The sequence below is a fragment of the Carassius carassius genome, chromosome 2 (assembly GCF_963082965.1).
Source record: "Carassius carassius chromosome 2, fCarCar2.1, whole genome shotgun sequence".
NCBI lineage: Eukaryota > Metazoa > Chordata > Actinopteri > Cypriniformes > Cyprinidae > Carassius > Carassius carassius.
The window spans coordinates 12069080-12141168 of NC_081756.1; the positions used below are offsets into that span (position 1 = coordinate 12069080).

General features: G+C 38.9%; 2 protein-coding genes, 1 non-coding gene and 1 pseudogene across 3 annotated transcripts; 1 reads left to right on the plus strand and 3 right to left on the minus strand.

Annotated features, from left to right (window-relative positions):
- The first annotated feature begins 5408 nt into the window (after positions 1-5408).
- Positions 5409-25908, plus strand: LOC132103052 (active breakpoint cluster region-related protein-like). The gene is made up of 22 exons (XM_059507864.1): positions 5409-5742; positions 5909-6021; positions 6293-6397; positions 7185-7424; positions 8199-8306; positions 8389-8443; positions 8534-8586; positions 8679-8816; positions 8934-9049; positions 10728-10884; positions 11027-11152; positions 12095-12170; positions 12255-12350; positions 12456-12527; positions 12765-12862; positions 12981-13085; positions 13356-13522; positions 17508-17647; positions 17726-17860; positions 18003-18108; positions 18278-18398; positions 25674-25908. Exons 1-22 carry the CDS (start codon positions 5688-5690, stop codon positions 25761-25763), a joined length of 2472 nt encoding a protein of 823 aa, XP_059363847.1. The 5' UTR covers positions 5409-5687; the 3' UTR covers positions 25764-25908.
- A 4277-nt stretch (positions 25909-30185) lies between these two features.
- LOC132103022 (netrin-1-like) lies at positions 30186-46067 on the minus strand. Its single transcript, XM_059507817.1, has 7 exons — positions 45925-46067; positions 38166-39532; positions 37064-37252; positions 36020-36169; positions 33989-34042; positions 32604-32684; positions 30186-31876 (listed from the first exon to the last, which is right to left on the minus strand). Exons 2-7 carry the CDS (start codon positions 39517-39519, stop codon positions 31158-31160), a joined length of 2547 nt encoding a protein of 848 aa, XP_059363800.1. The 5' UTR covers positions 39520-39532; positions 45925-46067; the 3' UTR covers positions 30186-31157.
- A 2039-nt stretch (positions 46068-48106) lies between these two features.
- Positions 48107-48200, minus strand: trnai-uau (transfer RNA isoleucine (anticodon UAU)). Its single transcript has 2 exons — positions 48163-48200; positions 48107-48142 (listed from the first exon to the last, which is right to left on the minus strand). It is a non-coding gene; the product is annotated as a tRNA-Ile (tRNA).
- Positions 48201-66962: 18762 nt separating this feature from the next.
- On the minus strand, positions 66963-71307 carry LOC132096793 (protein canopy 4-like; annotated as a pseudogene).
- Between the last annotated feature and the right edge of the window lie 782 nt (positions 71308-72089).

Consider the following 72089-nt stretch of genomic DNA (forward strand, 5'->3'; position numbering starts at 1 on the left):
CAAGGTTTTTTTTACTTTTTTATCAGAAGAAGTACTGACCATTTTTTTCCATTTAGAGGACTGATGGTAGTTTCAGAACTTAGTTGGTTCCTCAGTGCCCCCTCCAGGATTTTACAGAAACGCAGCAGTGTGTGCTGAGGGGAAGCCATTGCAACAAACCTTAAAATTTCCAACCAAGGATTCTCTTGTTACAAACAGGCACAGAAGGTTTGTGGTGTGCAGATTCTGCAGAATGTTGGTAGATGAGTTGAAGGCGCGGCTAGGGTGGCCATTCGTGCCATTTTCGCAGGACAAGTCCTGGCCAGGAATTTTATATTGCCATAAATATCCAAGTTTTGGCTTTGTTTGCACTGCACAGACCAATGGCTTCTTGTGCTTTTGAATCACTTTCACGTTACTTTGACGTCATACACCGATCAGTCTGCTCAGTTCTGCTTTCCAGTCCAACAATAAAATATACACTTATTTGCATCACTTTGGCCGTTCTCTGTAGATACCACCTCCTCACGCACCACGATTGGTCGATTTACGTACAATGTCTGCAGGTTATTGGTCAAGTGATCATTACCATCATTAAGTAACAGGAAACCAAAGCCAAAACCTTGATGTTTTAGGCAATATAGAAATCCTGGCCAGGATGTGTCCTGCGGAAATGGCACGAATGGCCACCCTAGGCCCGGCATAGGAGTAAAAGGTCAGCCTTCAGTAAACATTGTTTACAAAATCTCCAAATTTAAAGGTCCCATTCTTCGTGATCCCATGTTTTAAACTTTAGTTAGTGTGTAATGTTGTTGTTAGAGTATAAATAATATCTGTAAAAGTTCAATGCCAAGCGAGATATTTTATTTAACAGAATTCGCCTACAAAAAACAACCCGTTTGGACTACATCCCTCTAGTTCCTGCAGTAATGACGTCACTTAAACAGTTTTTTGACTAACCTCCGCCCACATGAATACACAAACAGGGGGGCGTGGTCTTGTTCTCCGACGGAGAAGAGGAAGAGCTGCGTTTGTGTTTGTCGCCATGTCGTCGACACGCTGTTATTTTCATCTCGGAGTCCAATCATCTTTGTTTGGGCTTCCCAGGGACGCTGTACTTGGAGATTAATGGTTACAATTTATGTTTAACTTGGTTCCCGAAAATTATAATCCACATGTAAAACTATGTGCAGCACATTTTGCTGAGGACAGCTTTCTCAATATGAATCAGTTTAATGCCGGATTCGTCAAAAGATTATTCCTGAAAGATGGAGTAGTTCCCTCTTTGTCTGGAGAAGGCGTTGTTTATGGACCACAACCAGTAAGTGTATTTTATTATTTAAGTTGGTGCGTTAACAGTTTCTGTAACTTATTACACAAAGGGCAACACTGTTTAGCTTTGTTAACTAGATTTACGGCTGTGCAAAAAAACTTGCTTCTCAAAACTCAAAACTTGCCACTTGCTTCTCAAAACTACTCCAAAACTAGTCCAATCGCGTTTCCAGGAGGGCAGCGCGCGCTCAGCTGCTGTCGAATCACAACACAGAAACCGCTGGCCCAATCAGAACTCATAATGTATTTCTGAAGGAGGGACTTTATAGAACAAGGAAGTCATCAGCCCGTTTGTATGACAGTGAAAACAGCGGTATACAGATTGTATTGAATTGAATTGTGTGAAAAATACTGTGTTTTTTTACACGCGAAACATGAACACATATTATATTGCACACTGTAAACACAATCAAAGCTTCAAAAAAGCACGAAAAACGGGACCTTTAAGTTCAGCGAACAGTGTTTCTGAGATAACATAAAGACCCATAGCCATCTATGCCTTTTCATCGTCTTTATAATTGTCTTTGTCGTTTTCTATTTGTACTTGTAAATCAACTTACAGTGTGTTTGAACAAAAACCATGAAAACAACAGAAACGTTTCTCAATATACAGTGGATAACAATTAACAAATGTAGTTTAGTTGGGTCCATACATTATGTTCACCTGTTGGAGCTAAATATGGGGGGGGGGGGGTAATTTGTATTTTTAAATCAACTGCAAATAACATAAAATTCTTAAAGATGGTATTCTTTATTCATGCAATATTTAAGTGTTCATGTGCCCTAATAATATATGCATGCACAGTAATGAAAAAAAAACTCTATATGCTATAGTGCAATGGTTTTCAAACTGGGGTTCAAGACCAAACCCAAGGGGTCTGCAAAATAATTTCTATACCATATTTTCCGGACTACAAGTTGTGTTTTTAATCTTCTGAGATGTGCTGAATTATTCCGAAGTAATTTATATAATGCATATTATGTCAAAAAGTCTGAATAGCATTACATTTAAACGATTCGAAGTGAAGGAAAATAAAATAGGGTTTATATATTTTTAAGTTTCTTAACGTTTGTATTATTGATCAGTATTGACATTATAGTCTCGTCAACGTGCGTGTGACGTAGTCGTGCGTGTACAGAGCTCTGACGTCAGCCCGTCAGAGCGGTTCCATTTTACTTTCGGTTTCATTTTCTCTGCCGCTATTTTCAATAAGTAGTAAATGTGTGTGAACGAACACTAAACCACATTTGCCACCTCTGTTAATTTGAGAACTGTACAATGCTGGATGATGTAAAGTGACATTCTGAAGATATAAACCATTGAACAACCTTCTGTGCTTCTGAACAAACTATTGTGCTGTATTATTAAACAAATCATATAAAATGGGGACCATTTAAAACAATCAATAAATAAAACAATCATTATGTTCATTATACTCCCACCCACAATAAACTGTTGTAATTATGAGGGTGTCCATGAAAAATCTTCTCTGCAAGGGCTCCCTGGCTCCAAAACACTGGAAAACAGGCATCCATATACAGCAGAGATTCTGGTGTGGCAGGAGGAAATTTTCTTGGTTTTTAAAAACTATTTTAAAGTTTAAAGCACCTAATTTCACAGGCTCGCGTGAGCATCAGGTATACACGACAAGTCTATTTTACCACAAGAACAAACACTTCACACAAAATAAAGTTCTGAAAATCTTGCATTATTGTTAATGTAGTTATAAAATGTATTTGTATCTGCTAGTACTAAAACTAACCACTAGGTGTCAGTAGTCTTACACTTACCAGGAGACCAATTGGGCGAGTTTCAGCCCAATTGAGCGGTTTTGAATTTGATTGTGCAGGTAAAAATTGGCTTGGGCGGGTGGACAAAATTTGGGCTCGTTTTGGGTAATTTTGGCGGGCTTCAAACATAAATTGCACTGGCTAACTTTTTAACAAACAAGCCCACGTGTCCACTTATCACTAAGGGCTCAGCAGACAGACGTTATTCATTATTAATTGTGGAGTGAGATGACACGAAGGCTTTATCACTGCAACTCCGAAATCAGAGCACATTTGAATCAAAACCAAAACTTATATGTCCTTTATACGATCCTGTCTTTTATATTTTAAACGGTCCAGATTGCATCCCTGAAAACTGACTTGATTAGTTTTGACTGTGCAAACTCCAAAAATATAATAATATTATCTGTCAGCAACAGTGGCGTAGCCACGGGTGTGCCGGTGCCACCCACAGTGGCAGCTGGCACACCAAAAAATAGATGCAGAATTATTTTTTATAGTCTCAATAAAAAAATGTTTACTAAACTTGGGCTATTGTTGTTTACTTAGAAAATATTTATTTTTAAAATCAACCCTTTCACGCGTAAGTTACAAATATTTTAACTGACCCCTTGTTTCCATGGCAACGCGTCATGATTGTCACTTGACACACCGCAGCCACGATAACTAACATATGTATCGCTATTCGTTTTATTTCGTTTTTCATTTTTTATTAAAAATATTCACAAACAAACTTACCATGTCAACTATCTGATATTCCGATTCTTCGTTTAGAAACCTTTATAAATTATCTTGATCTATAACGAGATGAGCGCTGCAGTTCAGAGTCCTGTCAGCCGGATTTAACGTACAGCACTTGAATCTTCGGGCCGAGCCGCATTAAAAGTACTGTCCCCGATTTCTGATGTTTTGTTCTTCAGGCTCCGCACTGCTCTTGGTGCTTAAATGCTTGCTGCACTGCTTGATGTGCTTGCTGTGCGCAATACTTGGTCTGCTTGCTGTCCCTTGCAGGGCTTGGCCCCGTATTGCCGCTTGCAGCTATATTATTTTATATAGTTTTATGGTTTTGTGGGGCACGGTTATGGTTAGGGTTTATAATTTTGCACAGTAATCAGACAATGGCACACCCAGATTTTCATATGCACACCCAGAGTCTCTTTTCTGGCTACACTACTGGTCAGAAACATTATCAATGTTGTCAAAAACAGTAGCATTTAACACTAGTAGGCTATCTGATCTCTAGAAACAAGTAGGTTACAGAATGAAATGAAATACTCTATGCAAACAATAGCCATAAAGAAATCTATATGCAATGTAATTCAGTATAGTAGTTACATTTTCACAAAGTCATACTAAAAAAATCATAAAAGAACTAGACAGTTCTAGAACTAATCTATATAGCAATGATTATTAATTAAAACCATAACAGTCTTATTTATTGTTGCATGATTAATAAACAACTGATAAAATTATTCACCCCTTGAACTTGATGTTACAAATATAGCCTATAATTAAACAGTGTTCATCCCTTCAAAACAGAAAGAAACATTTTCACAAACATCTGCATCTCTTGTATATTTGTAGGCATTATTATAGCATAGTTCTTAACCCTACCCATCTCGGACCTCACTAATTTTAAAATCCTGTCTAAGGCCATGATGACACTCGTGAACAATTGTATATGTACTGTTTCTGATTTACTGAAGTGGGTTCAAACTGCAAGGCATTTTGTGTGGGAAGATATATGTAGGGTGCTTTCAATATTTCTTGATCAGTAGGTGGCATTGTTGAACAGTGAGTGACTTCCACATTACACAAATGGACTTGTCTAGTGAGATTGAAATATAATCCTTTCTTGCTTTGCCTTTTTATGATGATTAATATAATACATTTGAACTAAATAGTTGTTGTTGCTTTTGTTGTAAACGGACACACTATATTTTCAAATGTTTGGGCTCAGAAAGATTGATTAGTTCAATTTGAAAGAAATTAATACTTTTATGAAGAATATTGTTATTTTCTTCCTATTCATCAAAGAATCCTGAAAAAAAAAAATGTTTTACAAAAAAAATAATAATAATTAAGCAGCAGAACTGTTATTGACATTAATAATAATTAGAAATGTGTCTTGATCACCGAATCAGCATATTAAAAAATCAAAATAGAAAACTGTTATCTAATTTATTTTTATAATATTTGACAATATTACTATTTTTACTGTATTTGTGTTCAAATAAATGCAGCCTAAGATATTTCTTTTAAAAAAACTAACTGCAATAAATAAAATTAATAGAAATCTGACCCCAAATGGACAGCAGTATAAGATTACTTTTTTCCTCTTTTTTTCAAAGCAGGTGAGCTGACATTGCTTCATGTCTTAACAGTCATTGGAAATGTGACATTATTTTCTGTTTTAATGAACATTGCACTTCCCCCACCTATATCTTATTGCACTGTTTGAGAAGCAGGAAGAACAAGAGCTTAGTAACCACAATCAACTGTCAGTGTGAAAGCGAGAGGATTCACTTCACACTGACAACTGTAGCGCTGCACACCGTGACTCTGGCAGCTCTCTGCTGCTGCTTATGGAGCTCTACATGGAGGCTGTGGACTATCTGAAGGCCTGTGGCATCTCGCTTGGTGAGACCATTCAACCCAAATTCACACATCCTTAAAATATGTGTCTGGTTTGTTAAATTCAACCTTATTTATTAAAATAATAATGACTAATAAATAGTTTTGAACTGCCATTGTGCATCTATTACCCTCTTATATAGCTAGAAATCGTGTTATGTTTTTCTGACAGTGACTGAGGATGAGATTGTGGATTCTGAATTACTACAGGATGTGTTCACTGACGGGGCAGAATGGGTTTCTCAAAGCCCTTTGCAAACTGAGCCATTCTTGCCAACTACTCCAGTAAGACTGCAGTGCATGGAATGTTTACAGATTTTATGAATCTGATTTGAATGATGTATCACTGAGTTCTTGCCTATTTGCTGTTTTTGCTACTGTCCCTGGCGTTTATCATGATAATGCACTAAACAATTTAAATACATGATTTACATGTTTCCACCTACTGAGCTGACTGGCTTTTATTCTAAGTGCTGGATTATTTGAATGATGTGAATCTCCAGCATGGTCACCATTCAGTTATACGGCTTGAGGACAATGTTTTAATGATTTCCAGACAACCGAGAGTCCAGATGACCTGCTTCAAAAGAGAACAGTGGTTCTGAAAGGGGTTCTGATCAGTGAGGAGATCTACTTGACAGAGCTTGAGACACTGCTTACGGTAATATGGCGCTTTTTTTCTCCATTCGTTTCTCTGCGCATATTTATAAATATTATTTCCTGGCCTAAGGACTTCCTCAACATGGTATCAGAAAACTCTTAACTTTACAGACTTTCTAAATTGGAAGTTATGAAGTACAAACCGCGGTGGTAAACATCAGATATCAGAGAAAGATAAATGTTATTTTTAGTGTATGTTACTAAGCCTACATATAAGTTACTTCCTTTATTAAAAACATAAAGCTTGACTGTGATGCCATTTGTGGCATTGGTAGCAATTTATTGCTTTGTTTGCAAATGCCTCAGGAATATTCATAGTTTTTCGGTCCATACTTAGTTAGTTAGTTCTTCTCAAGCTCAAAACATCCTTTAGCACTTATTTTTTATGATTCTCTACCAGTCTGGTACGTTATTTAAATAGAAACTTTGTCGCATCTGCCACTTCCTGTAGGTCAACTTCTGTTTCTCTTAGTATTGCTTCCCTTTCTAGTCAAATCATTAGTGGTTATCATTAAACTAGAGAGTTTCCAAAAAGTCCAGGATGACATGCAACATAATGTTTGAATTACAGAATGCATGAAAAGGGTTGTTTCTCAACCACTTCCTCACGGGAATCGTGTCCGGCATTTTCCTATGAAGATTTCTTAATGTTAATTCTGTCATGTATTTATAAAGTGTTTTTCAGTTACATCAGCTATTTTCAGCACAAGTTTCATTTCAGTTCCCAATCTTACTTTCATTCTTTGACATCTTTCCATTTTCTCTCTATAATTACACTTTCTCTGCAGCCCATGAAAGCTTTGAAGGCAGCAGCGGGAACCTCTCAACCTGTGTTGTCCACTATGCAGGTTAAGACTGTGTTTTATCAAATCCCTGAGCTCAGAGATCTACACAAGGACTTTTTCACAAGCCTTCAGGCCAGACTGCAACCTGATGAAGTGATAGATCCAGGGGCACAACAAGGCCTGGAGAGGGTGGAGGCCCCAGTGATGCAACTTTTATCTGTGGGAGACCTGTTTCTTAAGTTTGTGAGTTGTTTAATATGCAAACCTGTGGATAGTTAGGCTATGAAACTTATCATATCACACAATCATTAATACTACAGAGCAGACACCAGCGGTGATGATAGTTAAATATAGCTTATTTTTTTCTCGACCTAATATCTGTTGTATTATGGGTATGAAATGGGTCATGCAATTCAAATTGTGATACACTTCACGATCGTGATTTGACAAGACTTTTTTTTTTTTTCACAAAATTAAAGTTAGGTTAAATTATAAAAGGAAAAGTGTCCTTTTATATTGCTTGGACAAAATGATGCACATTTCATTGTGAAATTGAAATATGTCAAATAACAAATCTAAACTGAAATTTAAAAAACAAACCCCAAATCAAATAAATAATACAACTAAAAGAAATCTCTTCATATCAACAAACTAAGGCTTTGCCAGTGCTCTTTCCATTTAAAATGAGAGGAAACCCCTGTGTTTTGATCACGATCCAAACAAAGTTTCATGTTAAACTCCCCCAGTTGTATCTCAATTCATTTGGCAACTCAACCCCTTCAATCGTCACATATATGTATCGATTTGAAACTGGCTCGAGATGCATCATTATATCCCTAGTGTATTATGAAGCAATTATGAAATTTGTTGCATCAATTCAATGTTGAGTTCAATCAAATTTCATTTTCACTCTATGCAACCCACATTTTCCCCACAGGCAGTTTGAAAAAAATACAACAAAGCACAGATATATTTATTTGTTTGTATATTGTATAATAGCTTGATGTCATTTTGCAGGTCAACCAGTTAGGAGTTTATCGAGGCTTTATTGACAACTATGAGAATGCAGTGGAGATCGTGCAGAAGTGCATGCAGTCAGATCAGCGGTTCAGGACACTTGCAGAGGTCTTATATTCTTCCCTTTTTGTTGTCTCTATTGTCTTTTAGTGGAAACCACACAGTTACCTTTGTCTCTTGTTATCTTTAGAGTATGATGTCCTCCAAAGGGTCAGACAATGTCAAGACCAAGTACACCTTTGAAGGTAAATAGTTCAATTTTGGCTTCCCTGTATGGTTTTGAATATTCTTTAAACACTGGGAACATTCAATAATTCATACATTGGACTCCACAGCTCTCCTGTATAAACCGTTAGACAGAGTGATGAAAACCACGCTCGTGTTGCACGTGAGACGCTGTTTAAAGTCACAGCGTGCATTCATTTATAAATATTCATCCATGCCTATGGATTTCTTAACATTCTTCTCTGTCCTGCTCAGGATCTGTGGAAGCACACGCCCCCTGATCACCCCGACAGCATCACGTTGCAGGAAGCGCTCCGTCTCTCCAGCAGCTTCCTGTCTGGGGTCAATGAACGGTCGCAGTGCAAACGTTCTGTCAAGCTGAGCAGAGGAGAGGTACCCCTACAACTCACGTGACATGTTTACTCATATGCAGATTTTTTTTAACTTTATTATTAAACTGTAATATTTAGGGTTCATCATAATCATATATACATGTGTGCGCATCCACAGAGACGTCAGCTGATTCGGGATGGGTTTGTGGTAGATGTGTGTGAGAACGGGCACTACCTGAGACATCTCTTCTTGTATACAGACATGCTGCTATGTGCCAGACTGACAAGTGCAGGGTGAGTCTTGGCCGTTCACAGCTCACCTCAAAATATGAAACCATACTTTATATACCAGGGGTATTCAATGGACTACTTGCACAACTTCTTACGCATTCTACTCAGTACAGCTCTGGAGTTTCCGGTCAGCCTTTAGCGCACCTGCATACAGACAATTTCTTATGAGAATGTTTAAGGGCTGCCGAATTATTTTTTTTTTTTTTTACAATTAGTCATACTCTCTGCATTAACTTGAATTATCTTCAATCTGCTGGAATGCTCCTATGAATATATTTATCTTCCAAATATGCATTCTGAATAATAAATATATATATAGTTCTCCACTAACCTGCCGAGTTCCTTCACATTTTTCACTTACTGTTCATATTTCATACCTGTTGGATTTACACTTTTAAATGAATTTGACTGATAACACCCTTACCTTACCCAAACCAAGGTTTTACTATAGTAAAAGTGTAGTAACTAGGGCTGTAGTACTCGAGTCTGGTCTTGGATTTGCACTCGGACTTGTCTCGGACTTGGCCATTGGACTCGCCAAGTCTTCTAGTTGGTCTCGACCGAGTCCAGCAAAAAAAAAAAAAAAAAATGTCTCCTTCAAAACAAAACCAGATTTGCATGATGTCATTACTGAAAACGTGTGGAAAACTCTAGGCGCGCCGCTCTCCTTATTTCCAAAGCACTCTGTAGCCTGGGCTTACGCTCCAGTGGGGTCTGCTGTTGCTAGGCAACCATGATAGCAACCATGACCCGCTCTCCATGAAGACGCAGAAGTTTCAGCAAAGAATAAATGGATTTCCAGCACTAAAAATCCCTTGTAGTAGCTTTGCTAATAGATTCATTTAAAAAATGGCTATCCTTGTACAGCTATGATCATCTGTTTCTCCATCTTAGCTTTCAGCATTCTTCCAGGAAAGGATGTGCATGACCAGCGGTGCACTTACTGTGACCTGAAAAGTTTAGATGTTTCTAATTTAATTTTCTACCTGTTAGATTGTGTTTTATTTACGTCTACACCTATATAGCCTTAAACGTACCCTTTACAATAATGAAATACTAATTATTGTTGTACAGTATAGGGGTTGCAAGAGATTTCTACTAGTTGATTTTATTTTAAAAAAAATGCTTAAGTTACTCGACTACTCGTGGTTCATGCTATTGTAAATGAAAACACATTAAATAGTTTTGTTTTTTTTAGCAATAAACGCTTATTAATGTATAGCCTTATGCAACAATTACATATGTAAATTTTAAAAACTTTCTAATTATGACATTACATATTTACATGTTCATGTAACAGCCAGTATTTGTATCTGTAACAATCACAAAAATTTTCCTATCTGCATTCGGATACAACATCGTACAGTAACTTGATATTTTTTTCATAGTTATCACTGAACAAGTATGTCGTGTTAAACTAAAATAATAATTAATTTCTAAAATAATATTTATCATGCAAGCAGAGAGATGTCATGACAAACGTTTAGTGATTTAGTGACATAATACCTTAAATGTAGATATTAGTAGTTTAAACGTATGTATTAGTACTTCGAAAGTAAATAGTAGTTCCTAAAGTGTTGGGTTACAGCCGCAGTTTTACATAATAATTAGATTTTTTTAACATATTAGTCTGATATGTTGTGAATGTAGTGTATGGGCTTAACTGTGTTTTCATATGAAGGAGGCAGGCACAGTACAGGTTTTGCTGGTACTTGCCGCTGGTCGGCCTGAAGCTGCTCTGGGCAGCTGAACATCTGCCCTCATCAGAATACCAAGTGAAAATTAGTAAAACAAGAGCCAAAATGTACCAGCTCAATCAAGCACTCCAGCAACACATGGTAAGGCCATTCATATGTGACTAAGTGAGATTTTCAGCCATTTAACTAGACAAAAGTAGCCTAGGTGCTAGCTAAATCTAAAAAAAAGTCAAGTAGGAAGTCCCCTTTCAGATAGAAAGATATTTATGTGTGTTTTTTGCAGAAAGGAGGCAAGGTGTCAGTTTCTCGTGCTGTTGATCGCTTGAGGCGCAAACTTGAAGAGTGTGAGATCTGGCTCTTAACAAACACGCCATCTGTTACTTTAGACCTACACAGCACCAGTGGAAAGGTAAAAGCACAACACTTTCACATATGTGAACACACGCGAGCACATCCTATCTATCCAACAAGCATTATTTTTTTTCTATTCATTTTGTAAAGAACGTAATTTTCATCTTTCATGATATAGTTGATATGATATAGATTTTCCAAAGCAGTTAATATGGAGTTTAACAGAATTATCGTTAATACCCTAAATTAATTGAAATGAACTTAAAGGTGACAGTGGCAAGTAAAAAAAACTCCCTAGGTCGTTTATTTAGCTGGTGGAATGACCTCCCAATCTCAATTCATACAGCTGATTCTTTACTCATTTTCAAGAAACATCTAAAGACTCATCTTTTTCGACAGCACTTAACCAACTAATACTAGCACTTTTCCTTTTCTTGTCTTTCCATTTATTAAAAAAAGAAAAAAGAAAAAAAACCTGGCTATGCGTTCTATACTAGACTAACTGAGTCTTGTCATGGCACTTGTATACTGTTGTTGTTCTCTTGTTGACCTGACTGCTTCTATTGTTCTCATTTGTAAGTCGCTTTGGATAAAAGCGTCTGCTAAATGATTAAATGTAAATGTATTTAGATGAAGAAGAAGTCTCGAGAGGAACCAGCATTTTTTGTAAACAAAATCACTATAAGTATGACTAGATTAAACGCCCTTTCACATCAAACGTAATTATTCAGAATGCCTTTTACATTCTAATTCAGAATTTAATTCTAATAATTAATTAATTAGAATAAAATCATGTAACTGTAGAACAATATTTAAAGCATAGTCAAAGAATTGTGTGAAAGTAAAAAAAAAGGTATAAAAGTATATTGCCCTGATAGATAGATAGATAGATAGATAGATAGATAGATAGATAGATAGATAGATAGATAGATAGATAGATAGATAGATAGATTGATACACATCTCTCTTTATTGATCAAAAATGCTTTTTCCCTCCACAGAGTCACACTATGCGTCTATTTTCTTTGTATGACCTGAATGAGTGGAAAGAAGCCATTGAGAAACAGAGTGGAAACTGTGAGTGCACCTTCATCCAACTGTGTATTTTGTTCTGATGATTGTATGATTATAACCCCATGCATGTGTGTGTGTGTTTCCCAGGTATAGAGATGGTTCCTCCAGACCTGCTGTCTGTTACCAGTTCCTGTATCAAACTCAGAATGACTCAACAACCTCCCCTTCACTGCGTTCAGTCCAGTAAAGCACCCTCTGTATCTTTCTTTCATAAATAATGCTCTCACAGTCCTCTCACTCACACTTGTGCACAAGGAACACTCTTCTCTCCTGTTGTGTCTTTCACAGATGAAAGTGCACATATATGTGGGAGCTTATATGTTATGGTTCATTCGGCGTGTGGTCTGCCAAACCTGAGCAGTAAGTGACAAAACATGCGTTGTCTCTACAAGAATAGAAGTTTCTGAGCCACACATCAAACCCACAAACACATCACATATATTCTTGTGAAGCATTTATGCATTGCTTCATCAAACACTGTTTCCACGGTAACAGAGCACAAAAATACAATGTGCCCAAAAAAGCTTTAAATTAAATTAATAAACATAAAAATACCTTTCAGTAAACTTCCTGTCTCTAATTCATTTGACCTTTCAGGTGCATATATGTGTGTAGAGGTGGACGGTTTTGAGTTTTACGACAGGCGAAAACAAACCTGCCTTTCAGCCTTCTGTGTTACACCACAATGGGAGGAGGTGAGTCGGGGGGATGTCATTATGAATTTTTAGAAATTAGATCATGCATTCTGCAATTTGCTTTGTGTTTAATAATCTGAATTGATTTGAATTGATCACTTTGTGTTATGGTGTATAGGAGCTTGTGTTTCAAGTGGATGGAGCTCAGCAGCTGTTCCTGGTATTAGTGTCTCAGTATGAGAATGGCACACAGGATGAGATTGTGGGCAGGGCGGTATTAAATGTGAGTTCATGTACTGTTTGCTTCATTTTGTGTTCTTTTAAATGAGTTGTTCATCCAAACATGAACATCTTGTCATCATATACCAATCCTCATTGTAAACCGGTATTTTTGTTGACACTAAATCTGATTTTTAAAATAACTGACTGTATTCACATAAAAGATTCTATTGCACTAATTTACAGTTTTGGTTCAGTCTGTCCATTTAGTTATTAATGTAATGCAGAAAGGTACTTTATGTGTGTGTGTATACATGTGTGTGTGTGTTTACAGCTGGACCCTGACAACATGCTTAAGAAATGGAAGAAAGTCACTTGTTCTTTGGGCCAAGTTGATGTAACCTTGTCAATCAAGTACATGCCCCACCCTCTTGAGCCTCCAAGCACCTCCCCTCTAGTACAGGAACCAGTGTTCTGTGTACCGATTGGACAAGTGGCAATGTGAGTTTACCCTTACAAAATAAAAGTATTTATTTCTTTTTTAAAGAAATATTACTAACCCCAAGCTTCTGAGCAGTAACGTATATAGATATAGTAGATTCTGGTTGTCAAACATTAATGTAACATCCATAATATGATGAACTGTGATTATTTTGTTAAGCACCTGTGTGAACTCATTTTTTTGTTTCTAATGCAATGAAACTCATGTAATTTGAGAGTGATCGAAGTGTCCAAATACTAGGGACTGTTACAAAAACGAATGAACTTCCTTCCGTCATAAGTGCTTAGTGTGCACGTTTGTGATGCTTGTTTTGTTGTTGTTTTTTTAAGTCATACCATACCAACTTTATTTGTTAAGCACTTTACAAAAACCAAAGTTGACCAAAGTGCTGTACAGAAAAATAAATTAATAAATAAAAATAAAATAGATAAAATAAACATAAGTACCATTAATAACCACACAATAAAAGCATTCAAAGTAACAAATTGAATCAAGTAAATAAAGTCGACTTCTTACTAGGTGTCAAAAGCCAAAGAGAAAAGATGGGTTTTAAGAAGGGTTTTAAAAACAGATAAAGAAGAGGCCTGCTTAACATGCAAAGGCAGATCATTCCATAGTTTAGGGGCAGACACAGCAAAGGCACGGTCCCCTCTGAGCTTACACTTAGTTTTAGGCACAGTCAGGAGCAGCTGATCATCTGATCTGAGAGAGCGGACGGGTTTATAAGAGTGTAGAAGCTCAGAGAGGTATGGCGGAGCAAGACCATTTAGTGATTTAAAAGCAAATAACAGAATTTTAAAATGGATCCTAAATTGAATAGGCAGCCAGTGTAATGAAGCTAAAATAGGGGAAATGTGCTCATGTTTACGTGTGCCGGTTAAAAGACGTGCTGCTGCATTTTGTATCATCTGGAGACTGGTGATGGAGGACCCACTAACCCCCGCATATAGTGAATTACAGTAGTCCAGCCGTGTAGTTACAAAGGCGTGGATAACAGTTTCAAAATGTTGTCTTGACAGAATTGGCTTTATTTTGGCCAGCTGCCTTAAATGAAAGAAGCTTGATTTGACAACAGCTTTGATCTGACTGTCAAATTTAAGCTCAGGGTCCACTTTAACTCCTAGGTTTGTGATAGTAGGTTTAATATAGGGTGCTAAGGAGCCCAGATCTACAGGTGGGGTCCCAGTGGTGCCTCCAAAAACCATCACTTCTGTTTTTTTATCATTAAAATTTAAAAAGTTTAGAGCCATCCAGGCCTTTATGTCGTCGAGACAATTGAGTAGTTGTCCAACAGAGTTATAATTTTTCTTTTTAAGAGGTACATAAATCTGACTGTCATCTGCATAACAGTGGAATGAAATGCCATACTTTCTAAGTATGGAACCAAGTGGAAGCAAATACAGAGAGAAAAGTAGAGGGCCGAGGACTGAGCCCTGTGGGACCCCACACAAGAAAGGAGCAGAGGAGGATACAGAGTCACCTAAGCTAACACAAAAAGTTCGATCCGCTAAGTATGACCTAAACCAATCCAGTGCTATGCCACTGATGCCAACCCACTGCCTTAAACGTGAAATCAATATTTCATGATCCACTGTGTCAAATGCAGCAGTTAGATCTAAAAGCACAATGATAACACAGTCACCAGAGTCAGTAGCTAAAAAGATATCATTAAAAACTCTTAAAAGAGCAGTTCCGGTGCTGTGCAAGGTCTTAAAACCGGACTGGAAAACCTCTAGTATATTATGTTCTTCCAAAAAGGCCAATAGTTGACTGTACACAATCTTCTCCAAGATTTTTGAAAGGAAAGGCAATTTGGAAATAGGCCTGAAATTAGCAAGAACTGACGGATCTAGAGCAGGTTTTTTAATCAGAGGTTGAACTACTGCATGTTTTAAAATTTCAGGGACCACACCCGAGGTCAGACTACTATTTATAACTGCTACAACAGATGATCCTACAGTGGGGAAAACCTCCTTAAATAGTCGAGGGGGGACAGCATCATATGGAGAACCTGAGGGCTTCAAATGACCAACAACCTCCTCTAAAGAGGAAAAAGTCACCAGCTCAAAATGATCAAAGACAGCCGAGCAGGGGACAGAGATTGAAGGGTCTGAAGCTGAAGGGACAATTTGAGACCTAATAGAAGTGACCTTATCAATAAAAAAGCAAAGGAAGTTTTCACACATAACAGGGGATGCTTCCATACAAGCATTCTGCGGGGCATTTAAAAGTGAGTCAATGGTGTTAAACAAAACACGAGGCTTGTGACAATTTGCCAGAATAATATCTGAGAAATGTTTTCTTTTGGCATCTTTCACAGTTTTCTGGTAATGACGCCAGCAATCCCTTAACATTTGAAGAGACACCTGCAGTTTGTCCTTCTTCCACTTGCGCTCAGCTCTACGGCACTCACGTCTGGCGGCACGAGTCATGTCATTTAACCAGGGCTCAGATTTAGTTTTAGGCTGCCTGGATTTTAATGGAGCCACAGTGTCTAAAACAGTTTGGCAGGTGGAGTGAAACCATGAGCAAAGCTCATCTGTGTGCAATACAGACTCGGGAGTGATGGAGTTCTGTTTGAACGCAACCGAGAACTGAACAGCAGTGGAAGGGTTAATCATACGACAGCGCCGTGCAGCAGCGCGAGGTTTAACTGTATGACAGGCAAGAGCAGTCTCAAATAAAACAGGCATATGGTCAGAAAACACTGCGTCACATATCTCTAGATTAAGAACAGGCAAGCCATATGATAAAACAAGATCAAGTGTGTGTCCATGTTCTTGTGTGGGTCCAGACACAGATTGCACAAGATTAAAAGAATCAATGAGGTTTAAAAACCCCTTTGCCATTGGCTTATCAGGACAACACACATGAAAATTAAAATCCCCAACAATAAGAACACGATCATATTTAGGCATGATTTCAGCCCAAAAATCTGAAAAATCATTTAAAAAGTCCTTATTGTACTTAGGGGGCCGATAGACCACAGCACACAACACTGTGTGGGGGTGACCCATCTCAAATAAATTCAGCTCAAAGCTGCTGAAAGCGGAGGACAACAAAATCTGTTTACATTTATAATGACTCTTATATACAGTCGCTATTCCTCCTCCTCGGCCAGATGTTCGCGGGGAGTTAAAGTAGCGGCAATCTTGGTGTACAAATTCAGTGAAAGCGCTAGACTCACCATCGCTCAGCCATGTCTCAGTTACACAGAGGAAATCCAATCCTCGGGACGTGAAAAAATCCTTTAATACAAAAGTCTTATTTGCTAGAGATCTAGCAGTTACCAGCCCAAACCTGACAGGAACCGGGGGGTCCGCGGCAATGGATGTTCGTGAAACCCGACACAGAGAGCGCAAGTTGCTGTGATTCACTCCGCGCCAGCGGAGACGAGGAGAGCAGGGGCCGCGGGGCTGGAACACCTCTTCCGGGGCAACGACAGGTACCAGCCAGGCGTCGACAGGGTCCAGCGAGCGTCGAGGTATAGGCACGACTCCAAACTCAGTCCAAAAAGGCGTAGAACAACATGCAAGACGGGCCTTCAACCTCACCAGCCGGCCGCTGCGTTTTCCCCGGCGGCGGGTGCGCTTTCTTCGGCGCTTACTTCGAGAAGGTGGAGCCGGGGCACACCAAAGGTGAGCCGGGAGCCTCGCCAGGAGGGGGGGCAAAGTTTCACGTCCACCATCATCCAATTTTACTATATTTCCAGCAGAAAATCGCAGATCCAGCAGTGTTTGACGATCGTACACCAGTAGAGAGTCGACATCCCAGGCAAAAAAATAAAACAGACAGCAAAAACACACACAGCAATGACAGTGACAGACGGCAAGCCACGCACAATGGCGCCATCTTGTTTTCTGTTTGTAGTCATGTAGAAACATGTAGAGGTATTTCGTCATTAAAAAAAGGAAGAGGAAAAGGAAAATGGAATTAGAAGAAGTGTTTGAAGGCTTAGTTGTGTCTGTGTTTGTGTGTTTACAGGCAAGAGAGTGTGCTGGTCCCTCACATTGTCCGTTCCTGTGTGGAGGAGGTTGAGAGGAGGGGTCTGAATGAAGAGGGGATCTACAGAGTCTCAGGAGTCAGCAGCGAGATACAAGCACTAAAACATGCATTCAACACTAGTGAGTGTGTGTCTCAAACTGTTCACAGATTCTCACAGTACTTATCTGAAAAGTGTGCTGTTCTCTCTCTTTCTTTAGATTACCGTAAGGCAGTAAGTAAACTGAGGACTGTAGATGTGAATGCTGTATCTGGCACTCTGAAACTGTACTTTAGAGAACTTCCTTTACCTCTTATTCCCTCTGAGTATTTCAAAGAGCTTGCAGATGCACTAGGTGAGCCCTTCACACACCCAAACACACAGTTGCACAGGTCTGTTCGTAAACATGCAGTGTGAGAAAAGTATACATTATGATGATGAAGATGTTGAAGCATTCATAATTATAATACATCTCTCACTCTATCCGGTTGTGGCAGACATTGCTGATCCATATCTCAGGGCTGACAGCATGCTGACTCTGTTGCAGACTCTACCAGATGTAAACCGCAACACTCTCCTCTTCCTCTTACATCACCTGAGACGGTACACAACATCCTTTCAACTCATAACAGTCACACTGATTTAGTTTCACCCCAGACTGACCTGAATATCTTTCGGCGTTGATGATTGTAAATAAGAAAAAGGTGTTTTTCTGTTTTTTTATTTGTCTCTCCTTCTCATGCACATCTTCATTCTTTTTTGTGTTTCTCAGTGTTGCGGAGAGGAAGGAAGAGAATAAAATGTCTCTGAGTAATTTGGCCACAGTGTTTGGCCCCAGCCTCTTGCGCCCCCCAGTGGCCCGTGTCGACATATCTCAAGAAGTGGAGGTTCAGGTGAGTTCAATTTTTTTTTTTAATTACTAAATAAAAGTTTGATGTGTATGGAGCCAAAAGAGTCTCAATAAAGATAAATGCACACACTACATTAACATATGCAAACATAGGATTCATACATGCACACACATAATTCATAAATACACACACAGGATACACAAATGCGCACAAAATTCACAAATATACACACAAAATTTAAAAAGCACAGAAGATTCACAAATGCATACAAAATTCAGAAATGAACACAAAATTCAGAAATGCACACAAAATTCTGAAATACACACACAATTCAGAAATGCAAACAACATTTACAAATGCGCTCAAAATTCACAAATGCACAGGACAAGATTCAGAAATGTATTTCTGATGCACACACACATATATCTTGATTTACAAACTGCTTGCGGTCTGTGAACTTCACTGCATTTGTGTGTGAATTTTGAGACTCCCCTGACTTGGCTCGACACACAAATGCCTTTTTTTAAACAGGGAATGATCTGCAACCAATCAGATATCTCCCTTGTTTTAGCCAATCACAAGAATGCACCCCACGTGGGGGATTGTTTACTTATAAGCCAATCAGCGAACGACTCACTTTCCTCACGCAGCCGGCGACCCACTTTGCGCAGCTGGACACCCACTTTGCGCAGCAGGAGACTCACCTTCCGCAGCCGGAGAGTCACTTTCCTCTTGCAGCGAACGACTCACTTTCCTCACGCAGCGAACGATTCACTTTCCTCACGCAGAGATCAACTCACTTTCCTAAGCGAACGACTCACTTTCCTCACGCAGCCGGAGACCCTCTTTTCGCAGTCGGAGAGTCACTTTCCTCTCGCAGCGGACCACTGACTGTCTCTTCATGTAGGGACCGAATATTATAATTAAAGTGACTTCTATATTGCATCCAAAAGAATATTTATATATATTTAAATATTTCAAAAAGGTGTAATTTTTTTTTACTTTCATTAAAATATTTCAATAAAATGAAATAACTGCCTATTGCAAATTTATGAATCCATGGTTAACTTTTTTTCTGCAGTCACTGGGCTACATGTATTGAGACATTTTTAAATTTATATTTTGTAAAAAATAATAAAAAATAAACCTGAATTGTAATCTAAACATCTGTATTTTCATACAATTTCATAAATAAGTAGGCTATAATATGCCGTACCACAGGCATATCACGCTGTGCCCCCACGTGGAGTGCGTTCTTGTGATTGGCTAAAAGAAGGGAGATATCTGATTGGTTGCAGATCATTCCCTGTTTAAAAAAAGGCATTTGTGTGTCGAGCCAAGTCAGGGGAGTCTCAAAATTCACACACAAATGCAGTGAAGTTCACAGACCGCAAGCAGTTTGTAAATCAAGATATATGCGTGTGTGCATCAGAAATACATTTCTGAATCTTGTCCTGTGCATTTGTGAATCTTGAGTACATTTGTAAATGTTGTTTGCATTTCTGAATTGTGTGTGTATTTCTGAATTTTGTGTGCATTTCTGAATTTTGTATGCATTTGTTAATCTTCTGTGCTTTTTAAATTTTGTGTGTGCATTTGGAAATTTTGTGCGCATTTGTGTATCCTGTGTTTGTATTTATGAATCATGTGTGTGCATGTATGAATCCTGTGTGTGCATATGTGAATGTAGGGTGTGCATTTATCTTTATTGAGACTCTTTTGGCTCCATAGATGTGTCCATTGTAGTACTGTGGTATTGTAAATAGTCGGGTGAAAACATTTCCTTGAAGCTTGACCACTTACATACACGCATGCAGTTTTCTCTGTTCTGGGGTTTGCTTTATAAGAAGTGAAACAACAATTTTCTACACTGAGTGGATACTTGTGTATCTTCCCTACAGTGGTGTGGACTTATGAAATCAGGAGGAAAAATCCCCTGTCTGTTTTTTTTTTACCATTTTCTTTTTTAATCTAATTTATGTTCATTACATATCCACTTGTTCTGGAAAACAAAATAATACAATATTTTGTATGTTCATATGAACACTTAATTAAAGCTTAGTTTAATTAAAATTTAAGCTAATGCATTTTTAATCTTCTTTATGTTTATCATTTTCTTTAAAAAAAATTGCTTTCAACTAGGGCTGCATAATTTGGGGAAAATGTGAAAGTGATTGTGATTTAATTTTTTTCTGAGAAAAAAAAATATTATATTTACATTTTTGCTGAGATAATAATAAGATACCCCCAGGGGTGCCCGAGAGGGGGGGGGGGGGTGAGCACCCCAACAGGACGGACTCAAAGACAACGACACAGAATAAAGGAATAACGACATCGTCAATACAATTCAATCTGAGGTAGGATCTGCAAGAACGAGAGGGGTTTAAAAATCCATCAAGGCAGAATGAGATGCTTGACAGCGACAACGACGACACAACCCACAGAAGTGACTTCTGATAAGACGCAGGAGGAGCCAGGCCCGGAGGCAACCCACAGTGCCCAGAGCCTCCTAGTGTCGCCAATACCTTCTGCTAGCAGCTCACCTGCCACTATAACCCAAGAGACAGTATCTCCCGACAATGCACATGGCCTCCAAAGCCAACAAACTGCAGCCACAACAACTAGCTGTGCCCCTGCGGTCCAACCAAAGATCCAGTGGCCCAAATCCCACAAGAGAGTTGAGTGGCAACAATTTGATGAAGATGTAAGCCAGGTCCTGGAAGGGACAGCCAAGGGTGACGTAGACCACCGATTGAGAACGATGACCACCCTCATAGTGAATATCGCAGCTGAGCGATTTGGAACTGAGGCACCCAAGCCAGCTCCATCTGCATATGCTCCAAGCCACAGAGTAAAGAAAATTCAGTGCCTTAGGGATGAACTCAGGCTGCTGAAGAGGCAATATAAATCAGCAGGGGAAGTCGAGAGAGCCGGTCTAGCGGACCTGAGAGCAATATTAAGGAAGCAACTCTTGACCTTACGGAGGGCAGAGTTCCACAGAAGTCACTGCAACACCTCAAGGCCACCTATAGTGACTCCATCAGAGAACAAACGCTGGGTCCATGCAATGCGCTGATAACCCCACCAGAGCCATCATCAGACTTCGACCTGAAGGAGCCCCGCCTAAGGGAAGTGGAGGAAGTGGTGAGGAGAGCAAGATCAAGCTCAGCACCAGGCCCAAGTGGAGTGCCCTATAAGGTGTACAAGAACTGCCCGAAGCTATTACATCAGCTTTGGAGGGCCCTGAAGGTGATCTGGAGGAGAGGGAAGATTGCCCAGCAATGGAGGTATGCGGAGGGAGTGTGCATACCAAAAGAGGAGAAGTCTGAGAACATCGACCAGTTCCGGGTCATCTCCTTGCTCAGTGTGGAGAGTAAAATCTTCTTCAGTATCGTGGCCAAGAGGCTCTCCAACTTCCTGTTGAGCTGCGTTTGACACTGTCGATCATAACATACTACTAGAGAGACTGGAAAACTGGGTCGGGCTTTCTGGGATGGTACTCAAATGGTTCAGGTCATACTTAGAAGGGAGAGGTTATTATGTGAGTCTAGGAGAGCATAAGTCTAAGTGGATGTCCATGACATGAGGAGTCCCACAAGGGTCAATTCTTGCACCGCTCTTGTTTAGCCTGTATATGCTTCCCCTAAGTCAAATAATGAGAAAGAACCAAATTGCCTATCACAGCTATGCTGATGATACCCAGATTTACCTAGCCTTATCTCCAAATGACTACAGCCCAATTGACTCCCTCTGCCAATGCATTGATGAAATTAATAGTTGGATGTGCCAGAACTTTCTTCAGTTAAACAAGGAAAAAACTGAAGTCATTGCATTTGGAAACAAAGATGAAGTGTTCAAGGTGAATGCATACCTTAACTCTAGGGGTCAAACAACTAAAAATCAAGTCAGGAATCTTGTGTGATTCTCTAGACAGACCTTAGTTTCAATAGTCATGTCAAAGCAGTAACTAAATCAGCATACTATCATTTAAAAAACATTGCAAGAATTAGATCTTTTGTTTCCAGCCAAGACTTGGAGAAACTTGTTCATGCCTTCATCACCAGCAGGGTGGACTATTGTAATGGGCTCCTCACCGGCCTTCCCAAAAAGACCATTAGACAGCTGCAGCTCATCCAGAACGCTGCTGCCAGGATTCTGACTAGAACCAGAAAATCTGAGCATATCACACCAGTCCTCAGGTCCTTACACTAGCTTCCAGTTACATTTAGGATTGATTTTAAAGTACTTTTACTCGTATATAAGTCACTAAATGACCTAGGACCGAAATATATTGCAGATATGCTCACTGAATATAAACCTAACAGAGCACTCAGATCATTAGGATCGAGTCAGTTAGAAATAGCAAGGGTTCACACAAAACAAGGGGAGTCCTCCTTTAGTTACTATGCCGCCCGCAGTTGGAATCAGCTTCCAGAAGAGATCAGATGTGCTAGAACACTAGTCACATTTAAATCTAGACTTAAAACTCATCTGTTTAGCTGTGCATTTATTGAATGAGCACTGTGCGATGTCCGAACTGATTGCAATATATATTTTCACTGTTTTTATTTTTTATTTTATGTAAAATCATTTTCTGTTTTAAATTCATTTTAAATAAGTACAGTTTTAATAATTTTAAAAGTTTTAAAATTGCTTGTTTTATTCTTGTTATTATTTTTCTTCATTACTATTTTACTTTCTTTTATGTAAAGCACTTTGAATTACCATTGTGTACGAAATGTGCTATATAAATAAACTTGCCTTGCCTTGCCTTGAGCAATAAGTACATCGACATGTCTGTGCAAAAGGGAGGAATACCAGGAGTTCCAGGGTGTCTGGAACACACGGGCGTGGTAACCCAGCTCATCAGAGAAGCAAGAGAAGGCAGAGGGGATCTGGCTGTACTGTGGCTGGACCTCACCAATGCATATGGCTCAATACCCCACAAGCTGGTGGAGGTCGCACTGGAGAAACACCATGTACCGCAGAAGGTGAAAGATCTCATCCTGGACTATTACAGCAAGTTCAGCCTGAGAGTCTCCACTGGCCAGCTAACATCTGACTGGCACCGGCTGGAAGTGGGGATAATCACTGGCTGTACCATCTCAGTGACCCTCTTTTCGTTGGCCATGAATATGCTGGTCAAGGCAGCTGAAACAGAGTGCAGAGGCCCCCTCAGCAAGGCTGGAGTAAGGCAACCTCCCATAAGAGCATTCATGGACGACCTCACAGTGACAACAACGGCAGTACCAGGTGCAAGGTGGATCCTCCAGGGGTTGGAGAGACTCATGTCATGGGCACGCATGAGCTTCAAACCTGCAAAGTCCAGGTCTCTGGTCCTAAAGAAGGGGAAGGTTACAGACAGATTCCGTTTCAGGCTGGGAGAACACCAGATCCCGTCAGTCACTGAGAGACCAGTGAAGAGCCTTGGAAAGGTCTTCAACTGCAGCCTGAACGACAGAGACTCCATCAAGGCAACTGGTGCTGAACTGGAGGGATGGTTGAGAACAGTGGATAAGTCTGGGCTCCCTGGAAGATTCAAGGCCTGGGTATACCAGCATGGAATCCTCCCAAGAATCCTCTGGCCTCTGCTTATCTATGAGATCCCCATGACAGTGGTGGAAGGTTTTGAGCAAAAGGTGAGCAGCTATCTGCGTAGATGGCTGGGCTTGCCGCGTAGCCTTAGTAACATTGGGCTACATGGGAACACCAACAAGCTCAGGCTCCCTATTAGCTCAGTCAGGGAGGAGTTCATCATTGCACGGACAAGGGAACACATGCAGTACTCTGGATCCAGAGATGCCAAAGTGTCCGGCACAGGCATTGTTGTGAGGACAGGGAGGAAGTGGAGGGCAGCCGAGGCAGTCCAGCAGGCAGAGACGCGGCTGAAGCACAAGGCCATCCTTGGAACAGTGGCGCAAGGCAGAGCCGGACTTGGGAGTCTAACAGCGACCCGATATGAATCTGCCAGCAGAAAGGAGAGGCAGAGGCTGGTACAGGAGGAGGTGCGAGCTTCAGTCGAGGAAGAGCGAACCAGCAAAGCAGTGGCCATGCGGCAGCAAGGCACCTGGATGAAGTGGGAGCAGGCGATGGAGCGGAGAGTCACCTGGAAGGAAATCTGGAAGTGGAACCCCCAGAGGATTAAGTTCTTGATTCAGGGGGTCTATGATGTCCTCCCAAGTCCATCCAACCTGTGCACATGGGGCAAAATAGAAACACCTGCATGCCCTCTTTGTTCCAAGACAGGGACATTAGAACACATCCTTAGCAGCTGCTCCAAGGCGCTGGGTGAGGGTCGGTATCGATGGAGGCACGACCAGGTCCTCAAATCCATCGCTGAGGCAATCAGTAAGGGGATTAAGGACAGCCGATACACCCAAGCTACAGCCAAGGCCATTCACTTCATCAAGGAAGGACAAAAGCCAGAAAGAACATTTAAAAACTGCTCTGTAGGTTTGCTCTCCACGGCGCGAGACTGGGTGATGACAGTTGACCTTGAAAGGCAACTGAGAATTCCAACACACATCACCCAGTCCAAATTGAGACCTGACATCATCTTGGTCTCTGAGGCCACAAAACATCTAATCTTGTTAGAGCTGACAGTGCCCTGGGAGGAGAGGATGGAGGAAGCTCAAGAGAGAAAGAGGGAGAAATATCAAAAACTGGTGGAGGATTGTCAGAGGAACGGATGGAGGACCAGGTGTATGCCAGTAGAGGTGGGCAGTAGGGGATTTGCCAGTTACTCCCTGAGCAAGGCCTACGGTACGCTGGGCATAACAGGTGCTAGCCAAAGAAGAGCCATAGGTAACAATGTGGAGGCAGCAGAAAAAGCATCCAGATGGCTCTGGTTAAAGAGGGGAGAGCAGTGGGGGCAGTAGAATGCCACTTGGACACAGGCCGGGGTCTGATCAGCCTCGGTCGGGTCGCCTGGACAAGGGTGTCTGTTGTAAGACCCGAAACACCCAGTGACTCCTGGAAACAACACTGATGATGTGTCCAAGGTTGTGCATCAAAAGATGTTTTCTGTAAAGACAAAATAAGCAATCCACTGTAAAATAACAATTCTGTATTTATGGAAATTTAAATAATAGTAATTAATATTACAATACAACTGTAAATTTACAAAAATAATATTTGTGACATATATATGCATAATTAGTCTAACACACACACACATACACACATATATATGTATATATATAATATTTATACATATAATATTTATGTCTTAATTTCATAATGTATTTTTATATTTTATTTTATTCTTTTTATTTATTATTTATTTATTAATTTGTATATGTTCGTGTTTCTCATCAGGTTCAGGTGATTTTTCTCTATCTGCAGTGTCAGAACCTTCCAGAAGCTCTTCTCACAAAACAGCTGGACTTTAATGAGATAGAGACATGAGTCTTCAACAACCAGACTCCTTTTCTGTCTGTGTATCCATGGTCGTCTGTAAATTTGTACAAATTCTGTTTAACTCACTTTATTTTACATATGTTTAATATGTTATTTTCACGCGTTTAATATCATTAAAAGTGACATGACCATGGGTTGACTATATTTTAGTGCTTTAATATTATTGTGCTGCCACATTTACCATTGTTCTGCAAAATGTTGCATGCAAAATCCTGTCAATCCAATAGAAATTTGTGCAAACAGTTTTACCACTCCTTTACAGGTCCGAATGTGGACACTTAAGAAGAATAACTGACTAGTTACTGTTAGAGAGAGAGAACTATAGATATGGTAAAAACAAAAAAATATATAAATAAATAAAAAAAATGAAATAATTGTATTTCAGTTATACTAAAAAAGTAACACTGGAGAGAACCTGTCACTCCAGCGACCTTTGAGCTAGGACAAAAAAGTATTTTCTTGTAAGCGCAACTGCTGACGAGGACTTCATTGAAACTGAGTCTCTGGGTGGGCCAAGAGGGCAATAGGGGAGAAAGGTGAAGTGAGACACTTGTAATATCCTATCACATATGGCCGACTCTCTCACTCACACACACACACACACACACACACACACACAACCTTGTGGGGGTCACCAATAACTCTGCCACTCTCCCACCCCCTTTACACCACCTCCATGCAAATCAATCCGCAGCGGTTCAGCTTCAACAAGACCAAGTTCACCATGACATGCACCAGCACTTCAAAGAGATCCGTGCTTCATAACCTCTCCCCTGCGGTCGCTGGGTGTTGCTTTCCACCTCAGCTTATGCCCCACCTGGCCGGGGTGGGATTCAGTCTTCTTCCCTCCGCCTGACTTTGACTTTGATCTATAATCCAAAGTTGGAAATGTGCTCCCGTTCCCAGCGTTCCAGGAAGGAAAAGTGCAGCAATGTCAGATGTGTGCCATAACACCATCCAGACATTCCCCAGTTACAACACAGCATCAAATGAGTTACAAAAGAAATCATTGCTCCCACGTGAAAATAGCTGCCAATAAAACAGGTTCCTGTGGTTAAGTGGTCAAAAAAGATCTTGCCATTAAAAAAAAAAGAAGTGAATGATGGACTGAATGGGAAAAGCACAATGAAAGACAGACATTATTAGTAACGGGTGCATCTCTGTAGCGGGTCAAACTGAAACTAAGATTTGAGGGCATAGATTGAAATGTACATCAGATGCTTACAGATGTAATATAGATCACTCTAGTAAGGGTCTTGAAACATTTTGATCCCAAGTTCCCCTAAATATGATGATTCACTTGCCATGGAACACCTACCAAAAATATAAACGCAGCGCTGTATTTTCACATGCTATATACAGAGCAGCTCTATATATTGTATACTATTTGAAAAATAGTAAAAACTAATTGTTTTCAGCTTTATATTGTCATTGTACAAAAAAAAAGTTTACTTCAGTAGGCAGTGGGTTAAAAAATGTGTGTAGGCACATATTCAGTTCAATATAAAAATACAGATTTATATAAAATTAAATTCTAATATAATAATTCAATATAAAATTGATTAATACCACTTTTCACAATAAATGTTGCTGAAAAGCATAGGTACCCAAACTTTTTAATACAAAGGGCCAAAAATTAAATTCGCTTGAGAGCTGTGAAAAAAAGTAAATGTTGCATTATATTCTACTATAATACTGTATTAAATTAAAATGCTTTTTTTTTTTACATTTAAAGAAATCAATAAATATTTAAATACTTTTTTGACGATCAATTTTCTTTTCAATAAAATTTTTACATTTCATATTTTTTTTGGTTTAATGGCATGTTTCCCCCCTTCTCTTGTGATGTGCCTTGGTGGGCCAAATCAGTGGTCATCGTGGACCAACATTTACATGGGATTTAAATGAACTGCTTTGGCCAATTCTGCTGTAACGCTTTTTTGGGGGGAAAAAATATTAGCTTAGATGGCAATGGTGAGGAAAAATGACTGGAATTAATTAGAATGACTGGAATATTCACAAAGGAGTGACAAGCAGACAAAACTTTTGAATCTTTCGGGATATTATTCATCAATTCCACTGAAAACAAAACTTTCCACTGATTTCTCTCTGCAGCAAAAAAAAAGGAGTTTCTGGGGCTTGAAATTAACCCAAGCATTCCTGCATGCATATACAGTACAGGAAAAGCAATGTCCACCTATGGGAGTAACATTTCTGAAAGGCAGGGATTTTTGTATAACCCCTCAGTCAGCCTAATAAAGCTCAATCAGGAAGGTTAAAGTTCATTTTAATTTTATCAACTAAGAACATAATGATAATGATAACAGTCCACTATGAACCTAAGGGTGATTTTATAGATTGATGTCACTACTGCCATTCTCTCATTGTTTGGATGCATGTTTTACACATTATGTATGTTTGTTGTTAAGGTTCATCAGTGTGGTACAGTGAACCAGTACATATTTACCACAGGTGGCAATGGTTTTATTAGAGCTAACAGCTAGCAGGAATCTTGTTGCCATGCACGCAGTGTGTACGTATGAGAGGCATCCATGCAAGGGATCAACTGGATTGACCTCTTCACTCTCGGGTTAACAGAAGCCGCGTGTGTATCTGGTTCCCTGTGCCTGTCTGTGTATGTGTGCGTAATCTCAACGAGATTGTGTTAGCAACATGTTCGGGAAGGCTTATTAAACTGAGGTTCAGTCAGCAGTATCATTACTCACACTGTGAGAAAGAACAGAAGACTAAGAGGGAGTGAGCGTGAGTGAGTGTGGTAGTGCTTGTTGAACTTTGCCTCTGTAAAGTACTGTAGGCCTCATGTCTCGTAAAAATTCCTCTTGCCAGCCAGTAAACACACGGTGTCCAGAACTCAGCGTTCATCCCATGTGTATTCGGTCTGTCTCTGTGTTCTTAAAGGAATATAAAGCTTAGTCAGGTTAGAAGAAGCCATCCTGAATTTTATGTGAATGTAAAGAGGCTGTGAGAGATGGACTTATGGTCTTTAAAAGGACATAACCTGTATAAAGGTCCCAGATTTCAAAACTGTTTTAGGAAGTTTTTGTTTACAGAATTAAGTTTTTTTAATAAAATGTTTTCAACCATCTGTATGTTGTTAACAGCACAATCCATTGAACTTCCATTACACACACACACACATATATATATATATATATATATATATATATATATATATATATATATATATATATATATATATATACACACACATGACAATATATATATTGTCATGGCTACGAGGTAAATGATTTCTTCAGTGGAATATAGCTTTACACAGAAAAGGTGAGATATTCCTACAATGGGATGTAATTTTTCACAGAGAAGGTTAGTAAGCGGTTTATTTTTACACTATAATCATGTTATCATGCTTTACGTCTAGTTTGACTTCCGGAACAGTATTTTATCATTTACAGATCGGCTCCTTTTCCACTCTTCCTTCACTCTTCCTTCCGTTTTAAGATTTTTCCCCCCTAATTTTCTTTCTTTTTTTTTCTTAAAGAAAATAAGGGGTAAGATGAAGTTCATTTTTGTGGTAATCAACTATTAAAACAATTATTCCACAGGTGCTCTCGATTATTGAGCTCGTACGGAACCCAGAACATTACTTTAAATTCATTATTAAATAAACAGGTGAGTTTGTTTATGACATTGTTTATGTGACCAAAATGTCACACATCTCACAACTGTGTGTCTACGAGGCTCTGAGAGAGTGTGAACCCCATACACGTACTGCTGCTAGACAAAATAGAGGACATGTGGATATTAGGGCACGAGAGTTATGCAATATAGTTCTCAAAACAAGGGCAGATTGGCCCTTCAGACTGTGGGAGATTTTTTTACAGTAAATTAACTGTCGTCAGTCAGCCAGGCAGGAAGGCTGGGAACAGGTGTTTCCTGTGCGAACAAAGCAGGTGCATCATTGGCCGTTTCGCTCGCTTTTACGGTCTCTCCAGTTGTCTTTCCCCTCTCAGTCTCATGTGCGTGAACTTATTCATTATGGCTTATATATATATGATAATGAATCATGTTATCGTTCCCTCTCATTTTCCTACATTTTTCCACAGATTTGTTACCTTCTATTCTTTGACAATTATTAAATGTAAGTATTAATTAAATAAACTACTTTACCAGGCTTGTTAACAATATTTATTATGAGGTAGAGCGTTCATTTAAACAGAAAAAAAAGTTTTGTCACATTGTGTTACACAAATAATGATAACATTTATATATTATATGATAGCTTAAAATAGTCACAATGAGACTTAAAAGGCACCATATTAAAGATCTTGTATACAGTCTGAATTCTGAATTCACTGCCAATGTGATTCATATATATATATATATATATATATATATATATATATATATATATATATATATATATATATATATATATGTGTGTGTGTGTGTGTGTGTGTGTGTTATAGCCACAGAAATTTACAAAAACAATAGAAAATGTAATTACTTACTGTGTGCACAATCTTTAGCCACACTTAACATGTCTGTCAATGATAGAGACCAGATTGGATAAAATTGTCAGCTGCTGATCTGAAAACAATGTGCCTCTTACAATCCAGCAATAAGAGTCTCACATGTCTAACTGTCAGACTAAATACTGCGGACTGAGCAGGATTAAATTTAAATTATATCTTGAGAAAACATGCGATTTTAAGTCTTTTAATGTTTGGATTAGACTCATCTCTTTCTAGAGGGAAAGTGCAAAATTTCTTTCTCAGAGAATGTGACATGAAAAATACCTGCATGTTTAATCTGAAAAACAAATATATAATAATAATACAAATGGCTCTGTAATCTGGGGAGGAATATATATAGCACACCATACAAAAATACTCCCAGAAAAGTATTCAATTGTTATAAGTGTCTCTGTGAAGCTCAAGCCCACCTCAGGCATTTCTTAAAGGAATAGTTCACAAAAATTAATATTTGTTCATTTATTCACCCTCAGGTCATCCAAGATGTAGATGAGTTTGTTTCTTCATCAGAAAAGTTACAAATACACAGCTTTTCACTTCACAAGATGTTAATTGTTGGATTGGAGTTTTCTGGATTTCTTGTGGATTATTGAGATGTTTTTATCAGATGTTTAGACTCCTATTCTGACGGCACCCATTCCATTCACTGCAGATGATCCATTGGTGAACAAGTGATTTAATGCTAAATTTCTCCAAATGTGTTTCAATGAAGAAACAAACTCATCTTCATTTTGGATGTCCTGAGAGCAAGTATTTTTTATTTTTTTTTAGCTAATTGGCTTTTTTTTTTTTTTTTTTTTTTTTTTTTTTTTTTTTTTACTATTCCTTTAACTTTCTTTCCTATTCCTGCTCACAATATCTAATTTTGTTAGACAGCTGGCCCAGGTGACCATGTTGGACATGCTCTGGGGTGGTGCTGTTCATGCTCATTGGCCTGACTCGTCTTTGAAGTACCTGAGAAAGGATCCTGGGTGTGCTGCAACACATGTTGTGGTTCCTGAGTGACGTTTTCAGCCTCACTGTCCTCAAGGTGAGTTTCTGTGTCTTTTCTTTGTGTGCCCTGAGTTCCTCTTCTTTTGTGTGTGTGTGTGAAGTCTGATCCTCCAGATTGTGTGGTTAAATGATGCTGTTTATGCACCGTATGTGTACGTTTATTTGGTCTGTGTGGCTCAGACTGCAGTTTGTTAAGATGTGGGGGTATGTATTCTACGTATGAGCTTGGGTGAGAGTGTTTCTGTGCAGTGGTGTTTCCCTGTGGGCACTTTCCCCGAGTGTCTTGCCCGCGGAAGCCTCTTAATTTGGGACTCCAGTGTTCCCTCCACTGCAAAGCCATTGTGGTGCGGTCGGCAACTAACCGCCTCTCCTCGGGGACCCAACTCTGGCTGCTTTCCTCCCCTCCAATCAGGAGGAAGGTGCGGCCTATCTGAAGCGCAGGACAACCGCAGCTCAGGTCCCGATCTGGAATCCAGAGGGCCTGAATGCCTCGCTTTACAGGTGTAGATCCCATGCGAAAAACTGACTGCACCAATATGGAAAACTGCCACCAGGGACCAGAACGTTCCTTACTTTTGACCTGCACCTTCAGCACTGGGACAGAAGTATGACAGAAAACATACAAGGACGTTAAACCCCGTTCACACAAGCGACACGCAACAACAAAGTGACACAATCGCATTCATTTCAATGGAGAGCTGGTGATTTCAGGCAAAAAAAAATAATAATATTTAAAATAATTTTACAATATAACTGTTCTACTGTATAATTGATTTTAAAAAAATTAAGCCTTGTTAAAAATTCTTTCAAAAACATTAAAAATCGTATTTCTTCCAAACATTGGACCGGCGTCCTGGCATTTCATCCTACCCGTCAGATTGTCCTACCAGGGCTTACTGAGCATGTGCACATCAATATTGCGGCAATTTTCTCATGCTGAACAACACATAATTATTGTATTTGCATTACTGTAAGGGAAAGTTTAGGGTTGGAGTAGGTGTATGTGTTAATAAAGCATAATCTGATGAGTAGCATGTTTTGTGGTTGCATTGTGCTACCTACTGTTTCAATGGCAGGTAGCAAAATCTGACAAGGTAGCCAAAATCGTCAGAACACCAGTTATATATTTCTACCATATTCAGAAAACAATTAAAAGGCAGTTGACTTTTTATGTAATTTACATATCTCACAATTGCAACCTTGTTTCCCTTAACTGTGACTTTATATCACATAGTGTGTGACTTTGTTTCTTAATTTTAATTACACAGTTGCCTTTTTTACTTTCTATTTTGAGACATAAACAAAATTCCTTAGAACTTACCATAGTCCTTGAGACAGTATGTCTCTAAATTCATTTTGACTCTTGCTTGGGAAGGTGGACAGTAAGAAAGACATTTCTCACCTGCAGTGAGAGGGAGATCATTTAATCATTTTAAACTTTTTATTACTAAAAGCAATAATGAAAAGGTTAATAATCACACATATTCTGGAATTTATGTTTTAATTACATTTTGTACAAACTAGACCACCCATATCAATCTCTCTAATGCAAAGTGAAGGGCTGTTCTATATCTCTATTCAAGTATTTAATAGAGCACAGGGGTCCAGGAGTGTTATATTAATATTAGCAGAGCGGCTGCGGCAGGTATATATTACCATAATCATAGCAGACTGCATAATATTCTGTTGCTGTCAATGGTACAACACATTTTATTCAGAAAGAAAATGTCTCCTCTGAGGTTTTTACTGTCTGCTGGTCACCAGAGCAGATTTCAAGATTTCAGATTTCAAGTATCACTTTGGAAAATACTTCATTTGGTCATCTGAGATTCCTGTGAGGCCCCTAAAAAGGGATATATTTTTCAGTCTTATCTCTGTTTGGTGTCAATACTTGGGTCTTGTAGGGAGTCAGTAGAGGCTAGTGGTCCTACAAGACAATAATATAGTTTTAAATGAAGCTTCTAAGTCTGAGCCAGTGTGAACTGCAGGATGAAACTCTTTTTCAATTTCAGAAGATGTGACTCTATATCATAATGTATTGTTCGAATAATTGCAGAGACAGTTCAAGGTATTTTAAGCAAGCCTAAAAGAGTAATTCTGTAGTTTGTGTATAGAGAAAACATAGATTAGCAAAGCAGCTCTACAAAGACAACTATCATGATTGATTATAAATAGGTTAATAATTTGTAGAATATGGTGCATTACTTATCCCACACTATTAATTATAGGAACATGAATAATTCCAATTGTGCAGCTTATTAAGAGGAGACATACTCTTACCTTTCTAAATGCATCTAAAGATTAAAATATTTTTATCAGGGAAATTAATGTGGTCAGAAAGCAATATTGACACTGAATGGGTAAATAATAATGAACCACATGCAGTCTGTGCCTATCAACCTAAAAACAATTGTGTTACACAATCCACTAGGGGGCAGTAAATAACATTTAACATGATTTATTATGTTGACTGTGCATCTTATTTGAATATTATTTCACTTTTTTTTCCTTTTGGTTACGAAGCTTTGGCTATATTATATGTAAACAAAACATAACATTATCAAATCATAAACTGAATATTTTAAATTATAAACCTTTTTTAAAGATCACAATTCACAAATGAATGTACCAGAAAGCTCAAAATACAATTTGTGTGTGTGTGTGTGTGTGTGTGTGTTTGTTTCTAAGGAAGAACCAATTGCTTACCAATGCTATACTGAGGCTGGTAAACTGGGGTGGGTGGTGCAAACTCCTGAATACCTGAAAGAACAACAGACAGAGAGAAAGGGGGACGAGGGTCTCATTAAATTACAGCAAGCAGTGACAAATTTATTTGTGTGCCTTTCATTTTGTCCTTCCTCTTTTTCACACCTCCGCTGTGGGTGACTCGTTCGAATCCCTGCGGTTGCTCATTAGGGCATACTTGCCATTTGTGAGTGTGTGAGGGAGAAAGGGGACGTGTGTGCTCTGACTGCAGTTTGCCCTGTAGTCTTTTAGTGCATGTGGAATGCTTGTGTTAAAAGCAAGCATACTTTTGTCACAGTGTGTGAGCCCAGACAATTTCATGCATGTGTGTGGTCTTAAAGGTCAATAGGGTGTCTATCAGGACACCCTCTGTCAAACACGCATACATACGGCCCATGGTCTGCAACGCTGGCTCAACCATATATTACACATGAGTTCTGTACCTCTGCCCATATCTCTGACACAACTGGGACACTGACAACTTATCCTCCTATTCCAACCCCCCAAACGCTCAGCAATAACTCATATCAATCCTCAAACAGCTTTAAATTCATTTTAGTGTTTTTGCTTTAAAGGGTGTATTATAAAGATAGAGTTAAATGTGGATAACATAAGACTTCATGGTCACTGTTATCCAAAGTAAAAACCCCACAAAATCTTCAAGTGCTAATAATATCTAATGTCTGGGTCACTTTCCCTGCGATAAACGACGGCTGTGTTTCCTGCTCCAAATGGCCCACTGCTGCTGGTTATGTTTTTAGCTGCGGCTCGCCCTTTGGTGCAGGAAAGACGGGAGCTCATGCTATAAATATCCATGTTGAGATGATCCATGTAGAACAACAAACAAGCTCTTCTATCTCTGAGCTGTAACTTGTGAAGAATTATGTGTTTGTCATTTTGGGAGGGAAACAGGTCTGGTTGTGCACCAACGACAGGTGCTGTTCGCCATACCATTGCATCCTTTTCCCTGAGGCTTGCACCATTACGTAAACTTTGAGAAATAAAAATTTAGCAATACTCTGTACCTATAAATCCAAGAAAGCTGATTGTAATGTTGATGAAAGCCATGTGGCACCACCTGACAAGTTTCAGGACTTTGTGTGGAACCAGTTATTTACATGAATGAGAGGAAGGCATTAGAGTTTCAGAAAGCGGATTCTACTAAATTCTTCATAAACAAACAGCAGTTTGCAAAGGGACAATGATCCTGAGTTTGGAGTTAAATTGGGTCAAGGGCAGTTGAGGTGAAAAATAAACCAGGGGAAAAACACCATAGCAGATGGAAATGGACTTCAGGCGGTAAAGCGGTTTTTAATGTTTTTGAAAGAAATTTGTTATGCTCAGTGTCATATGATCCATCAGAAAATAGCAAGTGTGATGTACACAGACTTTATGAAATGAAAATAAATTTGTTTTATAAAACAAATTTGATTTACTCAAATTCACAAAAATAAAAACAGAAATAGTTTACTGAAAAGCTGCTAAGGATCAGCTGCTAATTTTATTAAAAAATTCTAAAGTTATGCTAAAGCAATAAATGATTTTTTAAAGAAAATATGATGTACATGTTTAAACCAGACTGAAATTGCACTAGTCTAATTTTATAGTCAGACCATGATGTTGTGAACTGTATGTATATGTGTTAATGGGACTGTGTTGTGCGCATGTTCTAGAAGACAAAGCCCTGATGTATGATATGTATTTTATCCATTGTGTCATGCACACTTGACAGACAAATTAAGACTGCAGCCTGTCTAGGCAAAAACAGGCTGTAGCTCAATTAAAACTGTGCATGTACTGACTAAAATTTGAAACTTACTAGGTGGGGAGATGAACATGTCTGTTCATCAAGAGAACATGGTTATCGGTCGATGGTCAGATATGAGCTGATTACTAATCTTGGCTAATATATCAGTCATTACTAGATACATTGCTTGTTATGGCAAGCAATTTTATACAGAATACAATCAAAACACAAGGTGTGATACTTACGAATACATGGCTGGAGAGGGGAATGTCCTTGCTTGTATCCCGGGGCACAGCGGTTACACATCTGTCCTGTGACTCCTTCTCTACACAAACACTGTCCTGTGGACTGGTTACACCAACGGCCCACTGCACCCATGGGGTGGCACTTGCATGCTGAGGGAGACAAATAAAAATAAAAGAAAAAGAAAGTGAAGAAAAAAGATTATGAATTTTATAAGAACACACAAGAGTAATGTAGAAAGAGGATGCAGGAAAAAGATTTTTCTTAAGACTAAGGGTATTAGTGTGAGACTAGCGGCTTTAGACACATGAAGGGAAGTGACGAGTAATACTACACAGAACAAGGCAGCTGTGGTTTGTGTCTTCAGTTGTAATTTGTAAATCTCATTGACCCCTGAGCAAGATTTTCCCCATAAAACATATGTGTGATGGCTGGGGATCATTGAGAGGAAAGATCTGCTTTTCTGCTTCTGCTCAACTTTTCTTCATCCAAACAAAGCTCTTACTATTCTACAAACATTTAGACATGCTTAAAAGGTCAGGTCTGTTTTAACATTAACAAGTTCTAAATCTTTCAGTTTCCAAATTTCTAAGATAATTCTATCACCTAATTCAAATATTTAGATGTTAGCATTTTCCATAGATGTTATGGTATTTTCAAAATATAATTTAGATTTTGTATAAATTTTATGAACTTGCACACTAAATAAAAAATAAACATTGATGCATGATATTCATGTACAAGCACGAAGTATAAACTGATGTTATATTGGGGCATTGACTAAAATTCTCAGTGAGCATGCCATAGATATGAGAGCAGTCAAAGGGCAAGTGTCAGTGCACATTCCATCACTCATAGTGTAGCCATAACATAGACGCAGACTATGCTGCCTTTCACACACCTCTCAGACCCCACAGACCGCAAAGCCAAAAAAGAAACATGTTTTTCTTTTCACTAGTGGAATGGCAAGAATGATTCACTCATGTATAGACCAGCTTTAACATGATTTCTACATAAAATACACAGACAAATAATTTGTTACTGACGCTGGCAGGCCTTGCGGTGGCTGAGGGGTTTGCTGTGGTCTCGGGTATATCCGTTCTGGCAGAACTGACAGTGGCGTCCCATTGTGTGATGCCGACACTTCAAACAAATGCCTCCACTGACTCGACCAGACTGCTGATACACGGCCATACTGAACCTACACTTAGTTGAGTGACCGTTACATTCACATGCTGGGAAAGAGAGAAACAGACAAAGATGAGGGCAGATAGAGGGTTATAAAATAGCAGTGAAAGGAGTGAAAAATAACATTTTAATTTCAATACAGTAATGGAAATTCTTTATGAGATTTTTCTAGTATGTTCAAATTTATTTGAGAAGCAAAACTGAATAAGGTTAATATCTGACAACAATGCTGCATCCGAAATCAAATGCTTCCCTTCTGTATAGTATATGAAAAACAACATGCAAAAAGAGTAGTATGTCTGAATTCACAGTATTCCAAAAACATTAGGCGAGAAGTACCCAGATGGCCTACTACTTCTGCCTGGATTCTGAAGTGTGCTATCGATGGACACTTTACTATCCCATGAGGCCACAGGAGAGGATTTAGCAGTGAAGCAAAGCAACTGCCGCTGGTAGGCCACGTGATAGTAACAACATGGCAGATGTAGTACGTACAAATTTAATTCATACTACCCATATTCATACCATATAACATACTTTTTTAACAATGAAGTTAGTTCAAAATCAGATGTAGTACCTCCAGAATGTGATTTTGGATGCATCATGTCTTAATATGTGGCACTACTGATTATACTGATGTATAAAATAAATGTAATCATCCAAGGTAAAATAAAAGGTTTTGGAGTAACACATTTTTATTAAATTTTGCAAGTTTAAGAATTTTAGTGGTTTAAACTGGTAAATTAAGCAAAAATACTCATTAAGAGTAAGGTTTTTTTTTTTTTTTTTTTTTTTTTTTTTTTTTTTTTTTTTTACAATGGATTTTAAATTAAATAATGCAGATGTTTAATTATTCTTTTTTTGTTTACATGATATTGTGTGGAAAGTACAATTTTTCCACAAGTAAATAGCAGTAAATTATTGTAAATACTATTTAAAAACAGACAGGTTTAGACTCACGGACGCACGGGTGTGGTTGACTGGGTGTGGCCCGTTGCCACGGGCGATCGTAAAAAAACTGCTCACACACATCACAGTCCGGCCCAGATGTGTGATGCTCACACTGACACACGGCACGCCCCTGGTTGTCTCGTCGACAGCGAGAGGCGTGGCCATTGCACTTGCATCTGCCCCCGACCTGCAGGTCGGAAAGCGTGAGAGAGGGTTTCAATGGGGCATAAAGAGATGATGAAACGAGGATGCGTGAGGCATTTTTTTTCCTCGATTTAGAATGGGACTCTTCCCTCCCTGCGTTGTTTCTTCTTCTCCTCAACTCTCGCCCTCTGGAACCCTGCTGAGGGATATTTAGGGACCAATCACATGTGCCGTCCTGGCATGGCTTGTTACTGTCCTTCTTACGTCCCCTTCCCACTCTACCTTGAGGTCCCATCTCCTTTCGAGTAACGTTGTGGCCACTTTGGTGCACAGTGCTTTTGTTTCTAATTCTCTGTGTGGAAGTCTGTATTTCTTGCCTGTTTTTCCAAATTTCAGATGTCTTAACTCCAGTGTTTTTCTCACCAAACCTCAGAGCTTTGTCTCCTCTTTCCCTCCTTCCAAATGTGCCTCTCAATTTGTTAAGTTTCTCTTCTTGCTTTTTAATTTTATCCAGTGACTGATGAAATACTATCCTTATGTCTGTTGCAGTCACCCAATCTTGGAGCCCTGGACTGTAATCGAAATCTGGCGAGGAAGGACGTCCATCCAAAGTCGAGAAGGCCAGCACGACATTTCCACGATGCTTCTGCAATGGTCTGGGATCTGAACATAGCGGCTCGGTCTCCTGGTGCTTTGTCTGAGCGATGGACTGCACAGGACGGCTGAATGTGCCCATGCAGTCGTTTGAATAAAACTGTAGGGGGCGCCAGCTCCTGCCAAAGTCCATTGACTTCAAGATGGACATGGAGTAGGATTCCACCGACTCCACCTGTTGACAAAACTGAAGACTAATGTAAGTGATTTCAAAGCGTCTGCCAAGGGGAACTGTTAAAGTCAAGTCCCCACCCCCCAAGCCTTCGGCAGCCGTCCAGCACGTGAGATTGTGAGGGTTATGAAGATCTGTTAAAGTGCTGATGTTCGTCTTGGGTCCTTGCTGGGAGTCCTCCACTCTCACAGGCACCCCATAGGCCGTATTGATGAATTCAGATAGGCAGTGGCGTGGACGCCCATCCAGGTGATAGCAGGGGTCATGAGGAGAGGTCCAGCTGAGAGGAGACTGAGAAAGAAGAGGAGAAAGAAGGGAGAGAGGGAAGAGGGTGAAGAGGAAAATAGGAAGGTAGAAGAGTATCTGGAAAGGAGGGGAGTGATATCTGGACATGATGTCATCAAGCCTGTAACAGTAGAGAAGGAGAAAAAGAAAGATGAAAAAAAATTATAAGAAGTAATTTAGTCAGGATACTGAATGATTTACAGGATGTTTGAGAGAAGCTCAAACAGGTGAAAGCATTGCAATATGGTTTTTCTCAGACCACACCACCTGTGGCACAATTAAAAACATCCCAGCTCACAACTCACGACACTCATTCTAGGTTCTTAAGTTGACCATTTAACACATAATGCAGCCAACCATTGGTCTATTTGTCAGTAGGAGGCCTCTCTTTATCTGGTCCGTGTCAATGTGTCTAACTTAATGTGGCTTTTAAATATATATTCATTTTGACATTTTCAACTCTATAAAGAAGGAACGGGGCAAGTGAGTGTATACAAATGGAGAGATTGCAAGAGATGACAGAGAAAAAGTGGGATGAAAAGATTCATAAAGTAAAATGTCATGATTTTTATTATTTTGATATTTTATTTTTATTAATTTTTTTTAACCCAAGAATACATGACCCAAAAAAAACTATATGTGTAATATAATTTTATGTATAAAGGGGGTCACAATTAACCATATTGGATTGTACCTATAACTTATTGGTTTATAACTATAACTTGTTTATGCGAGAAATTTTAATTGCTGGTGGCTTTTGCAGATTATTTGGCCATGATAATTGCAGACAGGTCTGGCATATCTCACAAAAAAATTTTTTTTTTGCTTTATACACTGCTTCCTTTTAAGGGAATGAGACCAACACCATAACTTTTTTTTTTTTTTGTAAAGGCCTGTTATAACAAAATAAGATTAATATTAATATAAAATAAATCTAAAAATATAAATACTGAATTACCTCTACAAAATAAAATACCATGGTCAAATTTCTATAGGAAATACATATATGTATACAAAAACTTGTAGTACGAATCTTTTCTGTGTCTAAAAACAATAAATATGCAAATGGCATTCCTGGGGTTCACATACAGATGAGGTTCACATAAGCTATATGAGGTATACATGGATTATTAAAAGGTATTACAATTTTTTTTTGAAAACCAAGATTCCATAAATCACACCCAACTCGTTCAGTTTGGCACCCATTTGGTTGTCACTAGTCAGTACCTTTGAGCCCTGACTATAAGTTCTAATAATTAACTTGAGGCAAGATTGGCTAAAAAAGATTCACTACTTTTGTGTGGGAAAGAGAGAGAGAGAGTGAGATTTTGAGAGAATGGAAGTGAAAGTGAGATGGACGGGGAAATGTGGGGAACTAAGATTAGAAAATTAAATAGAGTGGCAGATTTATAGATTGAATGTGAGAAATGCATGTTCAAGTTGAGCCACTTCCTTTGGCGAGACAGTGTAAGCCTGTACCCGCCTGTCTGCAGGCCCTCAGTAATGAATCTCTGTCTTCCACTTCTTGGCCTGATGGAGGAGTCTGTTTATTTATCTGATGATAATCTACACCCGAGAAAGTTGCCAAATCTCGCCTGCAGACAAGAGAAACAATGCACTCAGTCTTCCTTGACAGAGTGATATAGAGCCCTGACAATTTGTGGGTTTAAAAAAAGACAGGCAGATGGCTGGAATTTGAGCGCTAACACTCTTCGCTTCTAATGAAATACACTTTAAAAGTTCAGTCCGCGCCTCAAAATATCAATTATTAACTGTTAGAAGTGCATCCTAATCCAACAGATGGACACTTACGAACATATTTGCTGTTTCCTTAGCTCTTCTCACCTTCTCTTTTCTCAGTGAATCGCCTGTCTTTAAAGTTCTGAGAATATTCCTAAGTGTTGGTGATTGATGATGTCCTAACAAGCATTTGACATTGACAGCAAAGTCAGCAGGGATGCATAAACGGCCCGGTAGGAGAGAGGAGCACTGAGAGATTCACTCGAAAAGCCACTGGCTCAGTTAGCTCGTAGGCTGAAATTTGAGGAGCCCAAAGGGACATGAAGGTCACAGAAAGCTAATGAGAGGTTAAAACCACCCACTTCCATATTGTTCTTTGGGTTTCTATAGATTATATATATGTATGTATGTATAGTATATATATATATATATATATATATATATATATATATATATATATATATATATATATATATATATATATATATGCTTCTACAACGTGATTTGAGGCCAGCTGCGGGACAGACCAGTGCTCTTACCCACAGTGGCGCATTCCCAGGGTCCAGTGTGCTGCTCGCGATCATTCAACACATGTTTCGACATGCCCCAGGGAAAAACTGAGAACACTGTGAAAACCCCTTCCGCATTAATTGATCGACTGATTAATTGAGTCTCCTGTTTCGGAGAGGCGGCAGCGTATCTGAGGGCGATGCGTATGACTGTAAATTAGGAAAGTGATGAGAGTGTAGATATTCGGGGCTGTCGGTGAGGCAGAGAGGCGCGGGTCTCGAGCAGGGATCCACTCTTTGATTTACATGATTTCTGATTTCCTCTGGCTTCACTGCAGTGCTAGCTAAGCGAACATAGCTCATTACACATGCTTGATGGATTAAAGCTTAACCAATGGATTTATTGAGCTCTTAAGCCCCCTTTATGTAAAACACACAATAGTTGCTGCATGGGCTCTAGCAGCACACAGAACCTGGCATACAGTTTCCACAATTTGTCCAGCTCTTTCCATAAATTCACACTCGGCGTAGAGAACTGCAAAGTGCCCTTTCCTGTTTACTAGAAGTTCGCTTTGAAAATGATCGGGACTGCATCTTATCGCAAAATCAAAAAGAAATGATCGGATCAGCATTGTAGCCTACTATGTGCTCAAACCAACAAGGCGAGGCACGAGTGTTGACTGATAGCCTGCTCAGATTGGGGGATAAGGACAAAAATGTTTGCCATGATCAAAGTTTATATAAAATGTGCTCACAAGCACAAGAATAATGGGACTGTATAAAAGTTTTTAGTTTTCATTGCCAATGGATTAGTGGTCTCAAAAACAATTCAAAAACATGAATAGCTTTTTTTTGGGTTATAGTCTACAGCATGAGATAGGCTATACATATATACATATTTATATATATATACATATACATATATAGCCTATATAGAAATCAATAAGTTAAAAAAAAAAAAAAAAGGAAGTGATTCAGAATGTGATAGAACGTTTCCTCGTTTCTCTCTGAAATATTTTGCACACATTTGGCATATAACTCAGATCTATTCTTAGGAGGGCTCGATAACTGTAAGTTTCCGCATACACCGTGTTGCTCTTCAGGTCCTAAATCTTAACCCTTGGGTATGTTGTCGGACAGATGAGAAAGATTTGGCCTGCTTAACACATTTGAACATTCTTCGTCGTGGACGACAGCCAGCCAAGGTTGTACTGAATCCTGACAAGCGATCCCCGTGATAGGACTACACCTGGGATCCATGTTCCATCCTGAAATGAACTGATTTAAAAATGAGTGATTTATGTCCCTGTCCATCATAAATGAATAAATGTATAAGAACACGACGTTTTCTCTTGCGCATTCAAAAACCTGTCGATTTCCCATAAGCGCTGCAGGACATATCTAGCCTATCTCTCGCTCTCTCTCTCTCTCACACACACAAACACACACACACACCTGTTTAGCCGTGTAGCAGCTGCTAAAAACCCCTCTGCTATATTCCGGTAATTTAATAGGCCTACATTCATAAAATTAAACAAGAATATTTGCAAATTATGGAAATATTGGTCTTGAATTGACGTGAGATTAATAGTTAGATTCAGTGTTTTCAGTGATTAGCCTAATGTCGTAAACTGATATCCTTCTGCAGAAGCATATCTTCATAAGCTTTTGACAGGCAAAACTTTGTCAAACACACTTTTTTGAACCTGATGCTCAACATTTGAAGGTTGCAAAACACGAAACGGAATGAGAGAAAAAGTGTTGAACCTATTGCCATTTGATATATTTGGTAGGCTACAGTTCGTTCAGACAGCAGTGACTCGTGACACCGCAAAATAGTCAGAATTGTAATTAAGATAATGTTGAGTTTGAAACATGCACTGTTCGCGTTTCGTGAAATCTTATTCAAGAAGCCAAGCCAGATAAACCAGTAAACTTATGGTCTTTGAAGTTTAGACCTACATAAGAATAGTCATAGTGCGCCCTGTCAACTTTAACATATGCCTATAGGTCCAAGCAAGGGTAGATGTTTGAATGGGAAAACACATGTAGTAGGCCTACAGCAGACAGCGGCGGCATATGGAGAGAAAGAAGGAAAAACGAGTAGCCGATCTCTCTCTCACTCTTTCTCTACAACGCTATGTGCCCTGGCAGTGAAATCATGAAATTTCCCTTCAGGTTTCGTCTCAATGTTGAAAAACAGATGCACATGAAATCTCCGTCCGTGATTCCATGCTCCAGTTATGCCAAGCACAACATTCCTTGATGAACCTAGGGTGGAACAATTAGCAAGGGGGTTTCATCCCATTTATCCTTAATTAAACGTTTAAAATGAAGGTTAACCATGTGTTTTAGAAGATACACGAGAGAATCTTGTCAAGTAGCCTATGCTGCAGCTATAGCTAGCCTTTCCTTTCAAAGAGGCTACAGATCATCCTTTAAAAAAATATAACGGATCAATGCAGGCCTGTCGAGATTTCCTCTCAAATAATTTCCGCTGTAATCTAAGTTTGCATTGTGCAATCAGATTTAAATCACATGGGATGTGAACTAGGGCGAACCCTATAATGATCATTTAATGAAAAAATCTGTTTTATGGAGCTATAATTACAACCATTCGTGTTTATCAGTTGTCCCGACATATGTCACAGAATAACGAGGCAAGAAAGTGCGCCCGCAGAACGGGGAACGGAAATTGCATTTAAAATAACGGTTTCACAGCTGGGCACCTATATGGCCTTAAGCTGTTATTTTTCGGGCCTTTGTATACCCCGTAATTACTATTGCAGGACCTGAACTAATTGTGTCCTATAAATTCGATGGAAAGTAGGCCTATTCAAAATTAATTATGGACTTTGTAAATTAGTTTGCATCATGACATTTGAGAATCATGCACCTTAATAAGATAAAACACCTTAACATATAAATAACATAAAATCTGAGATGCACTATTATATTTAGGCTACAAAATGCCAGATTTTAAACAACTTTAACTTCATGCGCGCGCTATTCTGGAAAATATGTAAACTGCCCTGATCTTTATAATGAATCAATATATATAGCATATATATATATATATATATATATATATATATATATATATATATATATATATATATATACTCTTAAGATGGAGTTGACTGTGAACGAATATAGGCTATTCCTTAACTTAAATATTACTTCAGGATAGTTTGACAAGATTTGCGGTGTGTGTAGACGAATGATCTCATTATCCTTAGCTAAATTACGTCTTCCGGCAGAACAATTTTATACAATTCACAGATCATCAAGCCTATCTGCCACTGACAGGTTCCTGGCTATGACAATCAATAGTTTTCCTAGATCTAGCCATATGTATACTAGAGCTTGTTTATTTAATTTTTTAATTTTTTGTATTTTTTTGTATTTTTTTTATTTTGAGTCATGGACTAGCGCTTTAAGTTCTGATTCATTAGTTCGTATAAAATTAAATGCAAACCTTCTAGCCTAAGCAAAATATTTACCAGTAATAATAATAAGAATAATATTAAAATATGTATTTGATTATTTACAACTGACGTATTAAATGTTAAAATATGCATTTCAATTAAGTAATATATGGCTTTTTATATTTGAATGTATTTATTTATTTAGTATTCATTATTATTACATTTGTTTTTGGTTTGTTTGTGTTTTACAGGAGAACAAAACAACTGAAGATTCATGGAATACGAATTACAGCGCTTGGGAAAACATTAAGCAGAAGGCAATCATTAAAATAAATCACGTTTTGTATTTGATAGTAAAAAACAAATTAAAATATAAAGTAAATGAATGATATTCATTTAAATAATATATTATAATATAAATAATATATTCGGTTGCAAAATGGAAACTTTCATCTAAAAAAATGCATAATGTTGCAATGAGAAATGTGCACGTGTATGTATATATATATATATATATATATATATATATATATATATATATATATATATATATATATATAAATATATATTTGTATAAATATATATTATACAAAAATAATAATCTTACAATAATTAACCCTTTGTTCAAGTCACATTTCAATGTTATTTGTTAAGAACCTGTTCATAAAGAACCCCTTGAGTTTCAACGCACGGTCTACAACATCACCGGTTAAGATTAATCAACATGTTATTCTAAATTTAAATCTCTTGTCAGCAGACATGAGCAAGCCTGTTCTAATTTAGCGGCAGCATCGAGGACTGAACAGATGCACAAGATCAAAACTGAGTTTACCTACCATGTGTGCTTCAATTCAGGTTACCAGTGTAGCCGCGTCCTGGTTGATTAATAAGATTATGACAAGTGAACAGATATCCTGAGGCTGAGGAGTGCAAGTTCCTGTTGCATTCGGTGCGCCGCAGCATGGTTACGTATCACCCTGACGTCAACTCCTTCACAGGCATAGAACACACACACACACACACACACACACACACTAATGTGTGCACATGCATTAAGTACATTTGGAATGTATGCGCAAAGAAAGACACGCACTTTTCAGCTGAGAAAATATCACCTAAGGAAATTTTGGTTATGCACCATGATCTTGAACTTGTACCCTCGCGGGTGTCAATTCATAGTTCAATGCGCAATTGAAACAACACTTTGGGTAAACCCAGGAACGAGGCGCTCCCTCTCTGGAGAGGATCTAAAGCTGACACATATGGAAATAGTGAGTGAGAATGAGGCAAGGGGAGCGAATGAAAAAAGAACAACTGAATTGAAAGGGAAACAAAAGAAAGTCTCCCAGAGCAGTACCATAAAACTGATTGATGACTTCTCTAGAGGTCTGTTTCCCAGGTGTATGCTTGTGTGTACCAATGCTACAGAGTATGCCGCTTTAAGATTTGATGTTTTTGGATGCTTGTCAAGTACAACAAACTTAATTGAGGGATGAACTGGTACAATTGAGCATATCACATATCCTTGGCATTCTTTCACCCCACAGATCAGTTTGATTGGAGGTACTACAACACACAAAAGTGTCTGCCAGATCTGTTACACTATGTGATTTTGAAAGCAGGCTGGATAAAGCCCAGACATTGAAGCAGACAAGGAGAGTGTTGAAGAGAAGTGAGCGGCAAGAGTGAATGTCACCAAATGGAGGTGAGAACTGTGGTCAGACTGCAAAAAAGTTTAGAAAATTCACCTAGATTTTATAACAGCACTTCATTTGTCACTCAGTATTAGCTTTTGATTGATTGCAGTTAGGTTCTGTAACGTTTTAAAAAGTAAAACCAGCTATAGTCATTGATCACTGCAGTTTTTTTTCTCCAGCTTTTTTTATTGTATGAGCTCGTCTCATTTCCACTCATTTCATCCTTAATTAGGTTTCAAGTATTTGATGATGCAAACAGTGCAAAACTGTGTTGGGTTTTGATACAGCTGCTCGTGAGAGCTTTGTTTGTTTTGTTTTGTTTTTTTTGTAGAGAAAGGAAGTCAGAATCCTTGGCATAATTTCTGTTTTGATTTCAAATGAAACACATCATTATTAATTCCATGGATAGTCATTTCATAACTGTTTGGATCAATTATCACACAGAATAACATTCAACATCTGACGGGCAATCGTGCCAAAAAAAAATGCATAAGCAGACTAGCCATGTCTCCAGGTCTGGAACAGGCACATGTTTCCCAGATTACTAGATTCTAAATACTGTGGCCTGCAGAAATGTTTTCTTTTCTAAACAATACTGTAGTATTAAACTGGTTTGGTATTCAATTTATGTATTAAAAACAAATGTTCACACTAACATTGAATTCTGTGATGTAGATATACTGATCAAGAAAAAAAAGGAAAAAGCAAGATCTGTGTTATAAAGTGCACAAATGACCCAAAACAAACAATAATAAATGACCAAGAACAAAAGCAAATGCACTGGTAGTAAGTCATACATGTGTAATTAATAATGTTTAAAAGAATGTGTAGTATAGTTAATGACTGTGATTGGTCAGAAACTATTAGCAGCTGGCCCTGCTTTTTCTTTCTGAAGACTATTTTTTTCACTTTTTAAACAATATCACATTAGGAAAAGTAAGAGTGAGAAATCAATTACACAATTTGCATACAGTTTTAGATGTAATAAAACCTTTTGTTATATATTAAAGTAAAAACAGCTGAAATGTAATATCACTTTCAAATCATTCTTTGTATTCTAGATTCCAGTACGCTATAGTGAGTTTTAACTCTTATCTATAAATGTAAGCCAGATATATTCAACATTATTTTATTTATTAGTATGGCTACTGTATAGACATCAAATCAGCAACCAACTTTTATATGAATACTTTTGAATTACCATAACTTGATCACTGAAATGAAGCTGTTAGATGCATGGCAAACAAGTAGAACACTGAATGCAATTCAGACCAATGCCTTTGTAAGTTACCTTGATACAGAGAGGCCATTGACCTAAAACTGCTCCAGGTGAGGCTCGAACTCACAACCTCGGCATTGCTCTGCTTTGTACTGCTGTATAAGTACCGCGCGCTAACCGATTGCGCCACTGGAGCTTATGCTGGCCATCAGAACAAACCCAATCTGTCCATCTAATAATAATAATGGTAATGGTTTTCTAAAACGTGCAAAAGGGAACGTAACACGGATCATTCCTCTGTTGGTGATGATGTCACACATACATCTTTCAACTTAAGTTATCGGTTTATCCACACGGACAGTATGTCACCCTATCAATGAACCAGTTTATGAATGGACAAAGCAGGTTTTTAGTTTATGTTTTAGGACTTTAGGACTCTACAGCCCTCTAGTGGTTTTTAAGATGACCCCCTTTGATCGCCATTGTGATATATTTCTTTTTAAGACCCTGGTTTGTAAAAGTTGTCTGTCTTCCTAATTAAGGTTCGATGTGGCAGTGAACGCTGTGGGCGTTATTGTAAGTGATGTGATTGATCTTCGATTCACATGACTCATGTGACAGTTTATGCATATAGCTCCAGCCAATTGGGATCAAAAACAATAGATAATATTTCATACAAAAACTTGTAATAATTTTGTGTTGGAATATCAAGGTTACTATTTACTAAAACATCCGAAGAATTCCCTTATGCACAATAAGCAAAAAACAAAGACAAAGGGCATCCTGCAATTTTGCTTATTAAATATGTTGAGTTCTTGAACGACTGAGTTAGGCATAACATTTAAATCATAAGCAATTGCATGCGCATTATGGAAAATTTCACGTCGAGCAATTCTCAATTTGACTAGAGGAGATATGTTAAAATTAAAATTAGGTGAGAATCGAACTCATTACTTCGGCATTGTTCTACTTTGTACTGGCTTAAAAGTATAGCTTGTTATAACCTATTGCGCTACTGGAGTTGTAAATTTATGCGGTCAACTGACCCTAATAGTAATCGGACAGGATCGTTTAACTTAAAATTAAAAAATAATAAGTGATAATAAATGATGAGCCAGACCCAAATCAACCCACACATACATACACTCACTCACGATAACGATAATGTCTTTAAAGTACCCCACAGTACAAAATCCTAAAACCAAATTTTTGGTTTGTGCATGGATCTTTAATAATAAATATGTATACAATTTGATCAGTAAAAAAAAATAAAATAACTGTTAATAGTTTACAAGTGCACATTTCAGTGTTTTTCTTCATTACTGGTAAGACTGTATAAAATATGTTTTTATTAGTGGTGGGCATAGATAAATTTTTTTAATCTAGATTAATCTCACTGTGATCTTGAAATTAATCTAGATTAAAATGGTTCATTCGAATTCTGCCGAAGGCATTTAGAATATGTGTGCTACCCAAATAAAATTGACAAACAGTTATTCTTTGAGAAGGGGTTTATCAAGCTAGGTGGTGCATTAGAAAAGGGGCTCATCTCCTGTTTCCAAAATGCATCACAAAGTGCTTGAAAAAGCTGTAAACTAATTCCACATTGCACAAGGTGCAAACAACCTTACGCCTGTTTCACACATACTCCGTCTGCAGTGCGTATGCATTGCATATTTGTTTATGCACCTATGTTAACGGATTCCAGTTGCATTCCAGGAGCGTTGCGATCATTTACGTACCAAATAGCGGACTGCAAACGTGTCCTGTGTGAAAGCACATCGAGTCCCTGCTGCACCACATACATATACGCACCATATAGCATGTGTGAAAGAGGCCTGAGCAGGGCCGTAGCTGGGGTCAGCAGGGACCCGGTGAAGATTGTACCAGTGGGCCCTGTTTGAAATTGTTTAATTTGTATGTTCGTTTATTTTTATTTATTTGTGCTATTTACACAATGTATACGTTTTTTTCAAGTTTGTAAGTGTCAAGGTACAGAAACCAAATAATTAAATGTAAAATAGCACCATATAGCATGTGTGAAAGAGGCCTGAGCAGGGCCGTAGCTGGGGTCAGCAGGGACCCGGTGAAGATTGTACCAGTGGGCCCTGTTTGAAATTGTTTAATTTGTATGTTCGTTTATTTTTATTTATTTGTGCTATTTACACAATGTATACGTTTTTTTCAAGTTTGTAAGTGTCAAGGTACAGAAACCAAATAATTAAATGTAAAATAGCACTGGATAGTCTTCAATGTAAAAATGAAATATACAATCAAACCTACATTTATTTATTATTACAGTTTTGCTATATATATAAAATTATATCTGGTGTCTGAATAATTTTTGGTTTGACTGTTAAAACTACAAAGTAATTCAGTCAAGAGCAGTGAGTGATTTTCTTGGATTAACATTACAGAAGCCAGTAGCTAAATTAGGCGCGGTCACTTTAAGAGACGATGAACGCATTCAATATAATACACATCCCATTTTTTTCCTCAACTGTTTACTTTCACTTAAGAAATAACTGACAGTTTTTTTGAGCATAATTTCTAAGGTGGATATTTTGACATATTTTGTATGTATTTGTCGGCACAAGAGCAAAAATAAGATAATTCGATGTTCAAGTGTTTTGAGACGCTCTCTCTGCGTGAGCCCTGAACACCAGAACACAGCGAGTACTGAATTGGGCTCTTTCACATCTTTTTGTTTGTTCAAACTGCGATTTGTATTTGTTCGTTCAGGTGCAGGAGGGACTTCGAGGAGAACTTCGCAGAAGAGAGCTCGGTTCAGTGTCGCTGTCCGTGATAGGCGGCTCTCTCTCTCGTGCGCACCGAACACAGCGCGCGAGTAACCAGCTAACGTACTCTGTTCAGCTTTTCCGAGTCTTGTGTTTGGATGCTTTAATGTTTAAATCGACAAGCGGTAAGGCTTAAAAACACGTGAAAAAGATAAGCTTTCGTGACGATGCGCAGCAGTGGCCCGTCAACTGTCCTGACAACACAGTCTCACTCTCTACTCGTCAAATGTCTGACGCATGGTCAAGGGATCTGGCGTCACTTTTTTGACGCACTGGGTATAACCTTTGGCGTCATTTTTCAACGTCCTGGTTAGTCCGATAGACTTCTATAGAACTCAACAGCGTTTAAATTTGACGTCTTGGGTCAGCACACCGCAACTCGTTGACTGCCTTGTATGGGTCGAGACTAAATAAATAAAAATAAAAAAGAATTCTACAAAAAATTATATATGACAGGGCGAGTCAAATGGCGACCGCCAGATCATTTTTATCTGGCCCTCCAACTTGTTTTTGAGGTATAAAAATCCTCGCAATCTGATATCAAAGTGCTCTCTGTGCAGAGGCTTAGCGCGTTCATCAGCGGTGAGTTTAACAACACTCAACTGCAGGTAAAACAGCATTCAGCTGTGAGTTTGACCAAAGCAACGCTCAACTGCAGGAAAAACGGCTTTAAAAGGTGAGTTTAACAACGCTCCAAGGCGCGTGCAAGTAAGCAGTTTAACCATTTTCTTACAACCCATTCTCGCTTATCGCTTATTCATAGTTTATCACTATGAAATCACGTTCAAGAAGTCTCATTCAGCAAACATCACGATACTTGCCATCAGTTTACATGTGCCACAGGTTCGGTGAGTAGACGTAAATACGCTCTTTTAATGCCTGTTATGAAATGTATTCTCTCTTCTTTATTAATCAGATTAGCGCCGTATTGTTTACTCGCTGTATTATATCAGTCATCCGAGGCTGTCTTTGAGTTCCCTTTCAAGGGAACTTCGAACTGCGTCCTCTGAGGGGACACTATGGGGAACACCTCGTCGTGACCCGTGTCTGAAGCATACTTTGAAAAACGCCAACGTGTTGGCCGGCGACAGCCTCTGACGTCACTACCAGCGCGACTATAAATACGCGCCCGTAGGACCCGTCACTATCTTCTTCGTCTTCAGTTGACTGTTTTGTTTGAAGCGTGCATCTGAGAAACGACCAAAACGGTAAGAGCGATCTATTACTGTTTTCATCATGGCTTCCACTAGCAAGGCGTTTAGACAGTGTGTGCATCCGTGTCAGCGTTATCTGACACCCGATGACACGCACACTCTTTGCGTCTCTTGTTTGGGCGAAGAGCACGCGCGCGATGTCCTTGAGGGGGCGGTCTGCGTGCACTGCGAGCGTTTCTCTCTGAGAAAGCTCCACTCTCGTTTGTCTCTCTTTTCGAGGAAAGAGGGACAGCCATCTGGATCCCGCGGCTCAGGTCCCGCCGTTGCCGAGGCACGGAGGAGAATGAGCTCGTGGGGATCACAAATGGATCTCGCTGAGGAGTGTAGAGAGGGACCTTCCTTTTCACACTCTCTGGCGGCGAACGAGAGCGAACTTCGGGAGGCAGATGTGGTATCATTAACCCATTCTGACACTGAAGTTAGTGCTCTGCTGGGTTCTACCCAGGAAGAGCAGGAGATGTCTGAGAGTGGTGAAGAAGCTGAGGCTGAGCCTTCTCAATCCTCCTGTCCCGCGTATGAGGAGCTGTTAGAGGTTATGGATCGCGCCACGGCAAAATTAGATTTGCCATGGAAGCGTGCCAGCAAGGTGGCGCCACGAGGTCGCCTTGCTGAGCGGTACTTGTCTGACCATAGCCCTCCAGCCCAGGTGAGCCTTCCATTCTTGCCTGACTTACATGCAGAAGTCGAAAAGGAATGGAAGAGGCCGTTTTCCTCTCGCATCCACCGGTTTCAGCATACGAGCTATGCTAATATCGAGGGCTTGCATGAGAACGGCTATGAGAGGATGCCCCCTGTAGAAGAGACGCTGGCTTGCTATCTCTCTGTGGGGCAAACATCCTCTCTTAAATCTCCCGCTTTGCCATCTAAGCCCCTCCAAGATACATCCCGCTTAAATGGCAGGTCATACGCGGCAGCCGGTCAGGCTGTGGCTTCACTGCACACGATGGCGGTGCTCCAGGCCTACCAGGCTGACCTGCTGAAGGACCTGGATACAGGTGAGGGCCTTTCACCTGACCAGGTAGCCGAGCTGCGCCGCACCACAGACCTCTCTCTCCGAGCTACCAAGCAGGCCGCCTCCGCCATGGGCAGGTCTATGGCGGCCATGGTGGTGACGGAGAGACATCTGTGGGTGAACCTGGCTGACATCGGGAAGGAAGAAAGGGGGTTTCTTCTCGATGCTCCGGTCTCGCCTTCTGAGCTTTTTGGTACCTCCATCGAGATGGTGGTCGGGAAGTTCAGGGAGGCAAGGGCGCGCTCAGCGGCCTTTAAATCCTTCATTCCACGAAGGTCCAGGTCCGAGCCCGAGCAACTCAGGGGTCCTGGCTCATCTCGATCTGAGGGTCGTAGAGGGGCGCAGAAGGCTAGTGTTGCGGCTCGCGCTCCTCCCCCGCCTAAGGGCAGGGGCAAGAGGAACCGCGGGTCACGGAGCGGTAAGCAGGGTCTGAGGGACGTGATTCGGACGAGGCAGCGTCCTCGCCCGGGTCAGAGCGGTAGTATGACCTAGTAGCTCCGGATGTTTTTAACCTCTGTTTTTAACCTCTGTTTTTTGTCCTCCCCTGCCTAATTCCCCTGTAGCCACCAGCTTCCACCTGATCGAGGTTAGGTGGACGGTGCTGGTGGTTATATGTCTACTAACAATCTCTGTGTAGCTAGGTGGCCAAAGAATTGGCACAGCACTGCAGGGAATTCCATAGATGTCCGGCTAGAGGACGCAGTGTCTCGTTCCCTCTCAGGGAACCATGGTTACATTCGTAACCTGAGACGTTCCCTTTCAAGGGAACTTCGAACTGCGTCCTCTGAGGGGCCGCCTGGCGAGATGATGCTCCCCTCGCCTAGAAAAGAGGGTTGGAGCCCACCGCTCCCGTGCGATCCAGCGCCTCTGCGATGCTTGGGAACCTCTCTGTACACACGCTTGCCTGTGTACTTTCTCAAAGCCACATAAGTGGTAAGTGTGCACGCAAGACTCTGCGCACTTTCTGAAATCCACATAAAGTGGTAAGTGTGCACGCAAGACTCTGCGCACTTTTCTAAAATCCTGTATGGTAAGGGTTACGCGCTCCGCTTCGTTCCCTTTCTTGGGATGATTCGCCCCCGGTGTTCCTTGGGCTTCATCCAACCAGTGTGTATTTGTTATGCACCTCAAGCATCGCTTCCCTCAACATGAGGGGCTGGGTGGTCTCCCTGGAGATTTGGCTCCCACATACTGTGCGTCTCCACTAAATAGCATATTGTGGTTTTCAGATAGTAGGCTTCACCAGGTCTCTCTGAAGGTGAGCTCCCACGTTCGGTGGTCGCCAGGTAGTAGGCCTCACCAGGCCTCCCTGGAGATTTAGCTCCCACATACTATGCGTTTCCACGGAATAGCATGTTGTGGCTTTTTTCAGATAGTAGGCTTCACCAGGTCTCTCTGAAGACGAGCTCCCACATACTGTGGTTGCCAGGTAGTAGGCCTCACCAGGCCTCCCTGGAGATTTAGCTCCCACATATTGTGCGTTCCACTAAATAGCACATTGTGGTTTTCAGATAGTAGGCTTCATCAGGTCTCTCTGAAGACGAGCTCCCACATACTGTGGTTGCCAGGTGGTAGGCCTCACCAGGCCTCCCTGGAGATTTAGCTCCCACATATTGTGCGTTCCACTAAATAGCACATTGTGGTTTTCAGATAGTAGGCTTCATCAGGTCTCTCTGAAGACGAGCTCCCACATACTGTGGTTGCCAGGTGGTAGGCCTCACCAGGCCTCCCTGGAGATTTAGCTCCCACATACTGTGCGTTTCATAAAGAAAATACGAGCTCCCGCGATTTGTGGTTGTCAGGTGGTAGGCCTCACCAAGCCTCCCTGGAGTTGAGTTCCATATTGCTTTCAGTTTCCACTGAGGTGGTTATCTGGTAACAGATAGTAAGCCTCTCTAGGCCTCTCTGTAGATGAACTCCCACATATTGTGGTTATCAGGTAGCAGGCTTCACAGGCCTCTCTGAATGTGAGCTCCCACATACTGTGGTTGTCAGGTAACCTTTCAGTACACACGCTTGCCTGTGTACTTTCTCAAATCCACGTAAAGTGGTAAGTGTGCACGCAAGACTCTGCGCACTTTCTGAAATCCACGTAAAGTGGTAAGTGTGCACGCAAGACCCTGCGCACTTTCTAAAATCCTGTATGGTAAGGGTTACGCGCTCCGCTTCGTTCCCTTTCTCGGGATGATTCGCCCCGGTGTTCCTTGGGCTTCATCCAACCGGTGTGTACTTATTGTACACCCCAAGCCCCCTCAACTTGGGGGGGCTGTGTGGGCAATTCTCGGGTAGTTCAGCAGCACCCCCCTTTTCTGAAAGGGTCACCTATGAGCATGCTGCTCGGAGCTCGGAGTCTTCCTCTCTTGGGAGACTGATTCCCGGTTCTTCAGAGCGCTCCAGTACCACATACTGTTTGAGACGCTCTGTGAGAGCAGGCATCCTGCTGAGGCAGGGGCTGAGGCCTCCAATTGCTCTGCTCCCGGGCCATTCTTCTACGAGCTGCTCTGACAGAGTCCCACGAGAACCCCTCCTTAGAACAGTATTTTAAATCCATGTTATGGTAAGTGTGCACGGGAGTCTTTGCGCACTTTCTAAAATCCACATTGTGGTAAGTTCGCACGCTAGTCTCTGCGTTCTTTCTAAAATCCCTAGATGGTAAGGGCTTCGCGCTGCTGCTTCGTGCCCTTTTCTTGAGTTGGTTTAAGCCCCGTTCATCTTGGGCACCACTCCACCTAGGTATCCTCGGATACCTATCTAGAACAGGGCGCCGCTACTAGAGTGCTGTAGGGACAGCCCTTTCGGCAGGTTTTTGCGAAAGCTAGCAGTAGCCCCTGTGTGACAGGCAAAGACTTGGTAGAGGAAAGTGCCAGGCTCTTAGCCGTATCCCTTTAAAGGAATCTCCGTGATTCCAAGCCTTTAGCTCTACCCCGGGCCAAGGCCCTACAGGATAAGTTGGGTATGTAGCTTAGGCCTTTGGCCGTAAGGGATAATGTCATAAGGCAGCCGTCAGACCGTCCCAGGGGCGACTCCCGGTGAAGAGAAAAGCGGTAGAGTTGGTACTTAGTGTTTGCCATGATTCTGGTCTGCACTCCCCTCAGCATGGCGGCGTGGGTATACTGTTCCCCATAGTGTCCCCTCAGAGGACGCAGTTCGAAGTTCCCTTGAAAGGGAACGTCTCAGGTTACGAATGTAACCATGGTTCCCTGAGAGGGAACGAGACACTGCGTCCTCTAGCTCCCTGCCATGCTTCGGACGCAAGCTTCACGAAGAAGATAGTGACGGGTCCTACGGGCGCGTATTTATAGTCGCGCTGGTAGTGACGTCAGAGGCTGTCGCCGGCCAACACGTTGGCGTTTTTCAAAGTATGCTTCAGACACGGGTCACGACGAGGTGTTCCCCATAGTGTCCCCTCAGAGGACGCAGTGTCTCGTTCCCTCTCAGGGAACCATGGTTACATTCGTAACCTGAGACGTTTCATTGCGTTTAACTAAATGAACAGACCTGCTAACTAGTGTGATTAAACTCTGTCGGTCACGTGATGTGCCATAGACTTTCAATATATTCATTTCAGGTTCAAAGATGTACATTTTTAGTAAAATCATGGTAACCACGACACGTACAATAGTAAACAAATTAAATTTGAAGTTACAACCCAGGAACGGGACATTTGCCATGTTTTTACCACAGTAACTGTAGTTTTACTATGGTATATTAATAATCAACACAACAATACAATAATCATTGCTTTTATATGACAGATAGCACACATTCACTGTACCATGCATTTGATACCTTTTTATGTAAATCCGAAAAAAGTAAATAAATAAAAGGACATTTTTCCCCTCTTGCAGTTCATTCATATCAGTTTATATTTTAAATATTTTGCTCACAAAAAATTATTAAAAATCTGTTTATAATTCTATTTTACCCCCCCCCTCCCTCTTTTTTTTTTTTTTTTTTTTTTTTTTTTTTTAGCTGAAAAGATGTAAAGGAAGCATTAAGCACAGTGGTGTTTGTGGAGAGGTATTCCTTCAGAAATGGAAAAGACAGAAAGTTGCGGAGGCAGACATTTGCAGCAGTAAGTCTGTGTTAGTTTTACCTTTTTATCAAACTGCTGTTATAAATTGCACAGCATTTGTTGTTTCTTAAACTTTTGCACAGTCCAAATACCCACACTTGCCATCTTTACATTTATTCATTCATTTAGCTGACGCTTTTATCCAAAGCAACTTACAATTGCTATATATGTCAGAGGTCGCACACCTCTGGAGCAACTAGGGGTTAAGTGTCTTGTTCAGGGACACATTGGTGTCTCACAGTGGATTCGAACCTGGGTCTCTCACACCAAAGGCATGTGTCTTATCCATTGCGCCAACACCACCCCTCTTTGCACTTGACCACTTGATTATTTATTTGACATATTTCCTGTGTTTAGCCCAAGTGTTCGAGTGAGCATGGTGACCAAAAGTGTGTGTCGAACCTTTCATGACCTGATGACAGTGGTTCCCAATCCTGGTCCTGGAGAGCCCCAACACTGGATGGTTTTGGTGTCTCTCTTATCTAACACACACACTTTTGAGGTGTTGGAGTCTACACTGATGAGCTGATGAGTTGAATCTGGTGTGTTTGAACAGGGAGACATATTAAATATGCAGTGTTGGGGTTCTCCAGGACCAGGATTGGGAGCCACTGCCTTATGGGACACACTTAAGTGTTTACAGAGATGTTTAGTTTTTTTTTGTTTTTTTTTTTCAACTTTGCATTTTAAAATATATTCTAAATCTCTTTTCATTAGTACATACTATTACAGAGGACAATCAAATTTTTGGTGCTTCTAATTAAGTGAAAAAATTATTTTCAATATCTAATTATTATTATTATTATTATTATTAATATTTCACATGCATTGGAAAGGTTTCTGTGACCCCTTGTGAGATCTCGGCAAAAAGCCTCACAATTCATTCCAAAACATGATGCATGATGGGATACACTAAGCCTGGTATAGAGCTCTGGAGCGGTATTGGAGATAGTGTGGGTTTAGTGTGCATTAAGGGCACTGCACTTTGGCATTATTAAGACTTGCGCACTACTGATAACAGTCCTGTTAGCTTGTAATAATTTTTTAAATAATTCATATGAATATAGCTTGTTATTAATGTATTGCTTTTATTAATGGATGCATTTAACATTTAATTATACAGCATCTTTACAGAGGCTGTATATTTACACACACACACACACACACACACACACACACACACACACACACACACACACACACACACACACACACACACATACACACAGTAATGTATAAGTTGCATGTAATGTAATAATATTTCCTTTCTTTCTGTCTTACAGGATTGTTTGCAGATAATGCTGTTCTTCTTTTTCAGAAGTTTTTGGTGAGCCAGCCCTCACAAACCTTCCTAAAAACTAAAAGAGCTATTACTGAGTCTCAGTGAATCTAGCCATGATCAGCTCTTCCCAGGTACATTTGTTTAGAATATTTTTGAATCAACATTTACTCATCAAATGCTCTGGTCTGAATCTTATTTTAAATTAACTTAATTATATGTTTAATGAGCAATATTAATTGCAGACAGAGTAAGTAGAGATTATCTTGTTTTTCAGAAGATAAGGAAGACCAAGGAAATTATTTGCTCAGGATGAGGAATGAAGACGGCCATCTTGAGCCCAAACAAAGACAGAAGTCCACTGGTATGTGTGTGTTGAAGCAATGCTATGTGTTACAGCACTTTATGATTTTATCTCACAGGACTGTTCATGTCAGCCGTAATTATTCTTTCTAATGTTGTATTTTTTTTTGATACAGCTATTATAATTATAGCATGTTGGCAAAGTGTGACTGGAACATTTTTAAACCTAAGTTTAAAAAAAAAAACACCACCTGTTTGTCTTAAATAAAAGAATACAAGTTTTATAAAAGTGGTTTACATTATTTCATTGTTTCATAAATGTTTTGTTATAAATTGTGGATTGATAGTTGATTGGTTTGAAGCAAGGCCTTACACTGAACAGACTAAAACACATTTGTGAGAGAAGTCAGGAACTTTGGAGAAAGATTCTAGAGGAAAAAAAGACACATTTACTGCAACAATAGATGAATTATAGTGGCAAAAATGTCTGTCAAATGCTAAGGGGTGTCTCATGAGCAAGTCCTTTGCCTCTAACTTTTTCTTAATTCTTGCAGAATGAAATTTTTATTGCAGTATTTTAATTTGTACAGATCTCATCAGCCAAATGAGGGGTTTTGACCAAGTGGTGCTCTTGAAAGGAGTGAAAGAAGAGGATGTGGTAAATTGTCTTCAGAGAAAAAGCTTCTCAAAAGGTCTTAAAACAGCTTGAATAATGGTAAGTGTACAATACTACAAGGGTCATAGTTGCTCACCCTGCTAAAATCACGCGGAACATAAGCTGAGCTCTCTGTCCATTAAACAACTTCATCTGAATTGTTTGTGTTTTTTGTTTTACTTTGACCAGGTCTGGGAACTGTCTGAAAATGGGATGTTAGGACTGAGAGATCTTCTGGCTGAGAAAAGGCTACACTGGATATCAACCACAAACTGTTTCTAGACACGAGAGAAGAAGATTATGATGGGCAGATGAAACCAGTTTAGATGTGATGATAAGATATCATTATTTTCTGAAACAGTATCACATGTCTTATAAGTATCACATGATCTGTATCACAGTTGACTGGATGGAATCTTTTTACTTTTAAGGACATTTCATCACTCATCTGTGTGAACTGATTAATTTATGATATGAATGAATTTTTGATCCATTATTATTTTCCTTGAATCGTGTTTGTCTTGATGCTACTTTATCAACTTCATAGTCTATGCTTCAATAAAATTGATATGGTGAATATTGTGTGTTGAAAATTCTTGTTAAATTCATAATTTTACTAGGTAGGCTCATATGTGTTTATTCTACACTTGAAAAACTACATATTATTAATTACCAGGATTATTTTTTACTTAAGACATAAACATTTTTTTATCATATTAATGAAATCTGGAACAACAATACACCAGAAAGTTATTATTGTATATATTTAATCACAAATATGCCTTTTTTTATATATTTATATATAAAGGGAGTTACTAGATGAATTATTTTGAAAAGCCATTTGCTTTATTGTTACCAACACTTGAGGGATAACTGAGAATGTAGCAGTCTCCATTAAAACCAAGAGCATGCACATTACTGATGTCCAGTACCTGAGGAGCAAGATAAGGGGTGAGGAGGACATTTTTACACTGATTGTTGTTGAACACTGTTGAACAGTGTTGTGGAAAGTTACTTTTAAAAGTAATGCCTTACAATATTGTGTTACTCCCTAAAAAAGTAACTAAATACGTTACTTAGTTACTTTTTATGGAAAGTAATGCGTTACATTACTTTTGCGTTACTTTCACGTTACTTTTTAAATATGAGCAGGGCTTGGTTGTTTTTAATATAAGAAGTTCTATTTATAGCATATGTAAAAGCCCTTTCACACCAAAAAGTGTAATTAATAAACCTCAGGCTGAAGGAAAAGTAAATTCACGTCTGTACAGTAGAACACAGGAGAAGAAGGTTCAACACTCTTCAGTAGGGATGTTGCGGTGACGGATTTTTTCCACCGGTTAATCGACGTGTAAAAAAAACGGTAATCCCGGTGTCACCGGGGTTGCGTGTCGGGGATTTCGGGTGGCCGAAAATGCGGTCGTGCAGACGTGCACAAGTCTCCATTTACTTTCACTTTAATTAGCGGCAATTCAGTAGCTTTTGTTTGAATTAATCATGGGTTTATTTATTTTATTCTTAATAAAAATACACAAAACAATAGACACTCGCTTGTATTACACACATCTTTATTGCAAAATGAATAATAACTTAACACACCATGCAAAAACTAAACAAAAGCACTTATGAAACACCTTTAAAGTACATTTATTAACAAAACGAACCACTGCACAAGTATCAAACAAGAAATTATATACAAAAATTCACTATTCGTTAAATAAAGTGCCTGCCTTTTTCAGAAAAAAAAAAAAAAAAAACACCGCACAACCATCGAATATGAAACGAACGAACATCAAAAACTTCGTTAAATAAGGTAGCCTACCCGAATAATCACTGGACACTTAAGTGCAAAAAAAAACTAATATAAAAATTCAACTCACGTTAAGCTGTTAAAAAAAGAGGTAGGCCTATTAACTGCATACACCGTACAAAAAAATTATAAATAGGCTAAATGAGAAACAATAAACGAAAAACCTTCATTTAAAATTGCAACAGTTCGCTTTGAAACCAGATCTTCCGCCATCCTTTGCCAGTTAGCTCGCCTCACTCTCCTCAAATGATAAATGAAATCGGACACCTGCTGCTTTACTGCGGCGCTCGTTCCGCTTACGCTAAATTACGAAGGCACGTAGTCACTAACTGAATTAAGTGCTTTATTGCTATAGGCTAAAACTTCAATACAATGGGGACGGTGCCGGTGGTCAAGTGCTATGACTGGTAGGTGGGTTAAACACTGTGTATCACAGGTAACACCGACTATCGCAACAAGCCTACTCTTCAGCAATAAAAAAAAACCAATGAAGCACAATTGTTAGTTTATCTAAAGTCATTTTTTAATTATTAGTATGGTTGAACTGGATCATTAAAGGTCAGCAGCAAAGACACTGTTAATAAAATGGGAATAGATACATTTGTGTTATTTAATATATTTAGTTATTGCAGGTTTGCGTCATATTCTGAGTTTGCATTTCACTGTTTTGATTAATTTTGATGAATACTAAATCTGTTTTGTTTTTTTGTGAGTGGGATGAATTAATGCACATTCACATTTAGTCTAGAACTACAGTAACATGTTCACACAGCGCACACAACGCCTCCATACTTCCGATTTCTCCCAATATGGGAACAGGAGGCTTGTCAGTCAAAAAATGTGAATACAAAGTAACTGGCGTTACTTTTTCAAAAAAGTAACTCAGATATTTTCTTGTAAATTAAAAAGTAATGCGTTACTTTACTAGTTACTTGAAAAAAGTAATCTGATTACGTAACTCGTGTTACTTGTAATGCATTACCCCAAACACTGGTTGCTAATTAGTTTATATATAAAGTATTCTTATATATATATATATATATATATATATATATATATATATATAGTATTCTTAGTACTCCATGAATTCTTCCTTGTGTAATAGTGAAGTATCAATGTGTATGCATTGTCCTTGATTACTGCTTAACAGTGGGGAATAGATAATGGCAAGTTGTTGCAGGTTTATCCATTCTATTTATTACTGTTAATTTCAAAAATAAAAGAAATAATCTATTATTTTTATTATTAAATCATTTCTTTAAAATTTTTCCATGTTTCATCAGATGGCCTCACCATGTCCTGTCAAAAGCTTTACTAGCCATGATGTTAAGAATAAAAAAGTGTGGACTGTGAAAACTGTCAGATATAAATGTGACTCAACTCAGTTTGTTGTCCATGATGACGAGAACACATATATGTTGGTTTTACTGCCCTTCTACCCCCAGGGGCCCAGTAGCACCCCCCCCCCGGAAGAGCCAAAAACTGTACATTTCAAATGGCTGTAAATCAGAGTCCAATTAACAAATCAAAGAGAAAACCGGAAGGATTATTACTTATGCTATGCTGATAAAATAATGTCGGGCACAGTTTTCAGAAATAAATGGAAATGTGTCATAAAGGCATTTTAAATATTGCTCACTCTAAAATACCAAATTTCACTCTGTCTTTCAAATATATCATAGAGGTTATCACAATGAAAATATTTAGAAATCCAGTTTTTCCAAATATATTATTTATTTCATTTTGTCAATAAAACGATTTAAACTACATTACCCACAAGCCTCCGTCGTTCTATCTATGGAAAGGGAAAACTAGGCACTGTTTTTTGTAGTTTATTGAAGTTATGCTTAGGGTTAGGATCTCGCTAAAGAGGTAATTTTTCTCAACATAGCAACCCTTAATTGTTGACTTAATCTATTACTAATGTGATAATAGCAGCAAAACGTACTTTTGTAACACGATGCGCTGTTTAATATGGGTTAAAAGATAGTCCAACCACAGACTGTCCTGCGGTGACAAGGGAAATTGACAGCCAATGATATCAAAGCTGAGCAGCGGCGTCACGCTTCCTTATCCATTTATGACTGATGTCTTTAGTTTTTCCGGCTGAAGGGATAGATTGGTTAACAATCAATAACATTTGCTACCTATTAGATTGTGTTTTATTAACGTCTACACCTTCCTCCAACAATAATGCAAATGCTCTAATTATTGTTGTTCAGCTTGACAAAAATTGGGCAATATTGATGAGCATATGGCCAGCATTCGCAGTTCTATCTAACCGATTCCTCTCATTAAATATACGATTTTTTTTTTCAAAGACAAGTGCATTTTCTAATCAAATGATGAGCTTCTAACATTTACATTGTATGTTATGTTGTGTTTTAAAGTTATAAAAATTATTCACTTTTGTGTTTCTGTGATTTGCCATTCTCTACCATTTGAACTCTAGCAATAAAAACAGAAAGAAAAAACTAATTCAAAGACAAAGTGCCCATATAACTGCACTGCATCCTCTGTCAATAAGCTTGTTTTTGCCACTATGAAGAATAAAAATACTTTGCAAATACTTTTATTAAAAAAAAACAAAAAACAAAAAAAAAACAAGTAAATACAGATAGTCTTTCAGAGAACACTGGAGAATTGAATTGACCAAAAACTGATACAACACACTGTTTCAAACTCAGAAAATAAAAACCATGAAGACATGCATGTCAAGTGTGCAATATCATCTATAAAACTCCATCAGCACAGCATCAAATAAACACTGATTGTCCGAACAATGGAAGAAAGATAACGTGTTCAGGAAAACAAACACCTGCTACATAAAAATGCAGAAATCAAACTGACAATAAAATCATTCACTTTATGACTGGAACTAGGGGATGGCTGTGCATGAATACATCCTTTACAAAAACTCCTGATGAGAACTGATGTTTTTTTTTATAATAAAAGCACCAGAAGTAAAGTTTACTGTATGAAGCTTGAAAAAGAACACAATGCTTTATCAATATTAAAATACTATTTTCAACTATTGTTTTGATCACTGGTTCTGTATACAGTATATGGGTTGCTGGAAGGTCACAATGTATTCATTATAAGCTTAGAATTAAAACAAAGATGCATTTTCTGCAAAAATCAAACCACTGCAAAGTCTAATCACTGATCCAGGAGCCATTTCTGTGTGTGGTGGGGAGATAAAGAGTTAAAGAGGTGAGTCCTTGTGCATGATGGAGAAGAACAGCATTATCTGCAAACAATCCTAAAAGACAGAAAGGAAGGAAATATTATTTCATTACATGCAACTTTTTTTTTTAGACCATCAAAGCAGCCTCTGTAAAGATGCTGTATAATTAAATGTTAAATGCATCTATTATTAAAAGCTAGTCAATAATAGCAAGCTATATTCATATGAATTATTTTTAAAAATATTACATAATTAAAGGACTGTTATCAGTAGTGTGATTGATCTGGTCACGGAAACCTTTCCAATGTATGTGAAATATTATTAATAATAATAATTAGATATTGAGAATAATTTGGTAGTAAAACAAAGTGTTGTACGTTTTCTTGGTGTACAGAAAAGTATATTTATTTTGTACTTCATTTGCAACTGCTTTTTTCACTTCATTAGAAGCACCAAAAATTAGATTGTCCTCTGTAATAGGGACTAATGAAAAGAGATTTAGAATTTATTTTAAAATGCAAAGTTGAAATTTTTTTTTTTTTAAAAACCTAAACATCTCTGTAAACACTTAAGTGTGTCCCATAAGGCAGTGGCTCCCAATCCTGGTCCTGGAGTACCCCAACACTGCATATTTAATATGTCTCCCTGTTCAAACACACCAGATTCAACTCATCAGCTCATCAGTGTAGACTCCAACACCTCAAAAGTGTGTGTGTTAGATAAGAGAGACACCAAAACCATCCAGTGTTGGGGCTCTCCAGGACCAGGATTGGGAACCACTGTCATCAGGTCATGAAAGGTTCGACACACACTTTTGGTCACCATGCTCACTCGAACACTTGGGCTAAACACAGGAAATATGTCAAATAAATAATCAAGTGGTCAAGTGCAAAGATGGCAAGTGTGGGTATTTGGACAGTGCAAAAGTTTAAGAAACAACAAATGCTGTGCAATTTATAACAGCAGTTTGATAAAAAGGTAAAACTAACACAGACTTACTGCTGCAAATGTCTGCCTCCGCAACTTTCTGTCTTTTCCATTTCTGAAGGAATACCTCTCCACAAACACCACTGTGCTTAATGCTTCCTTTACATCTTTTCAGCTAAAAAAAAAAAATATTAATAAAAATAAGAAGGTGGGGGGTAGAATAAAATAGAATTATAAACAGAATTTTAATAATGTTTTGTGAGCAAAATATTTAAAATATAAACTAATATGAATGAACTGCAAGAGGGGAAAAATGTGTCCTTTTATTTATTTACTTATTTTTTTTATTTATTTTTGGATTTACATAAAAAGATATCAAAAGCATGGTACAGTAAATGTGATTACTGTGAAATCTGTAATATAAAAGCACATCAAAAAACGACCATTACAGTTGTACAACCATAGTTAGTTTGATGATTATTGTATTGATTATTAATATACCATAGTAAAACTACAGTTACTGTGGTAAAAACATGGTAAATGTCCCGTTCCTGGGTTGTAACTTCAAATTTAATTTGTTTACTATTGTACGTGTCGTGGTTACCATGATTTTACTACAAATTTACATCTTTGAACCTGAAATGAATATATTGAAAGTCTATGGCACGTCACGTGACCGACAGAGTTTAATCACACTAGTTAGCAGGTCTGTTCATTTAGTTAAACGCAATGAAACTCAAAGACAGCCTCGGATGACTGATATAATACAGCGAGTAAACAATACGGCGCTAATCTGATTAATAAAGAAGAGAGAATACATTTCATAACAGGCATTAAAAGAGCGTATTTACGTCTACTCACCGAACCTGTGGCACATGTAAACTGATGGCAAGTATCGCGATGTTTGCTGAATGAGACTTCTTGAACGTGATTTCACAGTGATAAAATATGAATAAGCGATAAGCGAGAATGGGTTATTAAACTCACCTTTTAAAGCCGTTTTTCCTGCAGTTGAGCGTTGCTTTGGTCAAACTCACCGCTGAATGCTGTTTTACCTGCAGTTGAGTGTTGTTAAACTCACCACTGGATGCTGTTTTACCTGCAGTTGAGTGTTGTTAAACTCACCACTGAATGCTGTTTTACCTGCAGTTGAGTGTTGTTAAACTCACCGCTGAATGCTGTTTTACCTGCAGTTGAGTGTTGTTAAACTCAAATGAACGCGCTAAGCCTTGATCCCTTGACCATGCGTCAGACATTTGACGAGTAGGGAGTGAGACTGTGTTGGTCCTGAGCATCTTTTTAGGGTGGCCTCAGCCAGTCGGTTATATAAAACATCAAGGTGAAAGTCATCATAGCTTGCTTCGTATAGACCCAACTCCCAACCCAACTTTGAGAATAGATTAACGGCGATATTTTTTTTTATCGCCTGATAAGAGTCTCACGTTAACGCCGATTAACGGCCCAGCACTAGTTTTTATCAAATTTTTTTAAAAAGCATGGACAAAAAGGTAATACCAAGGACTATTCACATCCTTTGATCTGGCAAAATTAACAGATTTGGAAAAATTCAAACACTGACAGATCATGTTTGTTAAAGCCATGTAGATTTGGGGGAAAATACTTTGATGTTTCCTTGGTTCATGTAGTTGTGCATAGGTGTATGCATTCATCAAACATTTTGGCTCTGCTTTCACAGTTCTATCTTCCATTCTCTCCCTCATTCTCCTCTTTGGATCCTTTCATGCCACCTCTCCATACCTTATTCAGGCACTCTGAAAGAGTTAAAATAAGGCTTGAAATAGTGGCTTATTTGTAAAGGAAGGATTAGATTACGAGTCTATATGTTCGTGAATGCTGAGAGACACAGAGTGTTCTTCTTCCTTGGTCTGAGTCTCTGAGGACAAGGGTTGCACAGAAGAATCTGTAAAGGCTCTTGTCTTGATAATAAAAGTACCAGTTCTCCACAACCTCTTCATTCTCTTCCAGCATGGTCTCACACTTTAATATAAACCTAAAAAGGGATAAAAATTCTATATACTTTTCAGTATATAAATTTGACCTCACTGTGCCAAAGTTTTTTATTTACTTTTTTTTAAAGTTTATTTTAACTTTTTATTTAAATTTACTTCTAAATTTTTATTTAGAAGACAGTATATTGATCATCTTTTTTTAAACTAAAAAACACTATAAAACATAATTATTAATCTCAAACAATAACTACATATAATTTAAGAAGGTGAATACATGCAACTACACCACCCATGCCTCTTTCTTTGTTAGTGCATGAGTATTACCTGTCTCTTTAAGTCTGCCACTATGGAAGCACATGGGTAGCGATATTCAATTTGCAATGTAATATGCAAAATGACAATGCAATATGTAAAATTACAATGCATTTCTGTATTTACATTTTCATTTTCCAATACATTTGTGCAACGTTTGGTGCAAAATGAAAATGAAAATTAAATTACATAAATTTCATTTGGCATTTCATACACCAGTTTAATATGTAAAATGAATACTAATTTTAACGCTTTATAAGTTGCAAAATTAAAATGAAAATGTATTTCAGAAATGATTAGATATGTATAACATGTTCAAGCAAAAACTGTGGCAAATTATCATTTAAATGCTATTTTTCTTAAATGCATTAACACTCACAGTCAAGACACTTAGGATTGCATTTTCATTCAGTGTCCCGCAATGAATGTAGCAAAATTCAATGTGCACATTGAAAATGCATTCCGAGCCGATCACGTGTCCGCCCCCTCGCGCCATGTCAATCACTGCGTGAACAAGGCGGGGCTTGCAGAGACTCAAATCTCAAGAAGAGGATTCAAGTTAGAGAACATGGACAAGACCGTGGGTCCGTGTACGTTTTGATCATTTCGGTTTATGGCTTTAATATTACATTCGCACTTGTGGGCAGCGCTGAAGCGCTCCTTTCATCTGATTGGTCGAATCGTTCCAGCTTCAGCTCGGTCTTTTCATTCTTTCAGGCAGAATAAGAGTCAGTTCGAGTGAAGCACTGTAATGTCTGAAACCACCGCTCACTGTTAATTAGCATAATATTTGAATCAGATGATGCTGGCCACATAATTCGTGCTGCTGCGACTTGCAAGAGACCCCTTTAAATTATTTCTAGGTTATAGTATTGTATAAATATTGTCCCACTGATAAAAACAGTACAAATAGTTCTGTCTCCTTGGATAACAGTGAAGTGGAAATAAATATAGTTAAATTTATGAAATAAAATTAAATAGGATTTTTTGGGAAGGTAAGTCTGGCCAGTTATACAGCAACACGAGTCAGACGAGTCTGAAGATCGGAGCTGAATTTGGTGAAACATTAAAGTTCTAGTCTGTGTCAGTTACTCTCATAATAAATAATAATAATAATGTTACCCGTATTTTTCGGTATAAGTTGCATCAGTCCAAAAACACGTCATGACGAGGAAAAAAACATATAAGTCGCATTTATTCAGAACCAAGAGAAAACATTACCGTCTACAGCCGCGAGAGGGCGCTCTGGGGTAGGCCACAGGAGCACTGAGCAGCATAGAGCTAATTTTAATATTTTTTTTTTTTAGAAATGTAACTATATTAATTTTTACAATTATTTATTAATGTCACACACACATACCTAGTGCCTTATGACTTAAAAGATGAGAGTGGTAAATGTTACAGACATGGAACTGTTCAGTCTATTATTGATTTTTATTTCCACTTCACTTTTTTCCAAAGAGACAGAACTATTTGCACTGTATTTATCAGTGGGACAATATTCATACAATACTACAACCTAGAAATAATTTGCAGGTCTCAGCAGCACGAAATATGTGCCCAGCTACATCTGATTCAAATATTATGCTAATTAACAGCAAGCAGTGCTTCACTCGCACTGACTCTTATTCTGCCTGAAAGAATGAAAAGACCGAGTTGAAGCTGGCGCGATTCGACCAATCAGATGAAAGCAGCGTTTCAGCCCCGCCTACCAGTGCGAATGAAATATTAAAGCCATAAACTGAAATGATCAAAACGTACACGGACCAACGGTCTTGTCCATGTTTTCTCACTTTAATCCTCTTCTTGAGATTTGAGTCTCTGATCTTCTGCAAGCCCCGCCTTGTTCACGCAGTGATTGACATGGCGCGAGGGGGCGGACACGTGATCGGCTCGGAATGCATTTTCAATGTGCACATTGAATTTTGCAACATTCATTGCGGGACACTGAATGAAAATGCAATCGAAGGCCCTTTCACACCGGATGCGTAACGAAAAAGCGAAACGAAAAAGCGAATAGTTCGCGTCAAAACCATTCACATCAGCCGCGACGCGAATTTGCGATGTCTGTGACGTTCAGAGAGCTTCAACATTCCAAAACTTTCGCGCCGACAGTTGAGAAAATGGACACTTCAACATCATCATCCAGTGAAGACGAGCTTTTCATTTTCTTTAAAAGACAGAAAAGAAGGTTTTGGGTGCACCCAGTCCTAAAGAACAGAGAGTCTGAAGGGGAGTATGCCAATCTTGTACAGGAGCTAAAACTTTATCATGGCCGGTTCCGCACTTACTTTCGGATGTCTGTGGGACAATTCGAGGAGCTCCTTCAGATAGTGGCACTGCATCTGATGAGACAAACCACAAACTTCAGGGAACCAATTGATCCGGAGCAGCGTCTGGCAGTCTTTTTTGCTGTGACGTCACCTTTGTTTCCTTGTATGTGATTGGCTGAAGCCTTTTTGTCGCCTCAAAAGTAAAAAAAAATCGACATCGAAGCGAAAAAAATAAAAGTCTTTTTTTCGCCTCAGCACATTCGCGTTCGGTGTGAAAGCACTCATTACACAAACAGCTGATCAAAAAATAAAACCATCGCGCGAATTATTCGCGCGTCAAAATCGCGTCCAGTGTGAAAGGACCTTAGTCTCGACTGTGAGTGTTAATGCATTTAAGAAAATAGCATTTAAATGATAATTTTGCCACAGTTTTTGCTTGAACATGTTATACATATCTAATAATTTCTGTAATACATTTTAATTTTAATTTTGCAACTTATAAAGCGTTAAAATTAGTTTTCATTTTACATATTAAAACTGGTGTATGAAATGGCAAATGAAAATTATGTAATTTAATTTTCATTTTGCACCAAACGTTGCACAAATGTATTGGAAAATGAAAATGTAAATACAGAAATGCATTGTCATTTTACATATTGCATTGTCATTTTGCATATTACATTGCAAATTGAATATCGCTACCCATGTGCTTCCATATGCCACCTCCACTGATGGTTCATCCCACAGTTCATAAGGGATCACCAGCTCTACCTTCACTCACTTATCCATCAGGTTCTTCAGTGTGTTCATGGTTTGACTTGCGCCCTGGTAAAAACAGTAGTCTAAAATTAATAATCATTTTGCAAATTAAATGCACACATTTAAAGTATTTCTTTAAATGAGGATTGACTGAATTTCATGCAGTTGAAGGCTGGGAAAGAGTGCTGAAGTGTGGACGAAGGCTCCCTGGTCTCTCGGCATGGATTTTATATACTGCAGTGCAGAATTCTTTCACCGATGTTGTCCATGGCCTCAGTGAGTCGCGTTTCTCTAGTAACAAATTGTAATAATAACAAGAGGAGGGAGACCTTCATTAGATTTAGATTTTTTCCCTAACCTTAAAGGAAAGCTTTCTCAAAGGGAAAGAACAGACGGTCAGTATGTCATCACTACTTACGAAGTGTTGTATTTGATTTTGCAAAACTTCTCAAACTTCTCCTTTGAGCGGCCAGTTTTTTCCAGGGTGTCCTGCAACTCCACCATCAGCAATTTACAACCTAATAAAAAAATGCATATGCAAACAGAAGTACAGAGGAAAACTTTGCACTAGGGAATATTTTAAATAAATTATATTATAGAATAGTTTTCAAAAAAGATTTACATTCAACACCTAAGGGGCAAACCCACGCATTTATTTGGTAGTCACTCCTCTTGGTTTGCCAAGACAAGGCTGAACATATAAATAAAGAAAATTGCTAATATTTCCATAGTGACCTCTGTTTACAAATTTGGAATCATTAGGAGTTCATAATAAAGCCAAATTGACATTTTTTTGAGAATGGCTCGGACTAGGGGAACAGGGGATGCGCACTGCAAAAGCAGATGGTAAGAATGGCAAACAGAAAACACGTTATCGATTAAGTGATTATGCATATGAATGCACGTGTATGCGGGGGCAGCTGCATGCCTAATTAAGGGATTTTGAAAAGAGGGATAGCCCATGTGTTAATGTGAGAGTGAGAGACACAGAAAGACAGCAATGAGGGAGACAGGTGGCAGTGGGAGAAGAGTTGCGCTCAGTATGTTCATCTGAGGTTTCAGGTGTCAGATATGACCAAACACTTTTTTAAAGAAAAGAAGGAGAGAAAACCTCAAAGAGGAAATATGCATAAAGACAATTAGATGGAACAAAAACAAATTAGTTTCATGCACTTTAGTTTTAATGCCTTGTAAAGTTTTTATTGCAATGTTTGCACAATTGGTGGTAAATATTTTATGCACAGGCAATGGCACTTCTTGGCTGTTGTGTGTCTTAATAGAAGCCCTTTGCTTCACTGCAAGCTAATAGTGTGTTTTATGTGAGGATGTGTGCGCACACACGTCTCGGTATCAGTAATTGTTTATTAGCTAGACTGAATGAACGGATGAAGTTACATTCTCAAACATACGACAGTCCTCATGCAGGTAGACAAAAAAGATGTAAAGGCACTTGACAAACACAACATTACAGGTTATGAAGATAAACATTATATTGAAAATTCAAATGAAAA

What these genes read in the sequence shown, in the direction of transcription:
- LOC132103052 (XM_059507864.1), top strand. Translation starts at nt 5,688, where the DNA reads ATGGAGCTCTACATGGAGGCTGTGGACTATCTGAAGGCCTGTGGCATC. An exon ending in GCCAGACTGACAAGTGCAGG is followed by an intron (nt 9,050 to 10,727) that starts GTGAGTCTTGGC and finishes TTTCATATGAAG; the next exon opens with GAGGCAGGCACAGTACAGGT. An exon ending in AGAGCTTGCAGATGCACTAG is followed by an intron (nt 17,861 to 18,002) that starts GTGAGCCCTTCA and finishes CGGTTGTGGCAG; the next exon opens with ACATTGCTGATCCATATCTC.
- LOC132103022 (XM_059507817.1), bottom strand. Translation starts at nt 39,519, where the DNA reads ATGTCCAGATATCACTCCCCTCCTTTCCAGATACTCTTCTACCTTCCT. An exon ending in CCCTCTCCAGCCATGTATTC is followed by an intron (nt 34,043 to 36,019) that starts GTAAGTATCACA and finishes TTGTTCTTTCAG; the next exon opens with GTATTCAGGAGTTTGCACCA. An exon ending in ATACTGTCTCAAGGACTATG is followed by an intron (nt 31,877 to 32,603) that starts GTAAGTTCTAAG and finishes CTTCTGTCCCAG; the next exon opens with TGCTGAAGGTGCAGGTCAAA.